The sequence below is a fragment of the Stenella coeruleoalba genome (assembly GCF_951394435.1).
Source record: "Stenella coeruleoalba genome assembly, chromosome: 15".
Lineage (NCBI taxonomy): Eukaryota > Metazoa > Chordata > Mammalia > Artiodactyla > Delphinidae > Stenella > Stenella coeruleoalba.
The window spans coordinates 6,210,960-6,277,303 of NC_137161.1; the positions used below are offsets into that span (position 1 = coordinate 6,210,960).

The window sequence follows — 66,344 nt, forward strand, 5'->3', positions numbered from 1 at the left end:
CCATCTCCACCTTCTCTGAACTGTAAGCTTGAGGAATTTTTAATTCTGAGCAAACAAGGCCAGCCGCCCTCAGTGTGCCCATTCCTCTGATTCCTTGTCCTACTGTGACAGGGCATCTGGAGGTGTCCGGCTTCAGAACCAGTATGAAATTCATCCTGAGCTGGATATCCACTGGAGCTCCAAGACCGGCCACCTCCAGGGGAGGGTCGGCCGCAGGGGTCCCAGCTAAAGGAAGCCGAGGGCAGCTTCCACGGGTTTTCCTTCCCTGTGACTGACTTTCTGGGTCTTACTTGCACAAAAGTCGTAATACTGAGTCTTCTCGCATCTCAGTAAATGTCGCTGAGGCCCAGTCCTGGGAGTTTTACATGATCCCTCCCAGCCCTTTAGCCCCAGTGTCACCTCCTCAGTGAGACTCCTGGAACACTCCATGTAAAGCACCGTCCCCACCCCCAGCAGGGCTGTTCATGTAGACTGCAGGGACAAAACTCTGGTTCCGGGAATCTGCAAATAAATACCCATGTGAAATGGCCTGTGAACAGGTGTGCTCCCCGCTGCCTTGCTCACATCCACTGGAGACTGGAAACATCCTAAACCACATCAGAAGAGGATGAATTATCTGAGCATCACCCACAAAGGGACATCTTGCAAAACAAGGCAGCTCTGTATGAACTGGTAAGGAACCATCCACGTGATAAACCAAGTGAAAAGAGCAAGGTACCAGACTGTGTGTACAAAATGCCACCATTTGGGTTAAATAAGAAATACATGTAATTGCGTGTATGTGCCCAAAATATCTCCTATGCACACCTAATCGGCAATGAGATTTGTTTCCAGACAGGGAGACAGGGGTGGGAGGGAAATGCACTCACCTCTGTACACCATTTGCATTTCCTCCTGTGGGCCCCAGTTTATACTAATAATAGTAATTATAGTAATAGGAATAAGGGCCCCCGTGGCTGGCCCGTCTTGGAGCTCTGGTGGATGTCCAATCGTAAGAGCAGAGAGCTTGTCTCTATTTGATCTGCTGTTGTAGCCCCAGCCCAACGCTTGCTTCCCCCTCCTCCCGCCATCATAGGGACTCAATAAATATTTGCTGAAGGGGCTTCCCTGGTGGCACAGTGGTTAAGAATCCGCCTGCCAATGCAGGAGACAAGGTTCGAGCCCTGGTCCTGGAAGATCCCACATGCTGCGGAGCAACTAAGCCCTTGCGCCACAACTACTGAGCCTGCACTCTAGAGCCCGCGAGCCACAACTACTGACCCCACGTGCCACAACTACTGAAGCCCGTGCCTAGAGGCTGTGCTCCACAACAAGAGAAGCCACCACGATGAGAAGCCCGCTCACCACAATGAAGAGTAGCCCCCTGCTTGCCGCAACTAGAGAAAGCCCTCATGCAGCAACAAAGACCCAATGCAGCCAGAAATTAATTAATTAAATTAAAAAAATTTTTTCTGTTGTGAAAGCTACTGAGGCAGCGACATTTCCACTAGATCCCCATCCTTTCACCACGCAGAGGACTCCAAGTCAGAAGTTACATGTGCCTGTGATGGTTGGACTGATGTCTGGAACTGTGGGCTCCACACGGCAGGGCCCAGGGCAGCTTTAGTTCACTTTATATACCCAGGGACTAGCATGGAGGATGGATGGTTGGATGGATGGATGGATGGATGGATGGATGGATGGATGGTTGGATGGGAGAATACCTTAACTGTCTTGAAGTGAGATTCACTTCAGCAATTTCTGAAATTTTGGTATAAATGGATTTATTCATTTATTCTATAGATAGTTGTTGGATGCAATACTCACAGCCAGTTCCCACACAGTATAAGAAGTGTGATGGGAACTGAGAGGACACCTAAGCCAGCCCAGGACTGGGAAGACTTCAGGAGGAGGTGATGCCCAAGGTGGGAGCTGGGGCTGAGGAGTGAGTAGGCGAGAGCACAGGAGGTAGAGGAAAAGGTGCCAGGTAGAAAGGCGAGCCATGGGAAGGGCAGCGGTGATGGCAAACTGAGCCCTGAAGCCTGAGGCAACCCGGAGCTGGACACTGGGCAGGGACCCTGAGCTTGTTGGCAGGAGCTCCACCCTCCCCCGCTCTGCAAAGGGTGGAAGGGGCCAGCCTACCATGGAGGCAGAGTGGGGCTTCTTGCCTTCCCCTCTTTCCTCCTTCCTTCTCTCTGCCTTTCCTTCCTTCCTTCCTTCCTTCCCTTTCATTCCTGCTCGCCCCCCTCCTTTCTCTCTTCCTCTTATTCTTTTGCTCTCTTTTTTGACCAGAGATTGTTCCATTCCATCTGTTTCAAAAGAGCTGAAAACTGGGAATTCCCTGGCAGTCCAGTGGTTAAGACTCCGAATTTTCACTGCAGGGGGTGTGGGCTCAATCCCTGGTGGAGGAACTAAGGTCCCGCATGCCCTGCGGCCAAAAAAAAAGATTAAAAGCTTAAAAACTAACTTTTTTTGAGCACTTACTACATACCAGGCACTGAGCCAAGCACTTTGCATGAGGTAGAACGTTTATTCTTTCAGATATTTTTATCTTCTATTTATGGGCCCTTCCTTAAAGACTCGGAAACTAAGGCATAGAGGGTCCTTCCCAGGAACCACCCCTTGGCCGGCCTGCCTCCAGGACAGGCTGCTGCTTCCCAAGACCAGACGCTGGAGTCAGAGCTCCAGTCTGGGCTGCCCATCCACCAAGTGAGGAAACTCCCGCAGGCAACTCACGGCTCGGAGCCTCAGTTTCCCCATCTGTAAAATGCGGGTTGTAATACATACATCCTACAGTTGTCGGGAAGAGTAAACTAGTTTAATATGAAAAGGGTCTAAAACAGTGGCTGCCACGTACTGAGTGCTCAATAATGTAATGTCTTACCATCTGGGGACAGGACAGCACTGGGTCAGAAGTGCCACCCCCGGACGCAGCCAGGTGTGCTCTGGAAGCCGGCTCTGCGGCTTACTGGCTATAAGAACTTCAGAAACTTCCTTACCTTTGTCTGAGCCTCTAGTGCCTCATCTGCAAAATGGGCTAAAATAGGGTTGTTAGGGAATTAAATAACATGGTGCAGGTGTGTTTTCTGTAGGTTCTTTGTGTTACAGCAAGCATCAGATTTTATTTATGTATTTATTTATTTATAAATGGTTATTCTGCATTTTCTTTTTTTCCTTTTTTTTTTTTCTTTTGGCTGCGCCACACAGCTTGCAGGATCGTAGTTCCCCGAACAGGGATTGAACCTGGGCCCTCAAGCACTGAAAGTGTGGAGTCCTAACCACTGGACCGCCAGGGAATTCCCCAGATGTTATTTTTTCAGTGCTTTTACTAAACCTAGGGTTTGTATTTTATTTTATTTTATTTGTTAGGTTTGTAAGCAGCTTTTGTTGGTTTTCACCACACTCAAGTTAAAACATTCAAGCTGGACAAAATGACATAGAGTGGAAGATCCACCTCCCGGCCACCCCAGACCCTCAGCCTTGGTCTCAACCTCCAAGCCCCCCGCCCAGGGCAGCCTCTTCATGGGCCTTCATCTGTCCTCCCAAGGATATTCTAAGAGTGTAGCGGCATGTGATGTGTATTACTTTTGTCAACAATAAAAATGGAATTGTTTGTGACACCTAAATTCATTCTGTCATGAGCTAGAACGAGTTAGCAACAATGGATAGGGAAAACAACAATTAAAACGGAACAGCTGAGAAAATTCTTTCTGAAGATTTTCTTAAATGGTTGGTGCCTGCCAGCACTGAATTTTTTCTGTCTTGTGGGAAAAAGAATATATATGGATGTTAGTGGGGGAACAAAGTCTCTGCTTGCAGAAAATCAGTATTCCTGGCCAAAGAGAAAAAGTAATGGGGAATGCGGGTGGAGGGGCAGCCTCTTACCGTCCCTCACCTGTGCTCCAGAAAATTGCTTCAGGTGAGAAACCGCGCTGATTCCAAAGTTAGGAAACAGGTTAAAAAAAAATTTTTTTTTAATAAATTTATTTATTTATTTTTGGCTGCGTTGGGTCTTCATTGCTGCGCGCGGGCTTTCTCTAGTTGCTGCGAGTGGGGGCTACTCTTCGTTGCGGTGCACGGGCTCTAGGCGCGTGGGCTTCATTAGTTGTGGCACGCAGGCTCAGTAGTTGTGGCTCGCAGGCTCTAGAGCGCAGGCTCAGTAGTTGTGGCGCACGGGCTTAGTTGCTCCACGGCATGTGGGATCTTCCCGGACCAGGGCTCGAACCCATGTCCCCTGCATTGGCAGGCGGATTCTCAACCACTGCGCCACCAGGGAAGCCTGGAATCGTCTATTTAAAAGATTCCGTCTCTTCCTTGCTTCAAATCAAACTGCAATTGGAATTAAATTCAAACCCCTTAATGCGGCCGCCAAGCCCCATGAGTTGACTCCTGCTTCCCTGTCACACCTCCCCCCTCCTCTTATTCCATGCTGCTGCCCTGGCCTTCTCCCCATCCCTGAGCTCCTTTCCACCTGGGGCCTCTGTGGCTGGCCCACTCCCATCATTCAAGGCTCAGTTAAAATGTCCCCTCTTTCAGGAAGCCTTCCCTGACCACCCCAGCTAAGGGACTGCCCACCACCTCTTTCAGCACCTCCTCTCTATCCCTAGTCCCCGTCTTATTTGCATCGTGGCACTTAGCGTCCTCAAAACTTCTCTCCTTAGTTATGTGTCGGATCCACGTCTGGCTCCCATACTGAGGAGTAAGCTCTGGGGTGCGGGGGTGGGGGTTTCATCTGTCTTGGATACTTGTCTGCTACTCCACTACCGAGAAGACTGGCTGACTTGAAACAGGTGCTTTCTGGCTGTTTATTGATGAAATGAATCAATGACTGCTTAGGAGATAAGTCCCAGAGTTGAAAACCTTAGCATCTGTAGGATCACTCACCAAACTGTTATCAATTTGGTCTCGTAAAAGGTTATGAAAGTTCTAAGAGTTTTCTGTAAGATGATGGGTTCCAACTTGGCATCAAGTTTGAGGCAGAGGACGGGGTCTCTGCAGGCTGGAGCCGACCCCAGTGCATCAGAAACAGCAGCTATTGTAGAAAAGATGTTGGTGATGCCACCAAACTCAGGGCAGAGGCTAGCAGGGGTGCACAGGGCATTAGCAGCTAAGTACGAGCTAGGCAAGCTCCCAGCTCAAATGTCAGCTGCATTTTCCTGGGTCATTTTTGAATGACAGTTTTGGCACGGGAAAAGTTCACAATACCAGCAGCTGCTGTTTACCGAGGAGGCACCAGGCAGGATGCTGTACCCTGTGGTACATCATCATCTTATTCATCTTCCCAACATCCTCACGGGAGGGCAACTAAGACGCCAGTTTTGAGGTGAGGCAAAGGAGGCTCAGAGAAGTGAAGGACCGTGCCTAAGGCCACACAGCAGGAAGTGGCCGAGTCTGACCCCAATCAGGCCGATCTGCCTTGGGAACAGGGCGCTCAACCTCAGCCATGTCCCAAACCTGGACCAGATTCTTTGATCCCAAAGTGAAAGTTGACTCACATCAACCCCACCTTGGCTGGGAGTGAGAACAGGAAGAGGCCAACTCCCAGTATCCAAGAATGATGTCAAAATCCCCAACATAACAAGACAGATTTCAGACCCTGAAAAAGGGCAGCGGGTAGAAAGAGGCACCGCCTACTCAATCCTAATACACATCTTCCCTAAGAAGAACACTCCCCCGCCATGTGTGCTGGCGTAGCTCAGGAGAAGAGAGGATGAAACACCTTCTGGTGGGTCATTCTGGCTGCCTATGTGGCCCTGAGGCATGAAGTGTCTCCAGGGAAGGGCTGTTTGCAGGGACCACCCCAGAACGCCACTCTCACCCAGCTCGGCCCCAGGATTCAACATATTTTATGGAACAAATACCCTGTGCTGGGCATCGGGCTAGTCAGTGCGCGGTGAGACTCTGGAGGGCAAGATGGACCTGGTGCCTGCCATCGTGCACTTAGAGTCCACTGGAGAAGCCAGACAGTTGAACCGTAATGTGTCCCAAGTGCTCCGTGATCACCGTGTGCATCTAAGATTCTAAGAGCCAGAGCACATCACCTGGAGAAGGTGCTGAGGACACAGAGCATCCAGAAGGGATGTGACTCAGCAAAACGTTAGAGCTAGAAGATGCTGGAAGGCAGTGGTTCCTCAACTCAGCTCACCATCAAGATCGCCAGGAGAAGTTTGTTTTTAGTAAAATAGATTCCTAGACCCTAGGCCCAGAGTTTCTGATTCAGTAGGTCAAAGGCAACAGAAGGACCTCAATATCTGATCCTTCCAAGGACCTCTGATGACCTGCCAAGTTTAGCAGCCATTGCTCTCAGGGGTCAATATTGGGATACCCAGAGGTACCCAGTGAAATGAAACAAGTAGAAGGAAATGAAAGGGACCTCTCAGAGTTTTGAATTTGCTTTGGACAGGGATGTTGGGGTGACTTCTCCCCAAGATGATGAAAGACCAGGTCACTGGCTAATGCAGTTGCCACCAGGCGACAGCACCATGCATCAACGTAGCTGTTAAGAAGGTACAAGCAGGAAAATGATGCTTCATTTAACACTGAAGGGTCTCCATGATGTTAATTGGACCTGGCCCAGTGGTTAGACCATGGAGGTGGCTTTCTCATTCTTTGTGCAGATATGGTATGCATGCTTAGAAAAGAACCCACAGAAAGATCAATGGGAAGAAAAGAGCAAAGGAAAAAGAATTTAACAATTGTATTCATTTCCTAGAGCTGCCATAACAGAGTGCCACAAACTGGGCAACTTAAAACAGCTGAAACTTATTGTTTCACACATCTGGAGGGTAGACATCCAAGTCAAGGTGTCAGCAGGGCCACGCTCCCTCTGAAATCTGTGGGGGAGAATCCTTCCTGCCTCTTCCATCTTCGGGAGGTGGCCAGCAACCCAGCAACCCTCGTGGCTGCATCCCTCCAATCTCGGCCTCTGACCTCACGTGGCCTTCTCCCCTCGTGTGTCTGCGCCTCTTCTCTTTTTGTAAGGACACAAGTCATATGGGATTAAGGCCCACTGGACTCCAGCATGACCTCATCTTAATTACAAGCCTATTTCCAAATAAGGTCACAACTGAGGTATAGGGGTTAGGACTAGGGCATACCTTTTGGGGAGATACAATTCAACCCCTAACACCCATGAAGTCCCTAAGGCCTTCTAATCTCAGTAAGGGCCAGATGCCAGGGTATCCTCTTCAGCCCATCCAACTCCCATACTCTCACCTGTGAGGATCATTCCTTAAGACTAAGATGTTTCCTTGGAAAATGTTGGGAAGCCTCAAGGGACACTCGATGTGTCATGAAAAAGAAAAAAGAAAAAAAAAAAAACCAAGGGAATTCCCTGGTGGTCTAGTGGTTGGGACTCTGCACTCTCACTGCAAAGGGCCCAAGGGCCTGGGTTCAATCCCTGGTTGGGAACTAAAACCAACAAGCTTCAGGGGGCGACCAGAAGGAAAAAAAAAAAAAACCCACTGAGATTTGACCTTGTAAACATTCTTAACAAAGCTCTTCCCGAAGAGGTCCCTGGAGTAATGCCTTTCAACTCCTCTCAGTTTCCACGCTTTCCTTCTACCCGTCTCCCGCATCGAAATGTTATCCAAACGAGGCAGGGAAATTAGTGTTTATGATGGTGCGAAAAGTAACTGAGCATTCCATGAAACTATGGACTCCAATGTAATAGTAATTTTCAAAAATCATGAGGTCAGGTTTGTTTCTGCAGATTATGTTGTGTTGCTAGCGGACAAAGGCTAGGTACACCCTGCATGAGTGGACCTTGGGCATAACGCCAGCCTGGGTTGAGAAAACCAGGAAGGAGTCGGGTTTTGATGGCTCCAAGTGTCACCAAGCCTCCCAGCCCGGTGGCCTGCAGATTTCAGAGAAGCAAATGAAGACTGTCAACTGGAAGAGAAATTCAATGTATCTGAGATATGAGAAAGGTAAGTCAACACTGATCAGATCATGAAGTAGCAACAGCTGCCCCTGGGAAGAGCACGCTCGTGCACTGCGGCATCGAAATTTCGAAAGCAAACCTTTCTTATCTCCAACTAAAGGGAAAAGTCTCACTGCCCACTGAGCTCAGACAGATAGAGAGGCATTGGCCGACGGTCACTGCCATGCCAGGGATCAGAGAAAGCTCCCTGACCTGGAAAACGTGCTTAAACGAACCTCAGACTGTTCTTCCCCTTGCAGCCAAGGGCAGCTACTTCCTGGGTTCTCCACCTGCTGTAAAGGAAGGCAAACTAAACCGCCACTTCATTACCCCAACACACCCCGGGAAAAGGAAAAGACTAGAGAAGTACAATCGGTCCCTGACTTATGATGGTTTGACTTACGTCTCAACTTAACAATGGTGCAAAAATGATATGCATTCAGTAGAAACCATACTTCGAAGTTTGAATTTTGCCCTTTTCCTGGGCTAGTGATACCCTCTCGTGATGCTGGGCGGCGGCCAATGAGGGTCAGTGACTCACACTCACTACCACTCTGGACCCAGACAACCATTCTGGTTTCCACCTGCCATAGAGCAGTCAACAAATTACATGAGGTATTCAACCCTTTACTATAAAATATGCTTTGTGAGACGATTTTGCCCAGCTGTAGGCTAATTTAAGTGTTCTGAGGAGGTTTAAGGTGGGCGAGGCTAAGCTCTAACATTTGATAGGTTAAGTGAATTAAATACATTTTTTTTGAAAACTGAGGTATAGGGAATTCCCTGGCAGTCTAGTCGTTAGGACTCGGTGCTTTCACTGCCAGGGCCCGGGAACTAAGATTCCACAAGCTGCACAGTGTAGCCAAAAAAAAAAGAGAAAAAAGAAAATTGAGGTATAGTTGATGTACAATAAATATGCTTTTGACCTAAAGCTATTTTTAACTTAGGATAAGTCTATTGGGATTTAACCCCATCGTCAGTCAAGGAGGACCTGTACCCGAAGTCCTCGGAAGTCACAGCAACCTGTACGGGAATCCACAACAGCTGGTAACCAACACTCACCCCGGGAAACAGGCAGTGGCTCCCGCATCCCCACCACTGCGGGGCCTTAGAAGGAGTTTCTCTGTCTCTCACCCACCCATGACCTTATCCTGTTTTGTGTTTTAACATCCAAATACAGGAACTTCAGGTCTCAGACCTCACCCTGACACTAGGCCCCCAAAGAGAAAAGAATGATGGTTGTTATGAAATCATTTCAAATGAGAAACAGACTAACCGTCCCTTTCCTAACGCACAACTTAAATTGTGTGCACTTGGGAGATAAGACAACCATCACGTGCTATTGAAAACACCCTCTGACCTTCCAGAGAACCTCTGAGTGTCTGTGAGGCAGGCGAGCACCTCCAAGGTGCCAGGTACCAGGATGGGCAGGTGTCCAGTTTACAGATGCTGAGTCCTGCCGAGTCCCTCTCATCCATAAACGTTAGACCGCACGTGCCTTCAGACAATGGTTTTCCTTCGGTGCAACCAGGGAAAAAAAGGGAGCATCTTCATTTCTTCTCCCAGAGGGCAAAGACTTCAGCAGCATCTCGTGTCTTCATAAAAAGCAAGCCCAACCTATCAAAGAGCCAGCCGGCAACAACGGCACAGGGTGAAAGGAAAAGGGAGAAAGGAATAGAATTCTTACCAACACAAGACTTGAAACAAAAACACTGGCCCCTGGGAAAAACAGGAGTCCATTGATCTGACGGTCCTGGGAGTTGGAAGCGCTCCGAGGGCAGGAAACCCTTCTCTCACCGAAGGGAAAGCCAAGACAGCCAGTGTTTCGGTGGGGACCTCACGAGGCTGCTTGGTTGTTCTCCACAGCATCAGCTCAGAGTGTTGGGAAGTAAGACCTGTTATCATGCACTGGACCCAGGAACCCGGTAGCTGTCCTCGGGTGTCCAGTGGGAGCGAGGAAAAAGGAGAGCTGAGCGCTGAGCCAGGCATAAGCCCTGCTTATGACTCACTTCAATCCTGGGTTGATTCCAGAACATTGTCTGCACTACAATTCAGCACAGCTCCTCAAAGCCAGACTCTGGTCCAAAGGCAAGTGAAGATGCCGATAAGAAAACAGTCCTTTTTCCTTCAGCCCTTTGCCCCCATGACTTCCTCTTAACACCCAACGTCTCACGTCTTGATTGAGAAGTAAGCGCCAGTGTGAGACCTTCTTGCTGCTCTAACGCAAAGCAGTTGTGATCTTGACACACCAGCCGGATAAATCCGACTTAATGGGAACGTTCAGTGGCCAAGAACAGGCCGCCAAGAGCACAGTATCAGGCTGGCAGAGTTTACGTTACTTAACAACATCCAATGCCAACATTAAATCAGGAATTGCTGACCATTTGGTAGAGTTATGAATTAAGGATTATGAGACTGGAGTTGAAGCAATAGCCTTATCCAACGTTCAAGTGCAGCCACTCATGCCAAACTATAAACATCTCACTTCCTGGAGGATGTGCCAGGCCACTTCAACTTGAACTCAAGGACTGTCGGTGTGCACCCAAGATCCTTGCACACATCCAGCAAGTACACAAGCCCTGCTGGTCTCTTCTGCTCCGCAAGTACAGAGACCCAACCTCTGATCTGCCCAGCAGACAACATGATTAGGATCCCTTGGATCGATGGGCATCCTAACGTTCCCAAAGATGGAGCATTTCAATTGACTGAAAACACTCAGAGCACCTACCACACAACCACTGCTTGCATTTGACTGAATGCCAAGTCCTCCCAAGGAGGATCTGCCCAAGGATTTACCAACAATCATCTCATTTCCATTCTCAAAATTGTGAGGTGGCAACTTCACCATAAGTACAGTGTTTCTCAACTGAGCAGCCTTACGCAAGAGACATGATTCCCAAACTATGGATTCCTCTCTTGTTGTCCATCAACCGTCCCTCACACATCTCCCAACAGCCCTTGTGTTGGGGAAGATGGTACCATACACAGTCGTGAGAACCACTGATGAGTGCGAGACGTGGCGCAACAGAGCAGTCTTCCAAGAGAGACAAAACGAAACTCCAGATTCCCCTCGGCACAGAGATTTCCTGTTCCGTCTCATTAACTAAGCCACAGCCAAAACCCAGAAATCAGCTCTGCCATTCTTCCACTCCTCTTAGAAGATTAAAAAAAACACATCAAGTTACAACCAGACTTTCACAGCTTCTATTGAGAATACTTTCTTTTTATTATACAGGTTTCATATACATAACAATTATTTAGGGAACATTTACAGGCAAGGAGCTCAATTCCAAAACTCCGTTTTCACCCACACACACTGTACTTCACACTCATCTTGGGGGTCAGCCCAACAGGAATAAGACAAAGTTATTGCTTTGTGAACAGAAAGCTTCAATTAAATTAGAGTCTTCCAGAGTCGAGAACAGCACTCACGATACTCTTGACTCTTAATACCCTGTGTACATATGAATAAAGCCTAAAGATGTGTCTTAGATTACCCCGTCACCTTTAAAAGCTAATATTAAAGTTGAATCCCATTTCTCAAAAAGTCGTAAGAAGTGCACCCGTATTTACAGACCCCATTAAATTATGCATAAATAAAATCTGTACACTCAACGCAGCTTCTCAAAATACAGAATTCTCCTCTGGGACTTGGGATGAGAGACAGCAAAAAAAAATGCTTCATGCCCACCCCTTTTCAAGTTTTCTCGAAACACCAAGATGTGAAATAAATACGCGAAATAAAGCTTCCGTACCTTAAAGGAACATGTCTTTTCCAAGAGTCTCCTCCTATTTGAAGAGTTAACTTTCAAAGTTTTGTTTTGTTTTTTTCTTAAAAAGAAAAACATAAAATCATCAGCAGGCTTTGCTTCTACAAGTTTCGTAAAACCCGAAGGGTCCCTGTGAACAAGGGATTTAAAGTGTGTCAAATACCAACCTATTAACCAGTTCTTAAGTGGACAGAATCCTTGCCTCCCGCGGTATGTAGGGTGAGACGGAAGAGGCTACATAAATACTTTTACCTTAACACTGAAAGTTATAGTGGATCTGAATCACATCAATTTGACATCTCAACAGCTATGTGTGTGGGGGTTTTTGTTAGCCCAGGGAATTTATTTAAAAGGTTCCAAAACTTGTAGCACCACTTTCAGAGAAAGGAAGAATGGGGTTCCAAAAACTAAAGTATCAGCTTAATGGGTAAAGAACCAGCACTTGTCACCTCCCGAGAGCGCGTCCAGAGCTTAGGAGACACTTCAGCACTCCTTAAGTACTAAGGAATCCAGGAGGGCACGTGAAGATCTGGAAATCCCACGGAGGCCCTTTTCGTGGGAAGGTGGATAACAAACTCTGTCCCCCAGGCAAGCGGGGTTCCCAGTTTGTCCTGGTCGAGACCGGTTTTGGAGTCCTTTTCCTTCCAGACGCTTCGGCCCTTTGTTCACCTCTGTTTTACTTCCTGTGCTTCTCCATCTTTTCCAGGCTTTTGCTAGAATCGGCTGGACTCTGGTCTCCGGGGTTCATGTAGGATTTGTCTATGACCATCAGGGCTTCTTTTATGTAGTTCTGCATGGCAGACACAGCAGCACAGATGGCCTGGCTGCCAAACCCGTGGGTAATCAGGCTGAAATGAGACAAGCAGTTCTGAATGCTGGTCTCCAGGACCGGAGTGGGCCGGTTGTTCCCATTGGGAGTTCGGTCTTGATTGAGAAGGTCTGTGAATTCTTTACACACTTGCCTGTGAAAGACAGTCAACACACACCACTGAGTTCAATCTAGGCCGTGACAGGTAAAGAGCACAAACCAGTGTGGGGATGACACCTAGAGGCAACGAGAATTTGGGGCTGGCCAAGGAAGTACATTTTAAACTGATAGCAATAGGCAGCTGCCGCGCTTATTAGCACCTGTTCTGTGCTGGGCCCTGAACTAAACTCTTTTTATTTATGTTTGGCCGTATTGGGTCTTCGTTGCTGCGCGCGGGCTTTCTTCTAGTTGCAGCGAGCGGGGGCTACTCTTCTTTGCGGTGCGTGGGCCTCTCATCGCGGTGGCTTCTCTTGTTGCGGAGCACAGGCTCTCGGCACACGGGCTTCGGTAGTTGCGGCACGTGGGCTTCAGTAATTGTGGCTCTTGGGCTCTAGAGCGCAGGCTCAGTAGTTGTGGTACACGGGCTTAGTTGCTCCGCGGCACGTGGGATCTTCCCGGGCCAGGGCTCGAACCCGTGTCCCCTGCATTGGCAGGCGGATTCTTGGCCACTGCGCCCCCAGGGAAGCCCTGAACTAAACTCTTTTAAGTACTATCTTATTTAATCCTCACTGCAATTAGAGAAGATAAAAGGATTAATGCCAGAATCAACTGGCCAAGGTCACCAGGACTGGTAAGAGGTGGAGTCAGAATTCCAGCCTAGGAGAGTAAGGGCTAGCTTTACTTGATGCAGATTGGTTCCTTAAACCAATTCTGTCAAGATCCCTGAATTCATTTCCCTGAAACTCACTCTTTCGATACAGGCTGGTTCACTGCTCGCTTTTGCCCTATTTCCCACTTGACTAGTTCTGCTTCATTTACCATGATTTTAAAATCCATTTACTCTTGGTTTCTGTGAGAAATCCCTCAGCTGCATTAAGTCGTTTTGAGACATTTCATTTGCCCTCGTCTCCTACACACACAACCCGATCATTACATTTTAAAAATCAAAAACATCTTGTTATCAGGAGGCAGAAGGCGCAGGATCTTGACTGGATGCGATAAAATAAATTGTCTTCAACACATTTTTGTAAGACATGCAAATAAGATAATGAAAGAGTAGCTTAACTAGTTTGAGCTGAATAACTAAACGGCTCAAAAACACTCATTCTGAGCAATACACTCACTGCTCTAATTCTTTTAAATGCTACAGAAAGTTACTCTAATTTGACTCTGTCAAAGATGCTCCTTGCCATTTCCTCTTGCTCAACACCCTGACTTACTTAAGGAGCCTTTCGTTCTTGAGCACCAGGGACTGTGCTGGCCCCTCCGCTGCAAGGTCAGGGCATCGGGGCATCAAATTCTCAAGCCTGGATACTTACTGTGCCGCCAGCAGCATATTCTTCCTAGTTGCCATCTCATTGCGTCCTCCGAGATGAGGTCTGGTTAAATACTCGGCCACGGATTTACTAGGAAATTCTGCTTCACAGACATAGGCAAAGTCCCGAGCCAAATGAACAGCCTCACCTAGAATAATCGGCAATGGCAACAGACTTTAGGGCCACTGTGGTCCCCAAGGCAAACTGTCCCTTCCCTCTTTTTCCAGCACTATCGGTATTGGTCTAAGCAGTCATTTTGCATTCTAAAATGCAATCACACAAGGGGACAACGATCCAGCCAGTAAGCAGAACCTCCTGGGTACTTGTAGTGGGTACCCTCCCCTAGGGTGAAATCATACAATGTAAGAAAAAAAAAAAAGTCTGAAAATTTCAACTGTACTTAAACGATGTTACCCCAGTCCTCTGCCCAAGCTGAGCAGATGCTCCTCTCGCTGCTAAAACAGCATCTAGCATCCGTTGGTAGTGCAGAAGTCGGAAAACTTAGGAGGAGTGAGCATGACTGACAAAGAAGCGAACTGTCACTTTTCTTTATGAAACTGGGACAAAAGTCTTTGACACGGAACTTTGTTTCTAAATGAGAGCGCCCCATTACTGGTGGAGGTAAGTCTCTAGAATGTTGCTTTAAGAAAGAGAAGCAGGAGTGTTTCCTACCGGAAATGTTAGGAGCCCTACCTACCCTCTCGTCTCAGGTATTGGGGGGCACAGAGGGAGGAAAACGAGGGGAGGGTGTCATTTCCCACCCGAGGCGCTGGGTTCTTTCTGGTTCCAAGATTTGGGGCTGCTAGAGCTTTACAAACCCAGATGGTGGACCTCACCCACCATCCCCACTTCCCTCCCCCGACTCACTAAATCAACATCTGAGAACCATTGTTCAGGCACACGCTTTCTCATTCAAGCACTCCTGCCTGGCCGGTAAGGAAACCTAGGGGAGCCGCATTTATGCTCCACGCGCGCGGAATCCACCATTCTCCATGCAGGACAGCTGGTCCCCAACAGCATCGAACAGGCAGCTCCTTTCTCCTTGCCCTGACCTCCAAAGACACTCGTAAAAAGGTAGAGCAGGGCCCTGCCAAGTCTCTTTTAGCAGCGCGGTCGCGCCATTTAGACCAGGGAAAGAAAGTGTTCAAAAGATTGCCTGACTACCAGGAGACCACCCCTCATTGGCTCCCCCGGCCCCCGAGCCGGGGCCCAGCGCCCTGCTGATTGGGCGAGGTGCTGGCGGCCGCTCCAGGCTTACGGATAAGCCCCTCCGTGTTCATCAACTCATTTTCCTGTGCGCAGTAACAACGAGCTTGTTTTGTTTTGAAAAATAATTATTTCACTTTTCCCTTGCCCACTTTGTAAAAGGCCGTATTGCATTCTTGGCTACTTTCCAGGTTCGGGGCGCAGGTCCATTCAAGAAACTGAAATGTCACATCCTAACTATCTTAGGACTGGGGAGAGGGGCTCATCTGTGGGCCCCATTACTTTTTTTTTTTTGATGGGGAAAATGAACAAAGGAACTGTGAATTGGGCTAGTCTCATTGTATACAAGGGCTTTTCTCTTCACTGACCACAGTCCCAATATGCCACAGCTACAAAAACTAGAAACGGTCCTGCTGCCCACCAGTAACCAGTTTTAAAAAAAGGTGTACCAAATGATCGATTGCATCCTTCAAAAGCTGGTTCATCTGATAATGTGATGTCTTAGGAAAACCCGTTTCTTTTTAACAATGATTTTCTGGGAGACCCAGAACAGAATACTTCAGCAGACAGATCGTTAAATGTTAACTTATTTGATTAAATGACTGTGATTCATTGTAATGAACGCATGGCAAAATGGCTTGCATCTCTCTTTTGTGACTAAGAGTTGTTTTTAACCTTTTCTTATACCTTTTTTTTGCGGGGGGGGGGGCGGGTGCCGCACCCTACGGCATGTGGGATCTTAGCTCCCCGATCAGGGGTCGAACCCACGCCCCCTGCATTGGAAGGCGAAGTCTCAACCACTGGATCGCCAGGAAGTCCCTAACCTTTTCTTTAGAGAAATATTAAAGACTCAACAAAGCACTAACTAAAAACACCGCAAAACAAAAACACAACTCCACTGACCTTCTACTAAAGATGTCAGGAGGGTGACGTGGGCAGCTTTCCGTCTCCCCGCTGGAAGATTCAACCCAATCTTGTCCAACTTCTCCCGCAAGGATCGGCCACCATTTTTAGATTTGGCTCTGAGCAAAATAATAATAAAATAAAATAAAAAATTCTTTTCTCAAGAAACCCCTTTAAAATTCTAAATGCCTAACATGCTGCTTACAAAACAGAAATCTGTCAGAAACAACCTACATTACATGGCTCATAATCAAGTGATACAGGGAATCCTTAATTTATTAGTTAATCCCTGTAAAATTCAAAAATCTTTCTCAGCATCGCCAACATTATTTTTTTTTAATCACAGAACATTGCAAGTTGCACAGAGCAGACAAATTTTCACTTGTAGAAACTGCAGCAGCCCCCAAAAAAACAACTCCCTGGGGGAACCAGACCCATGGAGCTCCTCTACTCTGAATACAGATGCTACCACTCATACAAGGAATCAAATTCTAACCAAATGAGAATTTGTTAGCGCTGTTTTAACACTTCCTTCTACATCTGGCACGTTCTAAAAGAGAAGATGTGTACTAAAACTCCCTGAGCCAATGAGAATTCAGCGTTAGGTACCAAAGTTCCATAAATGTTAAAACTATCTCCCTGGTCCTTTTCTGTTATTCATCCCCAACCATTCAACCGCCATGCCCAGAACGTGTCCCCATGTACCTTCTGAGGACACCTCCCAGTAATGAAGCATTTAAGCACTCAGGCGGGGACAGTCGCCTCTGGACTTCGGCAACTGTCACTTTGTATTTAGATGTAGAGCTGAGGAGGGACAATCTTCCAGGGACCGAGCAGAAGACCTCGCTGGGATTCATCACAGCCTCCACCAGCTCCTTCTGACAAGGGAGACTCAAGGGGTTCTTCGTCATTGAAATAGGACCTGTGAGTGAAGATCAGAAGTGGCGTTCCCAAGCAAACCACTAACCAAAGCTGAAAGAGCTCTTTGAACAACTAACTGCATGTTAGACTATAAATTGCAAGCAGATTTTTTTAAAGCCATATTCTTCAAAGATAATCGAATCTGAATTTCACAATTTAACACCTAGGGAAGTTAATTAGTCAAGATCCCACGCGTGGAGGGTTTGCATTTTCTGACCACTGTTAAAATCTGTTTCGTTAGAACGTTTGTTTTCAAAAGACTACTTCATAACTAAATAAATGAAGATTTCTTTTTTCCCCCCTCACTCAACGAATATCCAAAATCACAGGACATAATCATCTGGCAAAATCTTTCAGTGCAACTGATCACAGTAAATTTTAAAATACAAACACACCTGTTCTAAGTTTACTGGGAAATTCAGTTTATTTTCTGAGGTTTTCTTTCTTTTTTCTTTTTTCCCCCCAAACTCATTTTTCCTCAGTTGATTTCAAACAGTTTAACCTCAAGTAACAGACCATAGCTACATTTCATTTAGGATGACCCCATTTCCCAACAGAGCTAAACTGGGAATCCTGGCAGTACGTAACTTAATTTCATGAGCCACTCAGTCGCCCAAGTAATCCAATTTTCCAAACCCCTGCCCCCCTCATCCCTGCATGAACCCGACAGATCACCCAGCCTGATGCTTTCAGGGCTGTCTGTTTTGTACACCAAACTGTGTCCCACCTTCTTTTTGCAGGTCAGAATTAAGGCTCCTTACCCCTGTGCATATTTGAAATCAGAAATAAAATCACATCAACCCGTTCAACAATTAAAATTGTCACAGAACCAATCACTCCACTAAGGGTATATGTGGTGACTTGTTTTCCAAATTAAGTCACAGCCTTAACTCACTCTGGGGTTCTTTCCTGGAGCATTGTAAAAACACTCTCCAATTCAAGAAGCAACACCCACCAAGGGAAAACTATGGAGTAACGAATCCGGAGATTGAGGGGCAGCTCCTGAGAGCATCCTTTTCCATTTAGATCTTAAAGAAATGCCCCGTCTTCTCACTCCTAAAACCTATCTGCCTCGAGTCCCTGTCACTCCCTTCCACCACAAATGTCCCAAATCGGATACCAAAAGCCCTACCTCACCGATAAGTTAATAACTTCCCAGTTACCGCTAAGAACCACTACAGGGTGTGTGATTCCAGAGGAAGAAAAGAACTCGTGCTCACTCCGTACCTTTGCGAATGACCGTCTGATCATGCAGAAGTAGGTGCTGGTCGTCGACATTCTGGGGGAGAAATGACAAAGTTTCCTTTAAGTTCGGGGGAGCCTGGACGGGGTAGGAGAGAGGCAGTGGGGCGAACGGGTCCGGGCAGGGCCGAGGCGCTCACCTGCACCTCCTCCATCTGGTGCGCCATGTCGTGGAGCCCCAGGTTCTCGGCCAGGCCCGCGGCGTCCAGAGCGTGCGAGTGGGGCAGCAGCAGGTCCGAGCGGCGGTAGGCGTCCCTGCGGGCGCTCACGGCGCCGCCGTCCAGCCCGGAGAGGTGGGGCAACAAGCCGGCCGGGCGCGCGTGGTGCGAGGGCAGCCCAGCCCCCTCCTGGCTCTGGCGGCCCGGCCAGGCCTGCTGCTGGCTGCCGGTGGGCGCCGGCTGGTGCAGGGGGTTGATGGCGGCGGCGTACGCTTCTCCCAGATGCGAGTAGGGGTCGGCTGCCTGCGAGTAAGCCAGCTGCTGGTAGGGAGGCGGAAAGTAGGGTGGTGGCTGGTATTCGGCGACTCCAGCATGGGAGAGGGGCGGCGCGGGGCTGTAGAGGTGCTGCCCGGCGGAGGAGAGGTGAGGCAGGCGGGGGTTCCCATTGCTGCTCGCGTCGTGGCGATCCTGGGGCACAGAAACGGAGACCCGGTTAGTACGAAACCCCGCTACTGCGCACGGCCCGCGGCCACCGCGCTGAGCCTTGTGACCCCCGGGGGCCCACCGCACCAGCCCGGACCGACCCCCGCGGGGCCTGCCCTCGGGCCAAAAGGCCCCGGGGAGCAACGTGCCCCGGGGGTTTCGTTGTCAACCGCTAGTCCGCAGAGGAAGGGGAAACTGGAGAAAGACCTGGAGGAACGTGCCCTCCGGGCCCCGCGGCGAAGGTCTGACGCCCGAGGTATTCTGCGGCTCCAAATCCGAATGCCAGGCCTTGGGCCGGAAGAAGCTGGGGCAGGGGTCCGGGGAGAAAGCCTGCAGGCAGCGCAGAGCGCGGTCGCTCACGAGCCCGCACATGCTGGCGTCGTCGGCCCAAAGTGGGGTAGCGGTGGGCGCGAATAATGCGCGCCGCGCAGGAAGTGCGCCGTTTCCCCGCCCCAGGGACCCTCCCTTCCACGCCCTCAGGACAAAGACCTCCGGGCGAGAGACCCTCCCTAGCGGGGGCAGCCACCCAGCGCCGCCCAAGGGACTCAGGGAGGAGCCCGCCGCAGCCAGGGGTGCGCTCCCTGCTAGCTGTGTCCCGACCAAGTAACGCCGTCCTGCCCAGCCACCGTCAGTCTCCCCATAAGTCGGGCACGGAGAACGAAGGACCCCGAAAATTGGGCAACCTTGCCTGGGCACGTTCCCTCGCCCCACGGCTGTCCGACTTAATTCTCAAAGGACGCGTCGCCATGTGTTCCCGGGGTCACAGGGGTGGCGGGGGACCAGGAGAGCTATGACACCGTCGCCCCCTAGCTGAAGTGCCCGGGCCTGCAAACAGGGGCAGCCCCTCTAGGTCCCGCGGGCGCACGGCTCTCCCGCGTCCCCGCCGCCACCGCTCCCCTCTCCCGGGGCCCAGGCTCACGCCTCGCGCCGCCTGCGTCTTCTTCCTCTTTCCGCTCGCCGCCTCCCTCCCTCCCACTCTCCGAAACTCTAGCTCAACCTGTCCGACAGGCTGGAGCACTCCCGAGCGCTTACGGCCCCATCTGGCCTCAGCGCCCCCCCCGGCCCCCCCTTCTCTGGAAAGCCAAACTTCGGTTGTTTTCTTGTTTCCCCAAGGAGGTAGCGGGGCAGGTGACAAGCCCGCCTCGGAGGAGACTCCGCAAAGGTGTCGCCGGCAGGTCACCTCGTCTGACTCCTTGGGACGGAGGTTTCGTGCGTAAAAGCCACCTCTAAAAGTTGCAGGCCCAGCGCTCTTCCAAGAAATCGGGGAAAAGGGCTGTTTTGCTTCGCAAGAAACCGGCCGGTAAGCTTTGTGGGTGGGATCTGCTACGCTCTTTCCAGGCCCCATTCCCGAGACTGGATATTTAGGTAAAGGCCTGATTCAGGAAGGGGACCCCGGAGAAACGCACTAGGGAATGTCCGGAAAAGTGGACCCTGTCCCATCGAAGGGCGAGCGGTGGGTGCCTGTTCGCTGCTCCTGCGCCCTCGCCCCCGACCTCGGTCCAGTGGCCCGCGCCTCCGGGACTGTACTCGGGCGGGGCCAGGCTGCGCCCTTGTGCCCAGCTCACCTCGCAGTCCTCTTCATACTTGACATTATCGGTTATTTTCCACAACATGGCGTCCGGCGTCCCCCAAAACAGTCGCCAGTTAAATCCAGGTTCCCCCCACCCCCCGAGCGGTAAATCCAAAATTGGGGTCACGGTGGCCAGACGTCTGCCGCTGCCCCCGCCGCGCGCGGGCCTAGCCGTCCCGGTCACTGGACGCGCATCGGCGGCTCCGCGATTGTAGATGGTGCCGCCGCGGGTGTAGAGGCCGCGGCCGGGGACCGGGGAAGCCGCGCCCGCAGTGTGTGTCCAGGCGATAGCCGGGGGATCCGGGCGCCTTAATGAGAAGAAATTATCATAACTCCTCCCCGGGGGCCGGCGCGAAGGCCCCGGCGCCGGGCGGGGCGGCCCCCAGCCAGTCCCAGCCTAGCTCCGCCCCTCATCCTGGCCCGGCGCCGCGCGGAGACCCACGCCTCGGGGGGCTTAGGAGAGGATTCGAATGGGCCGCACCTCGCTGACAGCCGCAAACCTAAGAGGCCAGCGTCCCCCATCACGCCATCCATCAGTCACCCTCACCAAGCACACACCTGAGGTTGGCAGAGCTGGGGACCGGGATCCGAACCCAAGAGCCCCCCCTCTTTCACCGACAGCGGCTTCCCCCACCCTCCAAAAGACGTCTCAACAGCTGAGATCTCCCTATCTCCTAAAACGTCCCAAACACCCGCTCCAAGGAGATTTAAACTGGAATCAGGCAGCTGGAGTCCCAGTCCCTCCGAGGGACGACGCCCTCCCCCGCACGGCGTGGGCACAGTGCGCTCGGGGTCCTCCGAGGGGGCGGGGGTGGGAAGGCCTTCTGGGGAGTCGGCCCCAAGCGCCACCGAGCGGGCGGGCCGCTCCACCGGCCCCGAAGTGTCGGACAACGGCGTTTCGCCGCCATCGCCCGAAGCTCCATCTCCAAGGCTGGGCTGCGGCCGGGAGGCGGGTGGGGGGCACCCGCCTACCCTCGCCCGGCCCTGCCCTGCCCGGCGCCGGCTCGGCAGCTTCCTCCGACGGGCCAGGCACTCAAAGCCTCAACTCAACCTTGAAAAGAGGTGCGGGGCTGAATGCAACCCTAGCGTCACAGGCGGGGACGAGGGAGGAGGTGGGGGGAGGAGGAGGGGCCGTGGAGGGACCCCCGCTGGAGAGGTGAGCACCCGGGGTCCGCAGATACAGGCAGAAAACGAAACTTCCTTCCACATAAACGTTGCCTCTCCCCCCAATATGCATTTGCCCCCCAACCTTGAAAGCAAAGCGCAATGCTGAAACATTTTAAAGAAACGAAATCCATTGGCCCAATTATTGTAATTAACCTTTTTTTTTTTTTGCTTCAAGGGGAAAGTCGCTAATTCTCGGGAGCTGAATTTAAACATTCTCAGGCAATCAGAGAAGGAATCTTTCGATTTGATTCCGAATCCGATTTTGCAATAATCAATACCTATCAGTTTACTGCCCCGGGCCTGTGGAGTGGACGCTGTTCCCAATTCACAGAACGAATGCACCCACTGCTTCCCTACTCCCGCTCGGGTTTGTTTGAACTTTAGCATTTCTTTAAACCGAGATGGGCCTAAAATAAAATAACCAAAATAAAAATAGGCGTCTTCCAAGCGAAAGGTTCTTCCTCGCCCCAGAGAGTAGACAGATTCCAGGTGATATTCCGACCAGTTGTGAGAACAAAACCTGGAGACGAAACCACTGGGGGCTTTTCAGGCTTGTCTGCGGGCTCTGCACTAGGATACGTACAAAGACAGTGCACACACGACCCCTGACACCTAGCTTTCAAGACACCGTGGGGGGGGGGAAGGGGGGTAAAAGAGAAAACCGCAGAAGCAGCGCTCCTGGTACTCGGGAGTGGGGGCAGGGGGCACCTGCTCAGGGCAGGTATCGGACCGGTGCGGTAGGCATGCTGGCGCCCTGGGCGTGGAAGATTGGGGTCCCAGGTACTTTCGAGGGAGGCTGCTGAGCCTCTGGGCGCCCCAGACATCCAGACCAGTGACGCAGGAGCTCTCCTCCACGCTGGGCCTTCTAGCCCCGGCTTTGACTCCAAGACCCGGCCGGGGATGCAGCTTGAACAACTTGTCTCGTCCACGCCTGCAACTTTACCGCCGGGCATGTTGGGTCCAAGGCTGGGCAACAAGGCACCAACCCCCCGCCCCAGGTCCTGGCTGCCCTTCCTTTCCTCAGCAGCGCTCGCCAAAGCCACCCGGAGGGACGGAAATCCCTCGCAGCCCCGGGGCCTCTATGGCGGAGGCAAAGGGAGCCGATGGGCCCCGAGGGTTTGCGCACCTCCGTTTAGGGAGCCCCAAGGGCACAGAGGTTTCGGAACCGCTCGGCAAAGGCCATTCATTCCCAAGCCAGCGCCCTGGACCTGGACGCTGCCCCCCTCCAAGGGACACGCGCTCAAGCTAGAGCGCAACTTCTGTGCCCTGGATGGGGAAGGCGGCACAAACGAATCCTCAACCTTCCCGGCCAGGCCGACTCCACCCAAACACGCACAGCTTCTGCTTCAGGGACGGAACCCAGGCACGCGCGCGCCCTGGTCCGGATGCCGGAAATCTCAGCCCTTCCTTGAGCTCAACTTTTCTGCTCTGAGCCGAGAGCGAGAGCAGAGAGCCGATGGCTCCCACACTCAAGACAGACCTCTCCCAAGGCCCCCACCCCTCGCCGCGCGAAGACGCATGACTGCGTGGCCGCGCCCTTAGGCAGCCACGGCCTGGGAAGGATACCCCCTCCGACCCTCCGCGGCTTCGCAGACGCCAAGTGTAAACAGAACGTGGGGATCCCGGGGAGCAGCCTCGCCGCTCACCTCGCACAATCAAGGGTATGGGGCTGGACGGTTGTCAGCGGCTTCCCTCTGTCGCCCCCTAGGGAGCCTGCACTCAACCCACACGCTTGAAACCCTGGACCCCGGCCCCCAGCCCGCTCGGATGGCGCTAGAAACCAGAGACCGGAGGCGACAAGGCGTCTGCGAGGACAGCAGCGCTACAACAGTGCGCCACCTCCAAAGATGCGCGGGCAGCTGCCTCTGGAAACAAGGCTCCCAGACCCGGGCGGCAGGCTTCCGCCGCCTCCACACCCATGGCAAGCCCAGGAAGGCGGCGGGGCGGGTAGAGCTGGACTGGAGCAGGCCTGTGACTCAGCTTCCCGTCCCGGGGAGGGGGCGTCCGAGCGGCAGGTGGAGGCTCCGAAGCGCCCTCGCGGGCGCCGTGCACCAAACGAGGTGTCTGTGTCGCCCCGCGGAACAGCTTGGGCTCCGGCTGGGACCGCAGTTAAGAGGCGGGGCCCGGCGAAGCAGAGCCGAAAAGCCGGGGCCTGCAGCAGTCCGGGAGGGCGCCCATTCACGCGCTAGCCCACGCCCTCCCTCGCAGCACCGGCACCCACTGAACGGACACTTGGCGTCCAAGAGCATCCGAACTGTCTAAGCCCACTGAGGTGCACGTCCGGGGCGCCACATGTATTAAATAATTCAGTCACTCCAAAATAGCAGCAATAATATCAAAATAGCAGTTTGTTTTTCCTGATGCTCAAATTAGCGGCTACACACACGCACAGATGCTTCTCGTCTTAGCCCAGGGTCCAGCCCAACTCTTTCTACTGCTCACTTGTAAGCGCTCCGCGCCAGGCCGGGTCCTCAAAGGGGTTTCGCAGCCTTTAGCTCTTCCTTTGCAAGCATCCTCGCAAACCAGAAAACGCGAAGCGTGGAGCTGGGGGAGCCTGTAGGACCCAAGCTTCGGAGAGGCTCTCATTTGCGGAGCGCTCGCCGAGCGCAGCGGTCGTGGTAGAGTCTCTAACTTGACGACCATCGCCCCACTTGTCAGCAGGCGAATTTTCAGTCGTCCAACTACCTCAAAGCCACCAGCCTGCCTGTTCTTCAAGGCCACCTTCCTAGCGGCTCTCGGGCACCTATTAGAGACAAGCCGGCTCTCGCCTCCCTGCCCCGGGGGACCCCCGCCCTCAGAATGCCTGTCACCTCTCCACCCACTAACATCCCTGGGCCCATCCGGGTGCAGCCTAACCGCTCCGAGCGCAGGCAGGAGGGCCAAGGCGCGAGCCCAGTGTCCCCGGAGGCCTTTGCGGCTCGGCGTCCTAGAACACCAGGCACCTCCAGGCCAGCTAAGCCCGCAGGCCTTCACCTATTTATCTGGTCGCCGCCAGGCGAGGAGGCCCACTGTGGCCAGGCGCCCAGCGGCGCGGACTCGGCTTCCTGCGCCAGAAGTGCGCAGCGTCCAGGGGCCACCGTGCACCCCGCAGCGGCGCCCATCCCACGCAGCGGGCACACACCCCCTCCGGCAGCCAGGCCGCCAGCACCCCTCTCTTTCCCTGCCGGTCCTCGGATCTGTCCTCCACCCAACACCTCTCTTCTCACCTTTAGGAACTGGAAATTCATGTTGCCAGCTCTTCAACCCTCTGTGAGTTGAGGTTTTCAAGAATGGGAGCAACGCAGGAACAGGTCCCCAAGGGCCGCGTCGTGTGCTGTAAAGTGCTCCGAGCGTTTATTTAATTAACGGAAGGGGGATGGGGGGGTACAATTCACAGCCAAAACGGGCTATCGCGATTGGAAGACACACCCGAAGGTCCTGGTTACTCCTCCCCTGCCCTCCTCCCCTTGGAAACTGTAAACTCGCCAATTGAAAAGGGTCTTCCCGGTCTTTTGACTGATCTTTACATCTGTTTATAACCAGCAGTAGGTAGGGCTCCTTCCATCACAAAACTATTTTAAATGTATTCTACGTCTTGCAGGCAGAGGACATTTTAAATGTGTTCTGTCTCCACAGCCAGATCTATTAACATTTCCGTGAATTCCCCGCCCTCGTTTCTGGCTTTGATCTGCCTCCAGGCACCTCGCAGGTTTCCAGGTCCAGCTAAAATGGAACCAGGGGCACTGAATTCCTTGGAGGAGAAGGAGGTGGGTGGGTTTGGGGTCTTCCTTAAGTGCCAGAGAGACTTGTCTGCACGTTGCTCATCACATGCTCTTTGCCTGAAGGAAAAGAGGCAAAGGACCTAGGTGACTTAAAAAAAGAAAGGAAACACACACACACACACACACACACACACAGAGCTGAGAGCCCAGTAAAATGCAGTCTTAAGGAAGACTGTAAACACAAGAATAAATGCCATTTGTTGACCGTACCACAGGGGACCCACTGTGACCACCCAGGTCACCAGGAGGAGAAATTAGCTTTGTACAGAAGCTGCCCTTCAGTACCTGAGTCCTTGATAGTTTTCATACAGAACCTGCCCAGGCAACCAAACAGCTTCTTTTCCAGAGAGGTGAGTTGAAAACTTACTCAAGATTACTCTACATATGCTTTAGAAGAAAGAAAAAAAGAAATGGCAGGAAAACTGCAGGTTTCAGCCCCACCTACTGGGAAACTCTCCCAGAGGTTCTCTGTCCCCAGTAGTCTTCAAAGGTACAGTTTTTAAAAGGCACCAAGAAATTTCTATGACAGAACCATCCATGTAGTGAGATGTACATTTTTACGTGTCTCAAAAACAAAAAGTGGTGTAAGCACAGCCACAACTTAGTGTAAAGTGGTTTAAAATACACAACTACAGGGAAAATAGCTTAGCTGAAGGTGTAAGGTAGGATTTGGATCATCAATACGGTTCTATTCTAAGATCGAAACATGCTATGCCTTTTGGTCCCACTATAGGAATAGTGAAAAGGACACAGGCCACATTTTGAGGTGTAGCTACACTCAGGCAATAGGATGGGACTGGGGGGGGGAGGGTACGGAGAGAAAGGTGATTTTTTTACTTCATTATGGATGGGGTTTTGTTTTCATTTGTGGTGGGGAGGGGTTACAACTGATGTGTCTTGTGTTAATTATTTTTTAAAATGAACACACTAATCACTGTTAACATCCTGGTTTTATTTCACAATTTAATCCAGAAACGAAGATTTTGTTATTGTTGTTGCTGTTATGTTTCTGGTCTTCTTTTGTTGTTGCTGCTCTGATTGCATCTTACTTTTATAATTTTTTTTAAAAGGCAATGACCACTGTTAATGCCTAAATGTATTTATTTGACCTCAGAAACTGAAACATCTTGTACTGCCACAACACATAATTATGAAATATTGGCACCTGGACAAGGTGTCAAGCTCCCCAGGGTCTCTTTAGACAGCTGCCACTAGTGGGGTCTGCAAGGAGGCTGGAGCAAGAGCCCGCAGGGGGAGAGCTCCCAGCCCCCAGGCAGCCACCTGTGTCCTTTCCCCTCTGCCCACTCTTTTATTTATTTATTTTTAATATTTATTTATTTGTTTGTTTATTTTGGCTGCGCCGGGTCTTAGTTGCCGCACGCGGGATCTTCCTTGCCGCATGCCGGATCTTTAGTTGCGGCATGCGGGATCTTTAGTTGCGGCATGTGAAATCTAGTTCCCTGACCAGGGATCGAACCTGGGCCCCCTGCATTGGGAGTGCGGAGTCTTAGCCACTGGGCCACCAGGGAAGTCCCGGCCCACTCTTTTAAATTCTACAAGCCAGGCTGCGGTAGCTGCAGTTTACTGCTAGCATCTTCCTCACATGGCACACAAACGTTTTCTTCCCTGAACGTGGTGCCAAGCTCCTGAGTTCTGCATGTAGGAACTCATTTCAGTGGGGCTGTCAGCCCAGAAACAACAACATTAAAAAAACCAAAATGGTACCATGGCAACCCAAGGATCCAGAGGGAAAACGTAGCCAGCAAAAATCAACACCAAATTAGAACCAGAACCTAAAAGAAAGAAATTATTCTTTATAGCCACTCTTAATGTAAAACAAATATCAGTTCCCAAACCCTTTTTAAATACCAGGAACACCAACCAAAAAATCTTAAAGACTAATACATAGTTTCAGGTGTTCATATATGAGACTCTGAAACTGTGTATAATGAATCAAATGCACATGTTCCAAAACCGTAACTGCATAGCTTAAGGGATTCCTCTATCCCTCTTTGTGGTTCAGGTCACCCAAACTCTTTCTGTATTGAAAGGATACTCTTTAATCTTATCACAAATTGGCCTTTTAAACAAGCAATGTACCCTGCTCAAAACCAGCATTTAGACTTTTTTTAAAAAATTTTTATTGGACTATCGTTGATTTACAGGGTTGTGTTAGTTTCAGGTGTACAACAGAGTGAAACAGTTATACATATATCCACTCTGTTTTAGATTTCCTTCCCATTTAGGTCACCGCAGATGATTGAGTAGAGTTCCCTGTGCTATGAAGTAGGTCTTTTTTAGTTACCTATTTTATATAGAGTAGTGTGTTTATGTCAATCCCAATCTCCCAGTTTATCCCCACACACCCCCTGGTAACCACAGTTTGTTTTCTATGCTTTTTTTAATATAAATTTATTTATTTTATCTATTTATTTTTGGGGTTTTTTAATAAATATATTTTTAAAATAAAATATATAAAAATAAATAAAAGCCTGTTCTTTTAGCAGCAATTGGTGTGCCTACATCCTTTACAGCCAGTGGGCCGGGCCCACTAATGACATTTATCCAGCCCCCAAACTTGCACCGTCCTTTCACAATTAATGGAGGAAACAGTGCCATAGTCTCTTTCTTTCCCTTTAAATAAACCTCTTGTTGGCTCCGGTGGAGAAGCTGGGGAGTCTGGGCCTATCTATTTATTTTTGGCTGCGTTGGGTCTTCGTTGCTGCACTTGGGCTTTCTCTAGCTGCTGCGAGCCGGGGCTACTCTTCGTTGCGGTGCGCGGGCTTCTCATTGTGGTGGCTTCTCTTGTTGCGGACCACGGGCTCTAGGCACACGGGCTTCAGTAGTTGTGGTGCACGGGCTTAGCTGCTCTGCGGTATGTGGGATCTTCCCGGACCAGGGATCGAACCGGTGTGCCCTGCATTGGCAGGCGAACTCTAACCACTGCACCACCAGGGAAGTCCCTCTATGTTTTGTTTTAAAGAAACAGTTTTTCATTCTTGTATACAAGGTTATAAAAATTCTATCATTTATATGGATTTGGGGGTTAGAGGAAGAGGAGGCAAGGAAGTTTAAGTTGAACATGATTTTTTTTAAAAAAGAATTTGATTGTTTCTTCCTATGTCCCCTCCCCCACCCAAAGGATTAGATTATAAATCCATATTTCAATTATATTCAGGAAAATTCTGAGGCCCCCAAAGAGGTGATGACCTGAAACCAAGACTTCCTCAGCCTCATCCTATCCAAACAAGCAAGTCACCCGTGTCTCCTTTTGGACCCACACCCTTAGGACAGGTCTACAGGTTCCCCTCACCTGGACCACCAGCCTGCCCTGATGACTCCCAAAAGAAGGGCAAGTCAGTTACCCCCAAGGTCAGTAACAGGAGGGAAAGGACCAGGGCTGGAATTAGAGTGAGGAAGCAGAATTTCAGAGGACACCCCAAAACACAGTAATCAAGACAATATTTTAATGCACTAGTTTTTAAAAATCAAAATGAACACACACAAAAACTCCCTGATGAACAAAATATCAAAATTTTAAATAAAGACAGGCTGCGGTTGTTTTATGACCCTGTGTTACTGTGCAATGGAGAGATATGTTCCATCAGCCTGCAGTCCCAAGCCCCTTGTGGCCCCTACCAGGTGGGCTGATGCAAGTTGACAGTGGTGAGTGAACAGACTGAGCAAGGAGGGGCTTGGGCTAGAGCCGTGGTTTTTGATTGTAGAGCTTTTATTAACTTTTTCCGATTGGGAGGCTATTTGATGTGTATCCAGGGGTTCACGATGTCCTTGGCCCCAGGCTCCAGCGCTGCCTTACCTTGTCTGGCAGGGCACTAGGGGAGGTCAGTGCCCCCACGGTACCGAACACTAGAAAACAGGGGGTCCGAATGCCTTACATTTCCTATCGCATTTAGGACAGGTGGAAGGCTGATGGTGTCTGCATTTCCCGGAATGTGCCACACCCTCACCTCTTACTCCCTGATGAAGACTACAGGCTTGGGCGCCGCTGTGTTGCTCCAGGTCCTGACTCTGCTTCAACTCTTAGTGCCTCAGTGTTTCCATCTGCAAAATGGAGATAACAGTGCCTACCTCGTAGGGGTGAGGATGAAATGAGATCGTGTACGCAGAGGGTTTAAAAGGATGCCTGGGCAACGTAAGTGTTACACAGTGTCTGTTGCAATGTCATCACTGCTGCGTTCTCTTTACCCTCGGAGCACAGGCTGCTCTCTATCCATAGCTGAACCTGCTTCTCAGGCTGACCGCCGACCCACACCCCCGCTCCCGCCCACACTCAGCCGCCTCCCTGAACCCCTCATTTGCCCAACTTCACCTCCTAAGTGCACCTGCCACGTCGGTAGCCTTCGGGCTAATCAGCAAGTGAGAGGCGCTTGGAGACATTCATTCCTTCGTTCCTCCAACTGTTAGTTATGAGCATCTCTGCCAGGCTGTCACCAGGTTAGCAACCCACCCTCCGGTAACCCCTATTCTAGAAGGAGGGGCCACGCATCCCTCCAACAATGTTTTGAGGGCCTCCTACATGCCAAACTCTATTGTGGGTTCTGGGGATACAGAACGTTCACAAAACTGACAAAATCCCCAAACCAATGAAGCTTATACTGGCTGGGGCAATAGTATTAAGTAAACCATTATAAAGGGAGGGAGGGAGGAAGGAAGGAAGGGAAGAAGGGAGGAGGGGAGGAAATGCTAAGAGGAGAAATGCTAGAACAGAGGCCAGGCTGCCTAACAGGCCAGGGGGAGCTGACTAGCCTGTGGCTCGGGCAGGCGGTGCTGAAGAGCTGACTCTGGCCCAGAGAAGAACGGAAGGAGGCCCTCTGGACACACTGCTCCTATTAGCTCTGGGGGATTCCGCCCAGAGGAGATGTCTAGAGAAGAAGTGCTGTTCCCCTCTTGGATAATCTCACCAGGTGGCCGGCTTCTTCATCCACTGGGCAGGCAGCTTGCCAAGACCTCTCCTGTGTCAGGGGACAGTGGCAAAGGGCCAAGTCCCTGCCCTCGAGAAGCTCAGGGTCTCCAGAGACAGACAGGAAGTGCCACGGACACATATAGCATCAGAAGGCACTGGAGGCAAGAGCAGGGCCTGGGAACGTTGGGGAGACGGGGTGTTTCAAAGAGGTGATCATGTAAAGGAAGTGATCTCTGAGCAGGGACTTGAATGATGGGGTTGTTTCCAATTCAAGTGCAAAAGGAAATAAATAAACTAGGAAGTCCCCAGTTTTCCCATTCCCAGAGATAAACACCATTAAAACACAGAAGTATAATTCTACACATTTTCCATCCATAATCTATATTACATGTGATACAGAAGATACGTGTTACACTAGATCTACATTTTAAACATAAAATTGTAATAACACTAGCGAGAGTAGTTTCTCTTCTGCAATTTGCTTTTTGCACTTAGCTGTAGAGTGGGGACATCTCTGCATGCTGATATGTGTAGATTCGCTTCTTTTTTTTTTTTTGCTTTCTTCCTTGGTTTTTCTTCTTCCTTCCTTCCCTTTTTCTTTTTCTCTTTTGCTGGTTTTAAGTTTACTGTTTATGATAGCTGTCACATTAGAATTTTTTGCTTTTACTTGCCTTTTTCCTATGCATCCTAGCTGACCTGCTTTGACACTTACCACGTGTGGCTTACTGTTCCAGGGCCTTTGCATGTATTATCTCATTTAATCCTGCAGGAACCCCATGAAGGGGAACTATTACTCTTTCCATTCTGCATGTGCAGGAACCCAGGAACACAGTGCTTCAGTAACTTGCCCTTCAGAGCCAGGGAGGTGGCAGAAATGGGTAAATACGACACTACGTACTAACCTGTCTGCTGAAGACTAAACTCACATCCTAACAAGTTGAGTCAAGTTGTCTTTTAAAATAGCCTGTGGGACAAACAAAACACGGCCGCAGGCTCTTTAAGGCCTCGGGCTTGCCAGGGTGAGTCTAGAGAGACTTTGAGAGCCTGCAGAAACGCAGACGTACCTTTTCCAGGTGTGATGCCTAGAAGTGGGATTTGGGCACCAGAGCCTAGGAGAGCAGCACGATCTCCATTAGCAGCGTAGAGAACGTGTCCATTTCCTCCCAGTTACAAAGCGGAAAGAGGTGATTTTACCGATCCCTAACTTTTGGCGATCGGCTATTAGCTCAAAAGAAAAAGGGTACATTTGATTTGCATGTTTTCAAATATTTGCTGGTCATATGTGTGACTTCTGCAAACCATGTGTGCTACTTGCCCATTTTTCTATCAAGGTACGTTTTCTTCAATATTTTTTCAGTCCTCGCCTCGGCAGCACATGTACTAAAACTGGAACGATATTTTTCAATGATTTTCATACATTCTTGTTAATGTTTCGATCTTTAATGCAGCTGGTATGGGGGGGTAAGTGGGAAGGGAGATGTATTCATGGTCTAAGGTAGATAGACATAATTTTTATTCTTCCCAAATGGAGAGATGATAGCCGATGGCCCTAACAGTGAAGATGGGCAGACTGAAACGTCCCTTTAATCGTACAAGTTGACCTCTGTCCATGTGTATTTTTCTGCCCTCCCATCTGCCTTCTTTAATAGTTTATTCCTATGCCAGTGCTGAGCTGTGGGATTTTTGTTTTTTTTTATTTTTGGCTGCATTGGGTCTTCATTGCTGCATGCAGGCTTTCTCTAGTTGCGGCGAGCGGGGGCTACTCTTTGTTGCGGTGCGCAGGCTTCTCTTGTTGCGGAGCACGGGCTCTAGGCACGCGGGCTTCAGCAGTTGTGGCACACGGGCTCAGTAGTTGTGGCTCGCGGGCTAGTTGCTCCGTGGCATGTGGGATCTTCCCGGACCAGGGCTCGAACCCGTGTCCCCTGCATTGGCAGGTGGATTCTTAACCACTGCGCCACCAGGGAAGTCCCTGTGTTGTTTTTTTTTTTAATATTTTATTTATTTTTGGCCACCCCATGTGGCATGCAGGATCTTAGTTCCCCAAGCAGGGATCGAACCCGTGCCCCCTGCAGTGGAAGCACAGAGTCTTAACCACTGGGCCACCAGGGAAGTCCCCCAAGCTGTGTTTTGATGACTGTAGCTTTTGCCCTGTTTCCATATCTGCCTCATCTCCCTGATTCAAGACTTCCAGAAAAGTCTTGGAATCAATGTGCCAGGCTCTTCCCACCCCTGACACTCACTCACACACACACACACACACACACACACACATCTTGCTTCCATTTCGAGTGGAATTACTCAGAATGTATAGCTAGAAAGATCCAGTATCTTTGTACTAATAAGGCTGAGATTAGATGTCTTTTAGGTCTCGAAGAGACAGGAAAAAGCCAGGCCTGGGGCTGAGCTCTCGATTAAAGCTACTGCTCTCAACAGGGTGATTTCTCCCCCAGGGGACATTTGGCAAAGTCTGGAGATATTGCTGGTTGTCACAGCTCAGGGGTGGGCACTCCTGGCATCCCTCGGGTGGAGGCCAAGGATGCTGCTTAACATCCCACAGTGCACAGGGCGCCCCCACAATCCGGTCCAAAATGTCAACAGCATCGAGGTTGAGAAACCCTGCGTTATCTTGGTTTGTTCGTCAAAATCCAGTCGGTGGCTGGAGAATGGCCACTAAGGCAGAGCATGTTCAGTGACTCACTGCAGCTCTGGCCTAGGGCTGCTCCCGCTGCTGCAGAAGGCTGCTCAGCAGCTCAGGGCGGGGCCGAGGCAGCGCCACGGCTCCGGTCCTGCCCCGGCTGAGGCTGCAGCTGTCTGCACGGGTCCCCGCCTCTTAGGTGCACTCCTAAGGGTGGGAATCACATGGCAATTTGCAAGGTCCGGAGCAAAATGACAATCCAGACCCTTGTCCAAAAGTTAAGAATTCCAGGACAGTCACAGCAGAGCATTAACCCAAGCACGAGGCCCTTCAAGATTGCGACACTTCTAAGTGCACAGGTCACACGCCCAGGAAGCCGGTCTGGCCAGACAGGAGCTCCAGGTGGAAGGCTGGGCGATCAGAGGGCACACGTCACCCTTCTTCCAGGGACCACAGTCCTGTGATGCTGGTGGTCTGGTGTCTGAAAACAATTGTTTCCTATTATCTTATTCACTTTTCCAGTTGTTTACAGCAGGAAGGCAAGGCCAGTATTCGAGGCTTCATCATGGCTGGAAGAGGAAATTACCTTTTCATGTCTTCTTCTGTATATATTTCATATACCTGTGCCAGGTACTATATCAAGCAATGTCATTATTTTTTTTTTTTTTTGTGGTACGCGGGCCTCTCACTGCTGTGGCCTCTCCCACTGCGGAGCACAGGCTCTGGACACGCAGGCTCAGCGGCCATGTCTCACGGGCCCAGCCGCTCCGCAGCATGTGGGATCTCCCCAGACCGGGGCACGAACCCCTGTCCCCTGCATCGGCAGGCGGACTCTCAACCACTGTGCCACCAGGGAAGCCCCTGTAATAATATATTTTAAATAACATATTTTGTAAATTCATTTTAAGTTATTTCAGGTCTTTATACTTGCAAATGATGTTTAGATGTATCAGGTAAAAATACATGATTTCTTTATATAAGGGAAATTAGATTTGTAATTAATAGCTAAACATTAGATTTTTTTTTAAACAAATTTATTTATTTTATTTATTTATTTTTGGCTGCGTTGGGTCTTCGTTGCTGCACGTGGGCTTTCTCTAGTTGCAGCGAGCAGGGGCTACTCTTCGTTGAGGTGCACGGGCTTCTCATTGCGGTGGCTTCTCTTGTTGTGGAGCACGGGGTCTAGGGCATGCGGGCTTTAGTAGTTGTGGCACGCGGGCTCAGTAGTTGTGGCTCGCGGACTCTAGAGCGCAGGCTCAGTAGTTATGGCGCACGGGCTTAGTTGCTCCAGGGCAACTTGGGATCTTCCCAGACCAGGGCTCGAACCCGTGTCCCCTGCATTGGCAGGCGGATTCTTAACCACTGCGCCGCCAGGGAAGCCCCAAAACATTAAATATTTAAGAGAAAAAAATAGATGTGTTTGCATGCTTATAAATAAATGGTACTACATATTCCTATATCATTCTGCAACTTGCATTTTCTACTTAATAATGTATCTTCAAGTTCTAACCATATTCTAATACCTCATTTTAAAAACTGCTGCATAGGATTTCATAATCTGAACTCTGGCGCTTTACATATGTTATCCAGTGTCAGGCATATAGGAGGTACTCGATACTTATTTGTTTTATGAATGAAAATGCACCTCTTCTCTAAGACGTAGAACCCTTGAGGGCCTAAGCATGTGTCTGTTCCATTCCCTGCCTACAGAACTTGCCAGCAGAGAGAGGCCGCATCATTAACATTGATTATAACTATAAAATCTCCTTGACTCTACAGAATGCTTCTGTGCGTCAGGTCTTAGTTTCCTCACCTTGAAGAGGGAGTGGATGAGGGTCAGAGAAGCTACATAACTTGCCCAAGGCCACACACCAAATAAAAAGCAGGGCTACAGGCTTCGGAGTCTGAAAAGCCTAAGGTGAGCGGAGACGCTGAGCTTCCAGAGGGAGTTACCTAGCCAAGCAAGGGAACAGGCAGGGGAAGTTTGGAGAGGAATACGGGAAGAGATGGAAGGAAACAAAGGGAGGAGGTCAAGGGAGAGGGAGAAGAGGGCTGCCATGCCTACAGGGCCGCTATAGGCTGCTTGGTGACCCCCAGCCCTGTCTGGTCCTACTGCCCTTGGCTGGTGTGTCATCGTGGCACTGGAGTCCATAAGACTGTTTCAGAGGGTCATGAGAGCACAACTATTTCATAACAGCATGTCATTTGCCTCTTTCCCTCGGTTCGGTGGAATTTTCCAGAGGCTACGTGATGTGTACTATCACAACAGATTGGAGGCGGAAGCAGGCAGGAGAACCCAGTTGCCTTCTATTACGCCAGGCATTAAAGGGAGCTGTAACATGTAAAAACAAACCAACAGACAAATCCCAACCACTGTTCTCACTACATATTTTTTTAATTTTAGAAAATATGGTTACTTTTTTCATAAAATATGTTTTTAGGTTAATATGTCATGGGTGTGTATTATTGTTACTTTCAAATAAATGTTTTAAATGTCTCAGTAATTTCTGATACAGTAACTATTGCTAACCCACATAATCAAAAGCTTTCTGAGAATTTCAGTAATTTTTTCCAATGTAAAGAGGTCCTTAGACCGAAACTTTGAGAATCTCTGCCCTTTGGTGCCCTTGGTATCTCATCACCAAGCAGATGCTCATCTACTGCATGATTAAATAGATATATGAAGGGACAAATAAGTGGGTAAGTAAATGGAATACTATCCCACCATGAAAAAGAATGAAATCTTGCCACATGCAACAACACACAAGGCATTATGCTAGAAATGAGTCAGACAGAGAAAGAAAAATACCATACGATCTCACTTATATGTGGAATCTTTTTTGGGGGCTGAGTGGTGTGTGGGATCTTAGTTCCCCAGCCAGGGATCGAACCTGCACCCCCTGCATTGGAAGCGAGGAGTCTTAACCACCAGACCGCCAGGGACGTCCCTCTATGTGGAATCTTAAAAACAAAAACAAAGTCAAAACACCAAGTTCATACATGTGAAAACAGATTGATGGTTGACAGAGGTGGGGGGGGCAGGCAAAATGGGTGAAGGGAGTCAAAATTTCCAGTTATAAAAAAAAATAAGTCTCAGGGATGTAGTGTACAGCATGAGGACTATAGTTATTAATATCGTATTGGGACTTCCCTGGTGGTGCAGTGGTTAAGAATCTGACTGCCAGTGCAGGGGACACGGGTTCAAGCCCTGATCCAGGAAGATCCCACATACCGCAGAACAACTAAGCCTGTGCGCCACAACTACTGAGCCTGTGCTCTAGAGCCTGTGAGCCACAACTACTGAGCCCACATGCCACAACTACTGAGCCCGCGTGCCTAGAGCCCGTGCTCTGCAACCAGAGAAGCCACCGCAATGAGAAGCCCGCGCACCACAAAAAAAGAGTAGCCCCTGCTCGCCGCAACTAGAGAAAGCCTGTGCACAGCAACGAAGACCCAATGCAGCCAATAAATTAATTAATTAATTAAAAAAAAATAATAATATCGTATTGCACATTTGGAAGTTGCTAAGAGAGTAGATCTTAAAAGTTCTCATCATAAGAAAAAAAATAATTCTGTAACTATGGTGACAGATGTTAACTGGACTTATTGTGGTGATCAGTTTGCAATATATACAAATATGAAATCATTATGTTGTACTCTTGAAACTAATGTAATGTATGTCAATTAACACCTCAATTTTAAAATTGATAAATTAATTTTTAAAAAGAATTACATTTTGGGCTTCCCTGGTGACTCAGTGGTTGAGAGTCCGCCTGCCGATGCAGGGAACACGAGTTCGTGCCCCAGTCCAGGAAGATCCCACATGCTGCGGAGCGGCTGGGCCCATGAGCCATGGCCGCTGAGCCTGCGCGTCCGGAGCCTGTGCTCCTCAACAGGAGAGGCCACAACAGTGAGAGGCCCGCGTACCGCCAAAAAAAAAAAAAAGAATTACATTTTGGAGTCCATTAGAGGATAAGAGATCTACTGCTCTAAGCATCCCCAGAAGAAAGGGGGAAGGCGGGCAAGGACAGCCCTGTCCCTCTGACAGGTAGAGCTTCTTCCTTTGTAAATGAGACAGTTGTAGGTCCCCATAAGAATGTTCTGCTTAGCTTCCCTTCGTAAGAGCAGTGAGCAGAGTACCTGGCACTGGGGAAGGAAGCGTGGGCTATGAATACGATAGAAACCTTCTGGATTGGTTGTTATTTTGCATCTCCTGTGGGTAGGCGGCCAGAGGTTTTCTGAGAAGGTTACCCATCCCCTCCCACCTGCCCCCACGGTCCCACCTCTAGATTTGAGTTTCTCCTTCTATCCGACGGAAGGGGAATGGATGGTTCAGGGACAGTCTCTGGGGAGGCCAAGGGGTCTGCCTCTGCACCTCTCAGAAGGCTGGTAGTGGTGGGAGAAGGGAGTGGGCAGGGGGAATTGGGGTCAGCCTTCCAGTGCCGGGCTGATGGTGGCAGCCATCAGTGTTAAAACCCAATACTGCAGAGCATCCACCACACATCCGGGACCCTATAGCCATCCTGTATCCTTCAGGGAACTTTTAAAATCTTCTAGGGAGGAAGGGTGGTGGGATGAATTGGGAGATTGGGATTGACGTAGGTACACTATTGATACTATGTATAAAATAGATGACTAATGAGAACCTACTGTGCAGCACAGGGAACTCTACTCAATGCTCTGTGATGACCTAAATGGGAAGGAAATCCAAAAAAGAGGGGATATATGCTGATTCACTTTGCTGTACAGTAGAAACTTAACGCAAACATTGTAAAGCAACTATGCTGCAATAAATATTTAAAAAAATGAATCCACTCACTAAAAGTTAAATCCAGCACATTATTAAATGAATCCATAACAAAGAGCTAATTTACCTTATATAAAGATCTTTTATGTAGTATAAAAAGATCTACTACAAATAAATAAGAAGTCAACAACCCCAATAGAAAATTGGGCAAGAAATATAAATAAAACACAGGTATTGAAGTATAGATGACTTTTAAACATATGAGAGGATTCTGTACTTCTCTCCTAATAAGAGAAATACAAATTAAAATTATACTGAGATATCATTTTTCACCTGTTCGTCCATCCTCCTCTCTGTAAATGCAAAGAAAAATGTATCTAATAATATTTTCCTAATGTTAGCAGTAATAATTTTTAGATAGTAGGATTTGGGGAGCTTTTAAAACATTTATTGTTGTATTTGCTATAGTGTCTATATTCCTTATAATGAGCATGTATAAGTTTTTAAGTAATTTTCATTAAAAAATAAAACTGGGGCTCCCCTGGTGGCGCAGTGGTTGAGAGTCCGCCGGCCGATGTAGGGGACATGGGTTCATGCCCCAGTCCGGGAGGATCCCACATGCCACAGAGCGGCTGGGCCTGTGAGCCGCTGAGCCTGCGCGTCTGGAGCCTGTGCTCTGCAATGGGAGAGGCCACAGCAGTGAGAGGCCCACGTATCGCAAAAAAAAAATAATAATAAAAAAAAATAAAACTGGAAGTAAATATGCAAAATAAATAAATCAAATCAAATCTCCACTGGCCTGACACCCCAAAAGTTTTCCCCATGGATGGGGTTTGGGTGGGGGACGGGTGGGATACAGTGTTAATTTCTAAGCACTGGGAATTGACAGAGCCCTAACGGTGATGGAGCCCAGGGAGTTTGGGTGCTAAATTCCACCAAGGTCTTAAAACAGACACCAGCGGAGGGAGGGAGAGAGGGCAGAGCTGCACCCATGAGAGCAGAAACCTCCGGGTGCTATGGGCCACGCGTTCACAACCTCTTGGGGTTTGGAGACAGAGAAGAGAAAAGCAGTATCTGCAAAGCCCGTGGGGAGTGTCTGAAGTGGTAGCCTTGACCTTAAAAGGTCGCTCTGTGGTGTGTTCAGTGTCCTTGTGTTTCTGGGGCATCGGCACCTGCGAAGGCCTGACTAACTGTTCCCCTCCTGGACCGGGGCTGAGTCAGACGCGTCACCTTCACAAACCGGCCTCTCCCCTGTCACCCGGCTCCACGATGTCCCTCCACCCTGCGATTCCCTATCTCTGTCGGGAGTTGTCTCTTGTCCATCTTTCATTCCACAAATACTTATGGAGCGCCGACAGTGTTCCAGGCCCCGTGCTGGGCAGCTCACAGACAACAAAAGAGGCTCCAACCCCTTTCTTTGGGGCCTCGCATCGCTGGTGGGAGACAAAATCTCGGCAAACGACCACACAGCTAACCCAACCTTTACAGAGGCGGCGACACCACGGAGAGACAGGGGTGCTGTGGGTATAAGGCAGCCTGGCCTGTGCTGGAGGTGAAGCAGGTTCCCAGAGGAGGCGATGCTGAAATCGAGAGGCGCCAGAAGGTCAGACAGCAGACCTTTAGGGGAAGCAGAGGCAAGGGGAGTGAGGGCAAGGCCCTGGGGCAGCACAGGTTGGGAGCTAAGGTGGGGTTAGGAGTTCCATCGTTCAGTCTTCACAGACATTCCTCCTGTTATCTCCAGAGCTCCACTGAGCGTTGTCCTACCAGCGGGTGTTTTGTAAATAAGGTGCTCTTCTGAGGTTGCCTGGGTGGTGGATGAGGGGGGTCCCACGTCCCTGCAGCAGATGTACTATGAGTACCTCCAGGTACCAGGTCAGGCTGGGGGGATGGTGGGGAAGGAAAGCAGCCAAGTCCTGCTCCCCAGATCTTACCATGGGGACCACCACGAACCTCATAACTAAGATGGGTCAGGTATTAGAAGGAAAGGCAGGGGTAGGAAGTGATGGGGTGTGGTGTCTTAGAAGGGTGGGACCTGCACCTGTGGAGGTGACTCCACCGCACACAGGAGGGACCCCAGGCCCACAGAGGTTCAAGACTTGCCCTTCCAGGCCGGGCAGGTCCTGTGTGCTCAAGTGTGAGACGTTTGACACCAGGTGCCAAACCACTTACCTGACTGAGTCATCTTTTCAAAGAGCCCATGGCCCAAACAAAAGCCACCCACAGGCTGTTTAAGGCCTGGCTGCCATGAGGAATTGGGAGACTCTTCTGTGCTGTAGAATGTAATGGAGCAACTGCCCATAGGATGTGTGGGATTTGCAGAATCATACAGGTACATTCTGTAGGGGAAATGCAAGAAGAGTTTGTAACTAATGCTACATTTAGTTTCTAAAATGCGGCAACCGATTACACACCCCATCGTGTCGAGAAGGCCCACGTCCTCACAAGGTCACGTTTGTACATTAGAATGAGAATGAACGCCCTAGCTTCTCCCAAGTAACCATGATTAAGAACTTTGGGAAGTGTCCTTTGCATCCTTTTTCTGTTTGTTTAAGCCCTTATTCTGCACACAACTTACAAAGGAGATCTTAATCTCTGCTGTTTGACATGAATTTTCCATGTAGCAATATTCTTGGCTATTCTTCTGCATTATTACCTGGAGCTCTGTCTCATTTTTTTTTTTTTTTTTTTGCGGTACGTGGGCCTCTCACTGTTGTGGCCTCTCCCGTTGCGGAGCACAGGCTCCAGACACGCAGGCTCAGCGGCCATGGCTCACGGGCCCAGCCGCTCTGCGGCATGTGGGATCTTCCCGGACCGGGGCACGAACCCGTGTCCCCTGCATTGGCAGGGGGACTCTCAACCACTGCACCACCGGGGAAGCCCTCTGTCTCATATTTTAGCTTCTGCACAATCTGAGGGTCAAAACGGTGGTGACCAACTTTTCCCATAATGACTGACCACTTGTATTCCATGCTATTTGCTCCCATTTCCATCACACTATCTTTTTACCTGTCTTGTTTCAAGGATTCTCCCTGAATTTGTGTGTTAGGTTTGGGTTTTGAACCCATATGGAATTGGTAGTGTGTATATTTGTGTGTGTTTGAGGTTGAAGGGGGAAGACTCGTGCTACCGTTTGCAAATGGATAAACATGTCCATTAGCAGACGTCCCTGGCGGTCCAGTGGTTAAGATTCCCAGGTTCCAATGCAAGGGGCGCGGGTTCGAGCCCTGGTCAGGGAACTGAGATCCCACAAGTCTCACGGTGTGGCCAAAAAAATATAAAAGACAAACAAACAAACAAAAACATATCCATTAGCATTTATTTTTAAATCCCTTCCATTTGAAGTGCCGCCTTTGTCATTTCCTAGATTCCCTTCCAGGCGTGGGTGCGGCTGTTGCTGTTCTGCGTGTTAAACACTCTGTTCCTACCCCGGTTCCAAGACGGAGCGCGGAAGCTCTCAGCCTTGTTTCTACACCTGCCTCACTGCCCTCATCCTCCATGAGCGCTTCAGAATCTATCAGTATTTGCTTTGCTCCAGCCTCAACCCTACGCTCTTCCCTCCTCCCCCCAAAACTCTCGCTTGAATTTTAGAATTACTCTGAATGTACAGACACATCTTGAGACACCTGAGATCTTTATACTGATGAGGCTGAGATTAGGTCCCTTTTATGTCTAGGAGGGACAATAAAACACCAGCCTCTTGATGCAGAGCCCTCGGGTGAAAAAAATACAAATCCAGACGGGGGACCTGGAGGACGGCCACAAGGGCATAGAGTCCTCAGTGACTCACCTGCGCTCTGGCCTCAGGCTTCCTGGATTTCTTCCGAAGGACACAGCATGCGGTGGAGGCATGCACCCACTGCAGGGTCCAGGGCAAGTCATTTTCTGTAGTTGCTGTTTGTATCAGCCTCCTTCCTCATAGGAACTCTTCTGTGGGTAGGAATGAAATAGATTTATTTTTAAAAGAATAGCTGACTCTTGGGCTTCCCTGGTGGTGCAGTGGTTGAGAGTCCGCCTGCCGATGCAGGGGACACGGGTTCGTGCCCCGGTCCGGGAAGACCCACATGCCGCTGAGCGGCTGGGCCCGTGAGCCATGGCCGCTGAGCCTGCACGTCCGGAGCCTGTGCTCCGCAATGGAAGAGGCCACGGCAGTGAGAGGCCCGCGTACAGCAAAAAAATAAATAAAAAAGAATAGCTGACTCTTATTGATCACTCATAAGTGCTTTCCTTCATTGTTCAAAAACTTTTAGTAGACTTTCATTCAGCAAATATTTATCCTACACCTCACACCCTAGCCAAAGAGAAAAGCAATGAACACATAAATAGGAAAGATCCAGGCCCAACATCTGGAGGTGAGGACAACTGGGCAAAGTGAAGCAGAAGGAGCGAGGAGGGCGGGGAGCTGGGCTGGTGGGACAAGGCCTTAGGAGCCAGTGCAATTTAAACAGGGTGTCATAATGGAAAAGAACATAAAAAAGAATGTACATATATGTGTAACTGAGTCACTTTGCTGTACAGCAGAAATTAACACAACATTGTAAATCAACTATACTTCAATAAAAATAAAACAAACAAACAGGATGTCAGAAGAGACCTCATCCAGCTGATATAGGAGCAATCACAACTTGCAATTATTTTATTTAATTATAAATTTGCTGTCCGTCTCTTCCACTAGCGTGAGAGCTTCGGAACAGTGGGGACCTCTCTGTCCCCAAGAACCTGGTTGATGCCTGCGGCATGCCGGGCTCTTACTTTGGGTATTAAGACTTGAAGGAGACATCTCTTCTAGCCAAGCAAGATCCAGATCTCAGGGAAAAAGTGGATTAATCCAGAGTGGGCTGGCCACTACCTGCTATGCAGTAAAGAGACTTTAATCACCCATGGTTTTCCTTAAACTGGCGGTTTGGTTTATCAATGCATGGGTCTGGGTTTGGGATTTTTCCATTTCTAACAAGATCCCGGGGATGTGGTGGCCCTCATTCAGGGATACCACTTACTATTTTTGTTTAAATGCCTTATGGTGTTGGGCAATTTCTCAAAACTGTTCAGGTCTTCCTCTGGCCAGACTAACAAACACAACATTGAAGAGCGACTGGTTAGTAGATGGCAAGAAATTACTATTAACTTCTATCGGGAGTAATAACCATGTTGGGGTTACGTGGTTAGAATAACAACAAACAGGCAGAAAGTCTTTATCTGTTAGAGACACACTGAAGTACTTCTGGGTGAAATGATACAAAGTCTGGGTTCGTTTTAAAATATTCATGGGGGGAGTGGAGGAGAGAGATGGACGAAAAGCAAGGGGCAGAAAGTGGTGGTGACTGAAACAGTGATGAGTCCGGGTGAAGGGTGGGTCGCTGTACAGTTCTCTCTACTTTTGGATGGGTTTGAAAACGTTCTATAATAATAACAAAGAAAATGGAAATAAGGGCTTCCCTGGTGTCGCAGTGGTTTGAGAGTCCGCCTGCCGATGCAGGGGGACGTGGGTTCATGCCCCGGTCCGGGAAGATCCCACATGCCGCGGAGCGGCTGGGCCCGTGAGCCATGGCCGCGGAGCCTGCGCCTCCGGAGCCTGTGCTCCGCAACGGGAGAGGCCACGACAGTGAGAGGCCCGTGTACCGCAAAAAAAAAAAAAAAAAAAAAAATAGGAAATAAGATGTGAGCTCCATTTTCAAGAGAAGGCAGTTTAGCTGCAGTTGAAACAGGGTCCAGCACACAATGGCTGCCAGTATGATTCTAATTAACATCATTATTATTTAAAAGACGGAGGTTGACAGCTGTCTCTCCGTAACACGCACAGGAGATCACATTCAGAAAGAAGTGTTCCATTTATGGCTTCTTTCCTTCTTTTCTTTTTTTTTTTCCTTTTTGTGGGAGGTGTGGTTTAATTCCTTTCTCCTCCTGGGGCCGCACCCAAGGCATAACCATCCAACTTCACGGCTATTAACATTTTCTCTGAACACAAATATTTACTCACAAAAGGAACGATTACAGATCTAAAGAACTGCTGTTTGTGGTGGCCACCTGGGAGGGTGGAGGGTAGGTGACTGGGTGGGACAGGGATTTGCATTATTCCCACTTTATAACTTTCTGTTGGGTTTTTTTGTTTGTTTCAATGTATTTTTTTTTTAAATTACCCACTAATGCATGAATATATTTTGGTTATAAAACATTCATGAAATATGTATACCTGTACAGCTACAGAACATATAAATGTCCATCTCCCTGGCTTTCTCCTAGAAGTAAACCTTCTTCCTGAGTTTAACCCCCAGATGACTGATAAATTCTTGGAGTCCTTTTTCTATCTACTGAAGTATATATCTCTGCAAACAGCTTTTATAAAGATCTTATTCTTTGCTATTTATTTATTTATTGGCTGCGTTGGGTCTTCGTTGCTGCACGTGGGCTTTCTCTAGTTGGCGGCAAGCGGGGGCTACTCTTCGTTGCGGTGGGCTTCTCATTGCGGTGGTTTCTCTTGCTGCGGAGCACGGGCTCTAGGTGTGAGGGCTCAGTAGTTGTGGCTCGTGGGCTCTAGAGCACAGGCTCAGTAGTTGTGGTACACGGGCTTAGTTGCTCCGCAGCATGTGGGATCTTCCCAGACCAGGGCTCGAACCCGTGTCCCCTGCATTGGCAGGTGGATTCTTAACCACTGTGCCGCCAGGGAAGCCCTATTTGCTATTTTACACAAATGTACCACCCAGCAATATTCTTGGCCATGCTTCTGCATTATTATCTATCAATACGTTTCATTTTGTAAAATACCTGCAGAAGAGTCCACTCTGTGGAATTCAAATTATTCAATACATACAACCAATACTTTTTCTCCTGGGGTAGAGGATGTCTGGAGGATGACCAAGACCGGAAGGGTTTGTTATTCTAGTAACAGAAAATATTTTAGAAGAATCTAGAACTTTCATCTTATCAGAGGGCAGTGAATCTGGGAGGCACCCCCTCCCCATAAGTGCGGTGATTAAGGGAAGTCCCGTGAGCCTGGATGTCCAGCATGAGAACCAAACAGCCTTGGCACAAGAACTATGTCGGAGAAAGCCCGGTGGGTGACCATGATTTCTCTCCACTTCCTGGGTCCAGCTGACTGTGAAAGGTGGCTTGGGACCAAAGTTTAGATAAAAGCAACCAAAATGATGCAGGCTCTGTTACTCACAGGCTCAGTATCACTCAGAGAAACAGCACTGTTGCACCTGCGCAGATGAGTGGTAGAAACAGGCTTGTCCGTTATGAAATGCGCCCCGTGCTGCTGGCATTCTGAGCAGCCTGAGAACATCTGTACCAGCCACTTGGAGACCGTGCCTGTCTGTAGACAAATGCCCTCTAGCCCGTAATTATTAGCATGTCTTAAGCCTTTCCTAGGCTCCAGGCAGTAGGCTAAGCATTACCCTGTCAATCAGCAAATATCCACTGACCACCTACTACGCGTCTCCGGCATCTCCCAGGATTGCAGGCGTTGGGCAGACAGCAGTGAACCCAACAGACCTGTGTCTGCCCCCGTGGGCTTCTGGCCTCAATCCAATATACAGAATTACAAAGTGTGAAAGCGTGCTGGAGGAGAGATGGTCCAGGCAAAAGGAATAGTACGTGTCCTACTATGCAGCTCTAACCTGAAAATGTTCACCTACCAACTGGCAGCATGAATTTGGACAAGACAGTTAATGGCTTAGGACTTCATTTTCGTCATCGGTTAAAGAAATAACAGTCACAGCTGATCCTGTTGCTAGCCCCAAAGGTGCACCATTTCCAGCTAATGAATGAGGACCCCCGAGAATCTTAGCAAATGAGTGGAACTCCCACCCTGCCTGCTGTTAAGGGGCTGGGAATGGCTGCCTTTGAATCGCTGGCACCCCGTCTGGGCTCTCGTCCCTAATCTTGCCATGAACCCTAACCCAGACCTTTATCGCTGGGAGGTGGGATTGGGGATGGTGGGAAACTACCCTCTTCGTGTGTTGTGCCGACATCGTTTACCATGAACATGTGCTCTATTAACAAAAATGCCAATTTAGTTTTTTCTTAAATGATCTGGTATTGGTACAAGGACAATCAGAAAAGTTAATGGAACTGAATAAGTCACTTAATACCCTACCCACATATATATGGGGCTTTGGTAAATGGTAAAAGGTATCATTTCACACCAGTGGAGAAAGAACCTATTATTCAATAAATGACATTAAGGAGAAGGATTTTGGGGAAAAACTTAACTCCTTATTCCAAAAAAGAGTACACTTATTAAAGCAAAGAGTTAAATGTATAAAGCGTTAAAGATGTAAGAAAAAGTTTACTCATGGATGTGACTTAAAACACCAAGACATAGGGCTTCCCTGGCGGCGCAGTGGCTGAGAGTCCGCCTGCCGATGCAGCGGACACAGGTTCGTGCCCCCGTCCAGGAAGATCCCACATGCCGTGGAGCAGCTGGGCCTGTGAGCCGTGGCCGCTGAGCCTGCGCGTCCGGAGCCTGTGCTCCGCGACGGGAGAGGCCACAACAGTGAGAGGCCCGTGTACCGCAACAAAACAAAACAAAACACCAAGACGTAAAGAAAAAACATTGATGAAATTTACTACCTAAAAATTTCAAATGAAGTATTTTAGATATTAAAAAATGTAAGCATAACGCCCTGTGTGCTCCCCTCCCAGTGTAGGAAGGAAAACAATAGAGCAAGTTATCACCCAGGCGAAAAGAAGTTGGTGTATTTCCTTCTTTGCTGGCTTTTATTCTTTTATTTGCCATATAGGGCTCCATGAATCATATACGGGAATAAAACTCTGTATCCTTCTGCAACCTGCATTTTTCCCCTCAAGGATATATCTTGGAGCTCCATCTGTGTTGGCACAGGTAGGTAGCTCTGTTACAGGAAAATGCAAAACTGCAACGGTAGCTGACAATGGTTGAGTGTTCAGTGCCCAGCTCTGGGCTCCATTCCCTATGGCGTTACCCTTAATTCTTGCCTCAACCCGATCATGCTGGGAGTTCAGTTTATCCCCATTTAACAGATGCGGTAACTGAGGCCAAGGTCTAGGCAGAGGGACTCTGGAGAACTCACAGGAAGAGGGAAACAAACCCCTGAAATGGATGCTGGCCCAAACACTGTCCTCAGCAGTGCTGGCTCCCCAGGGAGCAATTGAAAATGCAGATCCCCTGTGGGCATGACAGTGGGCAGCTGCAGCCCAGGAAAGAGCCGAAATGCAGGCTGTGCCTCCGGAATGGTCCTTCCCCTCTCCTGCTGCTATTTAGTCCATTTACCCTAATTGATCAACTTCCTAAACTCTAGAACAGTGGTTCTCAAAGCCTGGTTCCCCCACAGGCAGCATCTGCATGACCTGAGAAAACATTAGAAATGCAAATTATTGGGTCCCACCCTAGAACTCCTGAATCAGAAACCGGCGTGGGTCTCAGGGATCTCCCTGGAGATGCTGATGTAAGGTCAAGGTTGCAAACCTCTGTCTGGAATGTGAGATCCCCCGGCCTCTTGCTTTTAGACTTGGCTCAGCTGTGTGTGAGCCTCACAGGCTCTTATTAAGTCAGTCCTCATGAGATGAGCCAGCAGTAGGTGCTCAATAAGTATTGCTAATGATCCCTTAAACAGACATTTCCTAAACGTCCACCCTGTGCTTGGGTCTTTGCATGGGGCCCCTGGAGGTCGGGTCCAGTGGGGAGGCCTGTAAGCAAAGAAGCCCACTCGGGAGCCCAGCTCTGACAGCGGGACCTTGACCTTCACTGAGTCCAACTGGGGTGTAGGGAACAGGAAGTGGGGTTGGATATGGAACTCCATATCCAGTGGGAGACCGTAGACTTACAATTCCCTCTGCTCTGAAATGCCAGTGCTAATATATTTACACTTATGCATACTAAAATAAGTAGTTTTTAATGATTAAAATGAGACATATAAAAAAATAAACGAGGTATATGCATGGCTTAGAAAACAAGAATAGGAGGAAGGGCACAAAATAAAGATTAATTTCTCTATTCCCCTAGCCATTCTCCTCCTAAGTTTCACATATTGTTTTTAAATTTTGAAATATTTTGTTAATTTGCAAAACAAATGGCCCACTCATCTGGGTTTTCTTTTCTATGAATTGCCTGTTCGCATCTTTTGCCTGTTTTTCTACTTTCTGCTGCTTTTTTTTTAATTTATTTATTTAATTTACTTTTGGTTGTGTTGGGTCTTTGTTGCTGCGCAAGGCTTTCTCTAGCTGCGGTGAGCGGGGGCTACTCTTCGTTGTGGTGCGTGGGCTTCTCCTTGCAGTGGTTTCTCTTATTGCGGAGCATGGGCTCTAGGCGCGCGGGCTTCAGTAGTTGTGGCATGTGGACTCAGTAGTTGTGGCTCGCGGGCTCTAGAGGACAGGCTCAGTAGCTGCGGCGCACCGGCTTAGTTGCTCCACGGCATGTGGGATCTTCCCGGACCAGGACTCGAACCAGTGTCCCCTGCATTAGGAGGTGGATTCTTAAACACTGCGCCACCAGGGAAGCCCTCTGCTGCTTTTGCTTGACTTTTTTCTCTTTGTTTTCTAGGATTTATATCCTGTATTCTGAAGCACTGCACATACTATGGACTTTTCATATCAAGTATCTTGGTTTTTTGCCATAACAAACCCTGCTTAGGGACTTCCCTGGTGGCGCAGTGGTTAAGAATCCGCCTGCCGATGCAGGGGACATGGGTTTGAGCCCTGGCCCAGGAAGATCCCACATGCCGTGGAGCAACTAAGCCCGTGCGCCACAACTACTGAGCCTGCACTCTAGAGCCCGCGTGCCACAACTACTAAAGCCCGCACGCCCAGAGCCCGTGCTCCGCAACAAGAGAAGCCACCGCAATGAGAAGCCCGCACGCAGCAATGAAGACCCAACGCAGCCAAAAACAGAATAAAGTAACTAATTAATTAAAAAAAAAGAAACCCTGTTTAATGCAATTGAGTGTGTCAACATTCTATTTATAGTTTTGTTGTTTTTATCTTGATTAAGAATCCTTCCTTACCCTAATATCATGATATTTTCTGTTTTCTTCTAAAAGTTTTCGGTGCCTCATTTTCATATTTAGTTCTTTAATCCATCTGAAATTTATTTAGTGAATGATCTAATAACAGGAATCTAATTTATCTTTTTATAATAGCCAGTTACACAGAACGGTTTGCCAACGAATCCATTTCCTCTCTACCAAGCTGTCCATTCACCCCTGTCACATACATGTTCCCACAGAAGTGTGGGTCTTCTCTGAGTTCTATTCTAGTACATTAGTCTGATACCACCTGTTGTACTTCCCACTTAGCTTTAGAGGAAGTTTAAAATCTTTTAAGATATGTTCTTTCTTGTTTTATTTTGCAAAATTGCCTTGACTCTTCTTTGATCTTTTACAAAGTAACAAAATTCCAAAGGCTAAAATCCAGACTCTAGAGTCTAAAATCCATAAAGAACTTATGCATTTAAAATCACCCTTGCCAAGTTTTGGGGCCAATTCACTAACGTATTTTTATTGGCTTCCCTTGAATTTGGAAGTTATTTTGAGGAAAACTGATCTTTATGTAAAACTTCCTTTGAGTTTTTTAGCAAAGTATTATAAATTTCTCCAAAACTTTTTACATGCCTTTTTTTGATTGTTTTTTGCAGTACGTGGGCCTCTCACTGTTGTGGCCTCTCCCATTGCGGAGCACAGGCTCCGGATGCGCAGGCTCAGCGGCCATGGCTCACGGGCCCAGCTGCTCCGCGGCATGTGGGATCTTCCAGGACCGGGGCACGAACCCGTGTCCCCTGCATTGGCAGGCGGACTCTCAACCACTGCACCACCAGGGAAGCCCTTTACATGCCTTTTATTAGATTTATTCCTAACTATTTTTGTTGCTCTATCATTTTTTGTTATATCATTATTTTTAACTATGTGTCTAGTTCTTATTTCCTTGTGTATAGATTTTTAAAATATTAATCATTTTTCCAGTAATGTTATGCATCTCTTTTACTTGTAATGGTTTGTTGAATCTCTTGGATTGTTTTTTTAATTAATTTATTTATTTATTTATTGGCTGCATTGGGTCTTCGTTGCTGCATGTGGGCTTTCTCTAGTTGTGGTGAGCGGGGGCTACTCTTCATTGCGGTGCGCGGGCTTCTCACTGCAGTGGCTTCTCTTGTTGTGGAGCACAGACTCTAGGCACACGGGCTTCAGTAGTTGTGGCACACATGATCTAGAGCACAGGCTCAGTAGTTGTGGTGCAGGGGCTTAGTTACTCTGCAGCATGTGGGATCCTCCCTGACCAGGGCTCGAACCCGTGTCCCCTGCATTGGCAGGCGGATTCTTAATCACTGAGCCACGAGGGAAGCCCTCTCTTGGATTTTTGATATAGTCATGTTATCGTTGAATAATGACATTTTTGTTTCTTTCCTTTGAATCCTTATAATCTCTTCCTTCTTTTTTCTTTTTTTCTCAGCAGGGGTGGGTTGGCTTGCAACTGGGGAGTAAGGAGAGCTAAGGCTTGTACTAAGGCCATTTCTCTTGGACTTTTAGGCCTTTGCTTGTGTGTTTGGCTGTATTTTTAATAAAATGATTGTTTTTTAATTATTTTTAAAAAGATATACCCGTGATCTGCATAAATCAGTGTGCAAGAGCACAGAAAGGACGCTGCCAGGACCTCTGGTGCAGCGTTGAATACAAGCAGTAACAGAGAAGGTTGTGTCTGATTCCTAACTTTACTGAAACATTTTCACCATTAAGAATTCCCTGGAGGTCCAGTGGTCAGCACTCTGTGCTTCCGCTGCAGGGGGCACAGGTTCCATCCCTGGTCGGGGAACTGAGATCCCACAGGCTGCACTCTGCAGCCCCCCAGCTGCAGAGTGTTTTCTCTAGATCTGTGGTGGATACCCTTTATCAGGCTCAACTGCTCTTATAGAAAAAAGGTTGTTGGTTTGCTTAAACTTGAAATTGTATGGAATTTTATCGAATGTCTTTTCTGCATCCACGGATATAATCAAGGAGCCTAAAAATATTTATTGAATGAATTCTGTTTTCATCTTCAAAGCAACCCAATGGCTCAGACATTGGCTTCCTCATCTGTAAAGTGGACAGATGGGGCTCAGAGAGACCGTTTAGCTTTTCCAAGTCCACCCTGCCGGGAGACATCAGTGTCAGAATAGAAAGCAGACCTGTCAGTTTCCAGAGTCTGTGATCTTTCTGCTAACCCTCCACGTGTACCCCGGGAAAGTCAGCAAAAACCTGGACATTGGTGGAGCTCCACATATGTGCAGGGTGGAGAGAGGAGAATTGAAAGCAGCCAGAGACACCCCGGGAGGTCCGTTCCCAGGGCCAAAAGGATTCTCCAGACCGGCACCTCAGCCTCGGTCACTTCATCTGTCAAATGGGGAGTACCAAGGTGCCACACCTGACATGGTCAATTCCAAGTAGTCAAGAGGTCTGAAAGTCACCATTGTAACCTGGTGACCACATCGCCGTCAGTAACCGTGGTACCCAGAGAGGCCCTACAGAGCATACAGTGGCATCGTGATTTTAACAGGTTTGCCAGATAAAATACAGGACGCCCAGTTAATTTTGAATTGCAGATAAACAACAAATATCTTTTTCGAAGTATAAGTGATTCTACAAATATTGCATGGGGGGACTTCCTGGTGGTGCAGTGGTTCAGAATCCGCCTGCCAATGCAGGGGACACGGGTTCAAGCCCTGGTCCGGGAAGATCCCACATGCCGCTGAGCAACTGAGTCCGTGCGCCACAACTACTAAGCTTGTGCTCTAGAGCCCGCGAGCCACAACTACTGAGGCACGCACGCCTGGAGCCTGTGCTCTGCAACAAGAGAAGCCACCGCAACGAGAAGCCCGCGCACCGCAACGAAGAGTAGCCCCCGCTCACCGCAACTAGAGAAAGCCTGCGTGCAGCAACGAAGACCCAATGCAGCCAAAAAAAAATATATATATATATATATAGAGAGAGAGAGAGAGAGAGGGAGAGAGAGAGAGAGAGAGAGAGGGAGAGAGAGAGAGAGAGAGAGAGAGAGAGCGAGCATGGTGCATAGCTTACACTAAAAAAAGTATTCCTTGTTTACCTGAAATTGAAATGTAGGGCAGCCTATATTTTTATTTGCTATCTCTGTCAACCCCACCTATGAAGAATGCTTGACAAAAAAGTTTAGCCTGAATCTAATTAAACCCAACTTCCAGTTTACAGAAAAGAGAGGGACTGAGTTAAAGACACCACCAGGGACCAACGAGACAAGCGCAGTGTAGCCCATTGTAAGGGTCCCTAGCCAGGCGTGGGAGGTGCTGGATGGGAGACTGTTCTAGGTTACAGAGACTAAGGCCAACGCAATGCGTGAATTTTTATTTGATGCTGGATGGTGTGTGGGGCAGGGGGACAACTGCAAGGTATATTTCTGAGGCGCTTTCTAGAGCCGTGATGGAACATTAGACCACAGCTTTCCAAAGGGGGCTCGCCCCAGGCATGGGCATAAGCATGGCATGTGATCATCTGTTTTGCAAATTAACTGCGAATCAAATACTTGAAAATTTACAAAATCATAGGAAATAAAATCGGGAGGTGAGTGACACGGGCATGAAAGTGTCTACTTTTTGTTTTCTGTCTTTGTGTGGTCTTGTACATTGACTTATTTGGATCATGGGCGTGTCTTACTTTTATAATTAAAACCCAATTCTTTTGGTTTTTATTTAAGAGATTAAAAACTTCCAGTTACAAAATAAATGAGTCCTGGGGATGCTACACAGCATGGGGGGAAGATAGTCATTAATAATGGAACCTCTTTGTATGGTGACAGATGGTAACTAGACTTCTCATGGTAAACCATTTCATGATGGATGTAAGTCAAATCATGATGCTGTAGGCCTGAAACTTACACAGGGCTGTATGTCAATTGCATCTCAATAAAACTGGAAGAAAAAGTTATTTTATTAAAAATAAGACCAGGGCTTCCCTGGTGGCGCAGTGGTTGAGAGTCCGCCTGCCGATGCAGGGGACGTGGGTTCGTGCCCCGGTCCGGGAAGATCCCACATGCCGCGGAGCGGCTGGGCCCGTAAGCCATGGCCGCTGAGCCTGCGCGTCCGGAGCCTGTGCTCTGCAACGGGAGAGGCCACAGCAGTGAGAGGCCCGCGTACTGCAAAAAAAAAAAAAAAAAAAAAAAGACCAAACAGGGACTTCCCTGATGGTGCAGTGGTTAAGACTCCTCACTCCCAATGCAGGGGGCCCAGGTTCAATCCCTGGTCAGGGAACTAGATCCCACATGCATGCCACAACTGAGTACGCATGCCGCAACTAAAAACAAAACAAAACAAAGAAAAATGATCTCGCATGCTGCAAGTAAAAAGACCCCACATGCCATGCCACAACTCAAGATCCCGCATGATGCAACTAAGACCTGGCACAGCCAAATAAATAATAATAAATAAATAAATATTAAAAAAAATAAGACCGAACACACAAGCAAGGACAAAAAGGCCCAACAGAAATGGCCTTAGCACAAGACTCAGCTCTGCCCCCTGCCCCCTCCCACCGCAGCCCACCCTTGCCCTCTGCACCCAGGATGTTCAGTCACAGGGGAGCTCCCACCCTCTCGGGGGGAGGGGCTCCTCTGTGATTCTTTCCTTGTGGATCTCCACACCAGACTCTGGCCTCCCTGAGTACAGAGACCGTCTCCTTCTCTTCCTTATTTCAGTAAGAACCTCCACGTTCCAGGCCTTGTGCTAAAAGGAATCTGAGCCGATCAATGTTCAGTTCAAGAGTATCGGGTAATGGGGATTTCCCAGTGGTCTAGTGGTTAGGACTCCGCACATCCACGGCAGGAGGCCCGGGTTCAATCTCTGGTTGGGGAACTAAGGTCCCTGCTCTGCGCGGCCAAAAAAAAAAAAAAGTATTGGGTAAAAGGCAGCACAAACCTGGTCCCCAGTTCAGGTAAATGGGCTAATTCCCAGCAGGAGGGCTCTTCCCTGCCTTGAGGTTGCCCACGGTCAATCCAGGCACCCACCTGGGGAGTGCATGCAACGGAGGACAGGATGTAGGCCAGCACCCACTCTCCCCGAATCTCTGAGGTAAAAAATTATGGAAGATCAACCCAAACACAAGTGTTTAAGGCAGATTATTAACGAGTGAGTAGCCAGGGCTGCCTCTTCATAAGGACCCTCCAGATTGGCACCTTGGCCTCGGTCATTTCATCTGTCACACGGGCAGCACCAAGGTGCCCAATGTCATCACGTTTGACCAGTAAATAAAGTGACCTACGTGGGGGAGCTTAACACAGGCTGGCGCTGAATGGACGTCACTGTCAGCCACTACTGAGGCCGGAGGGGAGGAAAAAACATCTCTTACAAATTCGGGACAGTTCACATGTGGGGTGGCTATGGAAGACGACCCGGGGTTTCAATGCGCTCTGCTGTCCTCTGTGAGGCAGGAGCCGAGCAGGAAGCCATGGTATTTATTATCCCCTCTTCTTGCTTCATGCTTGAAATAGTTCACATGTGAAATTCTTACATAGTAAAATGTGTCCACCTTTTTCTTCATAGCCTGGTGTTCCAGTCATCGTTTCTCTTTTCTTTCTACTACTTTTTACTATGACTTCACCTTATACATCTTCTTGGCTATATCTGTCCTTCTTTGGGACTAAAAAATGACGCATCATTTTTTTAAGTCTGATTAATATTTTTTGAATAATCAATTCTTTCTCTGCTAATGGGAACTGATACCTTTTGCCATTTCTCAAACTCCTACTGAGTTGTCTGCTTTTCTAGTACTAGATTATTTTACTTTTTGGTTAAAGACTGGAATCATCAGTATTATAAAAGAAAAGATACATGGGACTTCCCTAGTGGTCCAGTGGTTAAGAATCTGCCTTCCATTGCAGGGGACACAGGTTCAATCCCTGGTCGGGGAACTAAGATCCCACATGCAGCAGGGCAACTAAGCCTGAGCGCTACAACTAGTGAGCCCGCGTGTCACAGGGAAAGGTCCCACATGCCACAACAAGGATCCTATGTGCCGCAACTAAGACCCGAAGCAGCCAAATAAATTAATAAATATTTTTTAAAAAAAGAAAGGATATATGTTTATGGTAAATGAATTTGAAACAACAGATAAAGGGTACAATTTCCCACTCCCTGTCTAATTCCACCTCCCAGAGGTCTGGATTAGAGCTCCCAGCGGGATTAGGGAGTCAGAGGTGACCAGCTGTGCCCAGCCTGGGGTGCCAACAAGTCAGCGGAGCTTCTGGGTGGCCGTGACCCTTCCACTGGAGATGAGGACTCCCAGCCGGCTGTGTCTGCCTATCTGAGTGCCTCACCTCTGCCTTCCCAGGCTCTGCTCTGTCAGGCCAGGGGCGTGGTCAGCGTCAGAGCCAGCAGGAGGCTGAGAGCCTGGACCAGGCCATCGGGCCCACACGCTGCCCGGGTCCGTGCAGGGAGGGAGGCCTGGGGTCCCATCTTCATCCCCCACTAGCAAGTTCCCTCACCTCTTGTGCCTCAGTTTCCACACATCTAAAATGGAAACATGCTCAACCTCTTGGGGTAGGGACTCACGGGACTACCCTGGTGGCTCAGTGGTTAAGAATCCGCCTGCCAGTGCAGGGGACACGAGTTCGAATCCTGGTCCAGGAAGATCCCACATGCCACGGAGCAACAAAGCCAGTGCGCCACAACTACTGAGCCCATGTGCCACAAGTACTGAGCCCACGTGCTGCAACTACTGAGCCCGAACGCCTACAGCCCGTGGTCCACAACAAGAGAAGTCACCACAATGAAGAGTAGCCCCCACTCACCACAACCAGAGAAAGCCCATGTGCAGCAACGAAGACCCAATGCAGCCAAAAGAAGAAAAAAGGGGACTCACTTTGTGGTGTGTTCAGCATGTACGGTTCCGCAGCATCGGCCCGTGAGAAGCCCTGACTAACTGGTCCCCTCTCGGACCAGGGTTGAGTCAGACGCGTCATCTTCTCAAACTGGCCTCCCCCACCCCACCCCCGTCACCTGGGTCCACGACGTCCCTCCACCCTGTGATTCCCAGCTCTGCCCGGAGTTTTCTCTTCCCCATCTTTCATTTCATAACTATTCAAGGAGCATGTACGACATGCCCAGCATTATTCTGGGCATTAAGGATAGAGCAGGGAACAAAACAGACCAAAAACCCTGTCCTCCTGGGGCTTCCGTTCCACTGAAAGGACCTAATAAACTAATGAGTCAACTATAGAGAAGGTCCGGAGATGCCGAGCACCAGGGAAGAGAATAAGGCAGGTGGGAGGGCCAGGGGAACCTCCCGAGGGGTATTGAATTATCACAATTTGCAGTGTTTTGTTCATTTGTCAGTTTTCTTATTTATTGCCTGTTGGTCAATATCAACACCCCACGCCCTGACTCCAGCATAAGAGCCCCAGGACGTGGGGGGCCTGTCCTTGGTCCACTGCTGTACCCCTAGGGATTACTTCTGTGCCTGACACAACCAATCACTCTGTATTCATAGAATTGCAAGAGGAACCCTCACCCTCTAGCAGTGCTGAGATCTCAAAAAAAAAAAAAAAAAATTTAAAGTGTAAAAACCTAGAACTGGCTGAAATCCTCAAAGGAACTTCATTCGAATACCTTACAGTGCTTTGTCCATTCCTCACGGCTTCCCAATTTTACTTTGGCCTTAAGGCAAAGTTGAAAAATACAAGTGGACCCTGAAATAAGAGTGAGGTGGCAATCTAAAGATGCTTCTGACTGAGGCTCACAGTAAGTGTTAGTTACAGTACGTATTAATTTCTTTATTCCCCAAGGGGACTGGGGCCCAAACGTCAGGAGGATGATGTCACAAACATAGGTGCATTTTTGTGGGGAGAAGGGTCAGAGCCAGGGTGACTACATACTTTATCAGACAGGGCGTTTTTGAGAATCAAAGGGGTCGATGTTAGTAATTCCCTCAGCTCAGGAGATGGCAATCAGAAAGATCTCAAGGAAACCTGAACACAGATCACCCTAGTCAGGCGGCTCTCAGCCAGGGGCGGGGGTGAGGGCGATTTCGCCCCCAGGGAACATTGGGCAATGTCTGGAGACATTTTTGGTGGTCACAGCTGGGGGGCAGTGGTGTTTACTGCAGGCTTCTAGTGCGTAGAGGCCAGGGATGCCGCTAAACATCCTACAATATAGAAGACACCACCCCCTCTCCCCACCACCAAGAGGTCTCTTGCCCCAAATGTCAGCAATGCCAAGAATGGGAACCCCTGACCTAGTTAAGACTTTTCATCTGATGCAGAGTGGGGCTGGGGTTGATTTTTCAGCTTTTTTTGGGAGGGATCTGGGTGAGATTTTAATTTTAATTTAGGACTCCCGCCGCCAGGCTCTGCCACAACCGGCTAACCTTACCAAGGAAGCAGCTGAGCTGTTAACACCAGCATTTACCTGCAGTGGAATTGTGCTGGGCTAAGGTCCACCGTTAAAAGTTGCTACTTTCTTGTTCGTTTTAATGCTGTGTGTGTTTTTTAAATGACCCGAGTAATACCTGAATACAATCTTTTCTTTTCTTTTTTTTTTAAATTCCGGAGGGGGAACAGACTGAACTCATTTGCATTTCTAGGCTCTCCTCTGAGTATCCATTCACACACACATATAACTTAACGCTGGCTTTGTTCTCTCCACAGCCCTTGATGTCATCTTTGGCTTCTGCCTCATTATTTTAAGCACCTGGGAGACATTCCATTGTATGGAAGCACCCTGCTGAAGCTGAACCTCTTCCCCCTTAATGGGCCCTTAGGTTATTCCAGTTTTTCCTGTCGTCACAAAGAGAGATAAAAGGAGCATCCTGATGCTGGTTTCTGAAGATGAGGTCCCAGGAATTGAAACTGCTGAGTCACGGGGCCAGCTCAGATTTGTCTTGTTAAAACTCTTCTACAGCGGTGGAACTTTTAATACCATGATCAGATATTCCCTGAATCGAAACAAGTACCTATACCTATGTATGTTAATTTCCTCCCCTGCAGGGAAGACCAATGTCTCAAGCGTTCCTTGACATCTGTTACTATTAAGAGGATACATTGTTTTATCAGAGCCAAGAAATCCCAGCTAATTGCATGCGATGTCTTTGTGAGGGCCAAGCCCAAAGGACAGTAATTACAGGAAAACAATCCTTTTCACTGGGGACATATGGGGTCAGCCTAGTGTACAAACCATACTCAAGAGAGCCCAGTGCATGGGCACAGTTTCTCCTACTTCCTGTGTCTACCCTGCTGTGGAAGGTGGATGGTAATCAGAGCCGTTTTAGGTGGAAGTATGGTGAAAGCTCTGTTATTCACCAGTTCTCCGGTATCTACAGGGAGGCCCCCGATTAACAGTGGGAACAGGTCTTGTCCTCTACTGAGTGCATTCTTCCGGCTGGGGTAATGGGCCTTCCCAGCACTCTGGGGCGGCTGCTGAGCCTGGGTCTCAGGAAGAGAAAAGCTGCCTTGCTTACAGAATCCTCACAAGGCAGCAGGCTGGTCACCTGCATGCAAATGACAAACCTCTGTGGAGGACCCACTGCGCTCCCTCTGTTCTAGGCACTGCCGTACGGTCACTAATGACACTCACCTCAATCTGGCTTCCATGGGGCTCCTGATCTACTGGGGGGGGGGGGATGGATTTAATTAAGACATCACACAAATACACAGTCACAAAGCGTGGCATTGGGTTGGGCTTAGGATGGGGGCAGTACTCCAGGCAGAAGGAGCAGCATTTGGCCAGCCGTGCGCCTCTGACGCGGCGAATTCTGCCCACTCAGCAGTGTGGCCTTGAGCTGATCACCTAACCTCTCTGAGCCTCTCCCTTTCACCTACAGAGTAGAAATAATAACCATAGCTTCACTGTATTGAACAGTGCCTGTATAATTTTTCATCTACAGGACACTTTTAGGGAATTCCCTGGCGGTCCAGTGGTTAGGACTCAGCTTCCACTGCAGGGGGCCTGGGTTTGATTCCTGGTCGGGGAATTAAGATCCTGCAAGCTGCACAGTGCAGAAAAAAAAAAAAAAAAAAAAGGACACTTTTAATAATGATGCTGGGAGACCAGGCATGACCCAGGTCTGTGGGCGAACAAGGATGCTTGACCCCTGCTCCTGTGTATACCGGAGTATACCGTGTATACCGGCCAGAGCACTGCATACTCGCCTTCACCCTCAGAGCAGGAAGCGTTATCCTGATTTTACAGATGAAGAAACTATTCTCCTGCAGAGGCAGGATTTTTATGCAGGACTTTTTGACTCCCGAATCCATGAGGGGGATTATTATGCTATCCTGAGATTAGGCTGAAATACTTGCCTTTAGGGTTGTTGTCCTTTCCAAAATGTACGCAAGTTGTCTGGCTGTAGGAGGAGCTTCAAAAAATGGGAACTACTACTATTGTAATTAGTGAGAACTAAAACTCACATAATCCCCGTGTTAAGCAATACTGAGATCAGGTAAAAATCACTTGCTGCCGGTTCCACGAAATATCTGCTTCTGGAAGATAAGATTATGCATCAGCTCTGCTTTCAAAACTTCACCTCCCTGGGCCCACCATTCCAAAGCTGCTGTGTCAGAAACGGCCTGATTCCAACCAGTTCGCTGACTTGCAAAACTGCTTTAAAATCGCCCAACCAGGGCCCTAAAACCCTATAAATACCATTCCCTAATTTCCCTAATCTGAGACTTTGTTGAAGTGGTGTTTTCCTTTACTGCAGGAGGTATAATAACCCAGCTTTGCTCGACCGGCAGGTTTTTCTGGCGGAATTAAACCAGTGGGATTAAGGTCTAGGAAGGCGTTAAAAATGCTTTTTGCTGTTATTCTACAAAATGGAAGTAACCAAATGTGCTAGGCACAGTAATGGCCTCCAAAAGATACCCACATCCAAATCCCCGGAACCTGTGAATATGTCGCCTTACACGGCAGAAGGGGCTTTGCAGATGTGATCAAGGGTCTTGAGGTGGGAAATCATCGTGGATTGTCGGGATGGACCTAACGTCATCACAAGGATTCTTATAAGAGGGAGACAGGAGATGAGAGTCAGAAGTTAAGAGATGTGATGATGGAGGCAGAGGTTGGGGTGATGGCTTTAAAGATGGAGGAAGGGGCCCTGAGCCAAGGGATGCAGGCTGCCTCTAGAAGCTGGAAATGGCAAAGAATGGATTTTCCCCTAAAGCCTCCAGAGGGGGTGCAGCTCTGCGTCCGTTTTAGACTCCTGCCTTCCAGAACTGTAAGAGAATACATAGGCGCTGTTTTAGGTCCCTGAGTTTATGGTAATTTGTTACAGCAGCCATAAGAAACAAATACGCCAAACATTCAAGAGACAAACTATGTGAGACTGGCCAGCAGAGAACAGCAGAGGAGCTAGAACACAGTCTGGAACTAGACTACCTGGGTTCGAATCCCTCCCCTGCCACTTCCAGGCTGGGTGATGTTGGCTGAGTTACTAAGTAACCCTCTGAGCTTTAGTCTTTCCATTTATAAAACAAGGATGATAGGGCTTCCCTGGTGGCGCAGTGGTTGAGAGTCCGCCTGCCGATGCAGGGGACACGGGTTCGAGCCCCGGTCCGGGAAGATCCCACATGCCGCAGAGCGGCTGGGCCCGTGAGCCATGGCCGCTGAGCCTGCACGTCCGGAGCCTGTGCTCCGCAACGGGAGGAGCCACAACAGTGAGAGGCCCACGTACCGCAAAAAGAAAACAACAAAAAAACACACAAAAAAACAAGGATGATACAGATAACTGCCTTGTAAAGTTACTGTGCTGATAAAAGGAGAGCTACTGTGCAATGAGCCCAGTGCAGTGCCTGGCACAGAGCAGGTGCTTAATAAATACATCTCAGCAGTGAGGTTAGAAATGGAGGAGCTGGGGAACTGCTCCCTGTTCGTTTTCTCAGGCTAGACTAGAAAGCGTGAGTTACTGGGATAACCAGGTGAACCTCAGTTACACCACTGCTGTCTGCCATTGGTACATAACACATCCTTCCGACACTTCATTTCTTAATTCACACAACCAGTTGTACATCCTGAAAAAACGCTTTCCAAGGATACATGCCATGTTTGTCTCTGATCTGGAGGAAGGGGGTCCTGAGGGAGCTGAGGCCCCTTGGGCCCGACCTTCCTTCTCCACGGTCGCTGTTTCTTCTCAGGCTCCGGACGTGCCTCTCGCTCAGTCTAGGTATCAACACTGTTTTCTTTTTCAATTTTATTTATTTATTTATGGCTGCGTTGGGTCTTCATTGTTGCGCGCGGACTTTCTCTAGTTGCGGCGAGTGGGGGCACCTCTTCCTTGCAGTGCATGGGTTTTCTCATGGCGGTGGCTTCTCTTGTTATGGAGCACAGGCTCTAGGCGCACGGGCTTCAGTAGTTGTGGCACATGGGCTCCGTAGTTGTGGCGCACGGGCTTAGTTGCTCCGCGGCATGTGGGATCTTCCTGGACCAAGGCTCGAACCCCTGTCTCCCGCATTGGCAGGTGGATTCTTAACCACTGAGCCACCAGGGAAGTCCCTTAACACTGTTTTCTAAAATGGGGATTGGTGACCTTCCTAGGCACCACCGAGGCAGACACTGTGATGTGCGATGTGCGTGCAACGCAGCCAGCGTCTGTTCTGGAGCCACACCAGCCACGGTGGGACCGGTGGAGGATGGAGGTGCCCTTTCAAATGCCGGAAGTTCCACCCTCCCAAGAAGAGGGTCAGGACCACCGGAAGTTTGGGGGAAAGATGCAAACATCCCCATGTCTGGTCCCCAGGCTGGGCACGCTGCTGTCTTTGAAATGCTGGCTTCTCCACTGGGTTCTTGTTTGCTAATCCTGCTGTGAACCCTAACCCAGACCTTAGCCTCTGGGCCTGAGATTGAGAGGGTGGAAGGGTGGGAAATTACTGGCTGTTATTTCAACGTTGTCAAACAATTTTTTTTCTGCCAGTTTTATTGAGATTTAATTGACATGTTCAAATACTTTTGAAATGATACTCATTTTTAGCATTATTCCAAAAAAAGATTTTTTCTGAAAACAAAATAAAACAATTTGTTTTCTGAAACAAACAATATGATTCTAGTTCAAAGATAAAAAATTCAATAGACTGAAACATTTAAAAATTCAGGGGTGGGCTAGGGAGGGTGGGAGGGAGGGAGACGCAAGAGGGAAGAGATATGGGAACATATGTATAACTGATTCACTTTGTTAGAAAGCAGAAACTAACACACCATTGTAAAGCAATTATACTCTAATAAAGAAGCAAAAAAATTAAAAAAAATAAAATAAAATGAAAATTCAAATAGGGAACACCTAAATATACATGTAGATTTGGTATACGATAAAGGGTATCATTTTCCTATCAGTGAAAGAAGAAATGGTTATCCAATAAATCATATGAAGTCCTACTTGGAAAAATAAAAATAAATCAAGAAAGCAGAGATTTAAAATGGGAAAATCTGACGTGAGCCTTAAATGCACCATCTGTGGGGCCTAGCCCCCCAGGTGGGCAACTGGAAATGCACGATCCCTTTGGGAATGATAGTGGGCCTCAGAAAACTCTCTTCCTTCTTCCTGCCGGGAATTAACCCAACTACCCTTATTGGCAGTCTTCCAAAACTCTAGAACTCAAGTGTTCTCAATGCTATTCTCAATTGTCAATGTGCATGAGAATCGCCTGGAGGGATTGTTAAATGGTGGATTGCTGGGCATAACCCCCCCCCAGCTTCTGATTTTGATTCAGTGGCTCTTGAGGGGGAGGGGTGGGCAGGAATTTGGTGGTGCTGATACTGCAGGTCTAAGGACCACACTTTGAGAACCACTAGCCTAGGATTGGAGATCCGTGGGCTCGGGGCTCTGCGAGCCAGAACTCAGAGCTGTGCCTGACACAATCATCAAGGATGGAGCCAACTCTGGGTGCTCAGTTAATATGCAACTGACAATCCTAAAAGCCCACTCACTGTGTGCGAGGGTCTTTGCCCAAGACCAGAGGCCCTGCTGCTGAACACCTGGAGGAAAATCAAAGAGGTCCCTGGCTTCTGGGAAGTCAGAGTCCAAGGGGCACCTGTAAGCACAGAAGCCCAAACATGAGCCCAACATAGGCAGAGGGAGCTGGCCCCACGCTGAGTAGGGCAGGGGTATGTCAGCAGGTGAGTGACAAGGTACATGAGCTGCAGAAGAGCCTGGTGACTGTGGTCCAATTGTATGAGTGTAAAAAACATAAGGCTGCTGCTTTCTGCCGAGCCTGGAACCAGAATCTCTAGGGCCGTCCTAACCATAAACATACGGGGAAGGGAACTGTGGGAAATGAAGTCCAGTCGAGGCACATTAACTCATTACCAAGCCAACACAATCATGATATTTTCCCACTGATTGAAGCCTAAGTTTATGCCCTTTGGTCAAGTTTTATGCTTCCTTTATAAAGATTTTACACTTTTTTTGCTAGATTTAGCCTGCATATACTTTTCGTTCAGAGTTTTGCCAATCATCCTAATAATACTGTCCTTTATATCAAAAGGATCCAAACTCGATCACACTTCACACCCAGTTCTCTTATCTCTTCCGTCTTTTCCATTTGGAGAATTTCTTCAGTCTTTCCTCAACTCTCATGACCTTAACATCTTTTTTTTTTTTTTTTTTTTTGCGGTACGGGGGCCTCCCACTGTTGTGGCCGCTCCCATTGCGGAGCACAGGCTCCGGACGCGCAGGCCAAGCGGCCATGGCTCACGGGCCCAGCTGCTCCGCGGCATGTGGGATCTTCCCGGACCGGGGCACGAACCCCGTGTCCCCTGCATCGGCGGGCGGACTCTCAACCACTGCGCCACCAGGGAAGCCCGACCTTAACATCTTTGAAGATGATGGGACAAGTATTTTGTGGAATGACCCTCAATTTGAGTTCATCCACTGTTTCCTATGATGAGACTCTGGTTACATGTCTGCCCGGAATTTCACAGTAGGGATGCTGTGTTCCTCTCCTTGTCTCCTATCAGGTAGCATGTGATATCAACTTGTCCCGTGACGGAGGATGTGAGCACTGGTCTCTTGATTAAGATGCTTTGGCCAAGCTCCTCCACAGTAAAGTTATTTTTCTTCTTCTGTATTTAATAAGTATTTCAGGGGGAGATACTTAATTTCCCATTCCTATTCTACTTCCACCCACTAATTTTAGCATCCATAGATGTATCTTGTCTGAATTATTTCTATGATGACTGCCAAAGAGTAATATTCTAATTCCATCATTCTCTCTACATTTAATTAGTTTGCATTGTAGTGTTAGGAAGAGCTTCCCGTTTTCGTCATTTATTTATTCATTTAAAAATTTATGTCAGGGCTTCCCTGGTGCAGCAGTGGTTGGGAATCCACCTGCCAACGCAGAGGACACGGGTTTGAGCCCTGGTCCGGGAAGATCCCACGTGCTGCAGAGCAACTAAGCCCGTGTGCTCCAACTACTGAGCCTGTGCTCTAGAGCCCGCAAGCCACAGCTACTGAGGCCCGCACGCCTAGAGCCCGTCCTTCGCAACAAGAAAAGCCACTGCAATGAGAAGCCTGTGTACCACAACGAACAGTAGCCCCTGCTCTCCGAAACTAGAGAGAAGCCTGCAATGAAGACCCAATGCAGCCGAAAATAAGTAAATAATAAAATAAATAAATTAAAATTTATGTCAGTGTGAACTCAAGGATTCCTATTTTATTCAGTGGGTTTTAATCCATTTCTGTCATTACTTATTTTGAAGTTCTTGTTGTCCCAGGTTTGGAAGTGGGAGTCGGTTCAAGACAGGTTTAGTGGCTTTTGATATGATTGCATCAGTCTTTGAGCGATTCCTTAGCATAAAAAGAAAGTTCAGGATCATCTTGTTCTTTTCCTGCCTCGGCCCTAGAACCAGCCAGTTCTCCATGGAGTCCTGGCTTCTTTTAGTTCAGAGCAGTATTTAGAAACCAATATCTGGGTGCTAGGTGTGCTCATTGCTATTGGGGTGGACAAAGACAGGGAGTGTGTGTGTGTGTGTGTGTGTGTGTGTGTGCTTGTACACAGATATACATCTATATTTATTTATATTGGAACACCATGCATTCATATTAATCCTTCCAATTCTAATTCAGTTCCATAGGATTCATCCCAGTATTCCTTCCTTCCATATTTGGACCTCCTTTCCCTTAAAGTAAGACACATGGATCCCATTATTCTCAGTATATTTACTTATTTTCTCAGTCCCCTGTGCTCTGCAAATCTCCTGAACCGCTGGGCCACTGGCTCTCAGGACACCCTCATTAGGTAGACACAAACCCCTGCTGGGCTGCTACCCCACCCTGTTCCATGGGCCTCCATCCTCATGTACATTCTACATATTGAATTCCATTTGACTTGATGATACTTTATGTATATGGAGTTTTGAATTTATGTTCACAAGAAATATCGGCAATGGTTTTTCTTTTTCACACATTTGTCTCTGGTAAACCTAGCCTCATAAAATGCATTGAATGGTTTTCTTTCATTTTTTATCCTCTGGAACAATATAGGAATTATCTGGGTTTTTTTAAGACCTTTCCTGTGAAATCATCAGAGTCCTGCAGAGTCTCTGTTCACTGTACTTTAAGCTACTGATACAATGTAACAAATACAGGTCTACTGCAGTCCTCTTAAGTGATTTTGTAAGGTTATATTTTCCCAGAAAATAGACAGTTTCTTCTAAATTTTCTAATTTATTGGTATAAATCTGCTTCTAAGTGTTGGCTTACTTTTTAACCTCTACAGTATCTGTAGTGTACTTCTTTTCATTCCTAAAACTTATATCTTCTTCTTTCCCTATAAGTAATATCATCAGGGTTTTACCTATTTTTTATTTTTATTTTTGGGGTTTTTTTTGCGTTATGCCGGCCTCTCCCTGCTGTGGCCTCTCCCGTTGCAGAGCACAGGCTCCGGATGCGCTGGCTCAGCGGCCATGGCTCACGGGCCCAGCCGCTCCGCGGCTTGTGGGATCTTCCCAGACCGGGGCACGAATCCACGTCCCCTGCATCGGCAGGCGGACTCTCAACCACTGCGCCACCAGGGAAACCCTGTTTTTATTTTTGAATAGCCAATTTTTGGTTTGTGATACTCTGAGTTGATTTTTATTATTTTTATCCTTTTCTTCCTCCCATTTTCCTTGGGTATTCTGATATCCTTTCTCTAATTTGTTGCATTGGATATTTAGCTTATTAATTTCAGCCTTTTTTCTTTATTATATATGTGCACTTAAGGCCACATGTTTCCCTATAGTTACTACCATAGCTGAATCCACAAGTTTAACTAGATAGGATTTTCATTGCTGTTTAGTTATAATACTCTCTCACTTATATTATGACTTCCTCTGCTTTTTTTGCCAGTCAGTTTCTTTTTTTAAAATGGAAGTATAGTTGATTTATAATATTATTTTAGTTTCAGGTGTACAACAAAGTGATTCAATATTTCTATAGATTATACTCTAAAGTTATTAAAAATATTGGCTATATTCCCTGTGTTGTACAATATATCCTTGTGGCTTATTTTTTTTATACATAGTAGTTTGTACTATTTAATCCCTTCCCCTATCTTGCCCCTTCTTCTTTCACTCACGAATTATTTACAGGTTTGTCTTTAAATTTACAAACATATAAGATATTTGGGGTTTTCTTTATATAGCATTGGACTTAAACATAATGAAATCTGCATCACAAGGACAAAGTGAACAATTTGTTCCTGGCAAGACTCAGTTATAAAATATCTTTTTTTTTTTTTTTTTTT

General features: G+C 48.5%; 1 protein-coding gene and 1 long non-coding RNA gene across 6 annotated transcripts; both read right to left on the reverse strand.

Annotated features, from left to right (window-relative positions):
- Nucleotides 1–11,106: 11,106 nt before the first annotated feature.
- Nucleotides 11,107–25,035, reverse strand: TFAP2C (transcription factor AP-2 gamma). 4 transcript variants are annotated; one of them, XM_079945379.1, is made up of 7 exons: nucleotides 24,810–25,035; nucleotides 18,366–18,851; nucleotides 18,211–18,262; nucleotides 16,768–16,984; nucleotides 16,063–16,181; nucleotides 13,957–14,101; nucleotides 11,107–12,632 (listed from the first exon to the last, which is right to left on the reverse strand). In XM_079945379.1, exons 1-7 carry the CDS (start codon nucleotides 24,828–24,830, stop codon nucleotides 12,347–12,349), a joined length of 1,326 nt encoding a protein of 441 aa, XP_079801505.1. In that variant the 5' UTR covers nucleotides 24,831–25,035; the 3' UTR covers nucleotides 11,107–12,346. The 4 variants fall into 4 exon arrangements, with proteins under 4 accessions (XP_079801505.1, XP_079801508.1, XP_079801506.1 ...); XM_079945382.1 differs by lacking the exon at nucleotides 24,810–25,035 and adding an exon at nucleotides 24,046–24,334; XM_079945380.1 differs by lacking the exon at nucleotides 24,810–25,035 and adding an exon at nucleotides 20,432–20,712.
- Nucleotides 25,036–37,880: 12,845 nt separating this feature from the next.
- On the reverse strand, nucleotides 37,881–55,702 carry LOC307198288. Of its 2 annotated transcripts, none has more exons than XR_013831601.1 (4): nucleotides 55,496–55,702; nucleotides 41,458–41,597; nucleotides 39,840–40,006; nucleotides 37,881–39,250 (listed from the first exon to the last, which is right to left on the reverse strand). It is a non-coding gene; the product is annotated as an uncharacterized lncRNA (long non-coding RNA). The 2 variants fall into 2 exon arrangements; XR_013831602.1 differs by having other exon boundaries at nucleotides 37,881–39,287.
- Between the last annotated feature and the right edge of the window lie 10,642 nt (nucleotides 55,703–66,344).

What these genes read in the sequence shown, in the direction of transcription:
- TFAP2C (XM_079945382.1), bottom strand. Translation starts at nt 24,246, where the DNA reads ATGGTCGTCAAGTTAGAGACTCTACCACGACCGCTGCGCTCGGCGAGC. An exon ending in CTGGCGCGGAGCGCTTACAA is followed by an intron (nt 18,852 to 24,045) that starts GTGAGCAGTAGA and finishes TCTGTGCCCCAG; the next exon opens with GATCGCCACGACGCGAGCAG. An exon ending in ACCAGATGGAGGAGGTGCAG is followed by an intron (nt 18,263 to 18,365) that starts GTGAGCGCCTCG and finishes TTTCTCCCCCAG; the next exon opens with AATGTCGACGACCAGCACCT.